The sequence below is a fragment of the Neomonachus schauinslandi genome, chromosome 11 (genome assembly GCF_002201575.2).
Source record: "Neomonachus schauinslandi chromosome 11, ASM220157v2, whole genome shotgun sequence".
Taxonomy (NCBI): Eukaryota; Metazoa; Chordata; class Mammalia; order Carnivora; family Phocidae; genus Neomonachus; species Neomonachus schauinslandi.
Window position 1 is genome coordinate 96,788,431 of NC_058413.1, and position 70,341 is coordinate 96,858,771.

At 50.9% G+C, this 70,341-nt stretch overlaps 2 protein-coding genes across 3 annotated transcripts in view; one reads left to right on the plus strand and one right to left on the minus strand.

The window, feature by feature from the left end:
• Positions 1-11,298: 11,298 nt before the first annotated feature.
• Positions 11,299-22,362, minus strand: IL10RA (interleukin 10 receptor subunit alpha). Its single transcript, XM_021696472.1, has 7 exons — positions 22,207-22,362; positions 20,033-20,153; positions 19,256-19,440; positions 18,049-18,218; positions 17,264-17,414; positions 15,796-15,917; positions 11,299-12,469 (listed from the first exon to the last, which is right to left on the minus strand). Exons 1-7 carry the CDS (start codon positions 22,271-22,273, stop codon positions 11,558-11,560), a joined length of 1,728 nt encoding a protein of 575 aa, XP_021552147.1. The 5' UTR covers positions 22,274-22,362; the 3' UTR covers positions 11,299-11,557.
• A 37,021-nt stretch (positions 22,363-59,383) lies between these two features.
• The window catches only part of TMPRSS13 (transmembrane serine protease 13), a 29,272-nt gene continuing 18,314 nt past the window's right edge, over positions 59,384-70,341 (plus strand). For both annotated transcript variants that reach the window (XM_021696459.1, XM_021696460.1), the window contains exon 1: positions 59,384-59,532. In XM_021696459.1, the coding sequence (XP_021552134.1) occupies positions 59,512-59,532 (21 nt within the window). In that variant the 5' untranslated portion in view covers positions 59,384-59,511. The remainder of the gene's footprint in view (positions 59,533-70,341) is intronic.

Genomic DNA, 70,341 nt, shown 5'->3' on the forward strand with positions numbered 1-70,341 from the left:
TCTGCTCAGGACTCCGAGACCTTGGGGAGACTTGAAAGGATGGGGCCCAGGGCCCAGGTGGTCCCTCCTCGGGTTTGGTGGCTTCAGGTAGGGACACAGGGACAGCTGTTGAGGGCTGGGAGAATGGAGGGTATTTCCCATCCTCGGGAGCGGAACCGAGACTGGGCTACTTCCTCTTTTAGGGTCCTCTGACGTGTTCCGTGTGCCTCCTTCTTGTTTTCCTGACTTCCGCACTCGGTCCTGCTGGCTAACGCAGCGTTGCCCTTCACCCCAGACCTCCCCCGAGGATGCGGCAGGTTTTCATTGACAGCCCTAAAGTGGCAGCTTCCAGCTTGTTAGGAGATGATTAGGGAGCAGGTGCCTGGAGATGTGGCCGCGGGTCTGGTTGGGCTGGGCGCTGAGACCCACAGCCATGCCAGCGCCTCGCCTGGAACCTCCCTCCCCTCTTAGCTGTTCTTCTTTCCCCCTGGCTCTTGGGGAGGAAAGAGAGCCAGCACTTCTCTGGGCTGGCCACTCCCGGTCCCTCTGCCACCCTGTTCCTCTTTAGTGTCTTTGCCAGGGCTTCTCAGAATGCCTTTGCCCTCCCTGCTGATGACCCCTCCGAGCCACAGCTAGTCTCCGTGGTTGGCTCCAGTGGCTTCTTCCCTGTGCTTTCCTCAGGACTCCAGACCTGCTGCCACCCATTTGAGCCTGATGGCAAATGGCCATGATTCTCCCGTTTGTGCTGCACAGCCCCCCCCCCCCCCCCCCCCGCCGTGAGCCCTTTGTGGTCAGGGTATGTCCCGTAGGTCCTCAGTAACCGCTAAACATAGAGCGTGTAGGAGGTACTCAGTAGACGCCTGTTGAGTGCAGTAGAAACACCCACTGTGGCTCCGGAAGGCCGCCTTGTCCTGGAGGAAGACGCCCTGGTGACAGATGGAGAGGCATGGCTTGCACAACACACAGTCTACAGAGAACACATTGTTTTCATGCACGTTACTGTGGCTTGAACCTTGGGGCAACCTTGTGACGTGGGGCGTCGTTAACTGGCTGCATATTGCGTCTGGCGAGAGGGAAGCTCAGAGAGGTAGCATGCTTTGCCTGAGGCTGCACAGCCACTGACTGCCCTGGAGCCCGAGAGGGTGAGGCCTCACGGACACAGCCTGACCGCAGGCTTAGTGGGATGAGGATGGAACACTGGAGAGTACGGTCTGGTCCTGACCTGCCCTGCCGTGCTGTGTGGCCGTGGGCTAGTCATTCACCACCATGGGCATATATTGTAGCCCGAGGGATTGGACTACTTCTCCAAGGCTCCTCTCTTTTACCTGAAGGAGAAAAAGGATCTTCTCTGTTTGTATTTTTTTTTTTTTAAGATTTTATTTATTTGAGAGAGAAAGAGAGAGAGAGAGAGAAACACAAGCAGGGTGAGGGGCAGAGGAAGAAGCAGACTCCCTGCTGAACAGGGAGCCCAACAAAGGGCTGGATTCCAGGACCCTGAGATCATGACCCAAGCTGAAGGCAGACGCTTAACCGACTGAGCCACCCAGGCGCCCCTGTACTTTTTTTTTTTTAATTTCTGTGTTCTCAGTGTCTAACAGAGGACCTGGAACATAGTAGGTGTTCACTAAACAAAAGATACAAGTACAAAGTATAGCGATAACTTTCTGACTTAGGAGGTGACAGGTGACCGCTGCAGTTCCTTTAGACTCTGATGGTCTAGGATCTGAAATATTCCTCAGCCTTTCTTTGACTTTAGATAAATCTAACCAGCATCTAAGACTGGACCATTCCCAACCAAACCCTTCTTTACCAGCAAACTCACGTTTGCTGAGCACATATGAGAGTGCAGGGCAAGGGCTCCGTATGCAGTCTCTCTTCATCCTCACAGTGAAGGCACAGAGGACCAGGGTCCAGTGAAATGATTTGCTGAAGGCCAGGCAAGAATGTATTTTCTTTGTAATGGTTTGTCAGCCACTTACAGCCTCTGTCCAAGTTCACAGCTTCCCTGAGCTCTCTGGCCCCCAAGGAAGCAGGCCCCTCCTGCTGGCCTCAAATCTCTTTTCCGGGTCCCCTGGTGTGGTGAGAACAGCCCTGTCCTCAGCTTTGAGCTTCTTGCTGGTCCATTTCCTATTCTTTTATTTTTTTTTTATACCTCCCTTGGCCTCTAAATCGTCAAATTCTGCCCCTTCTTTATGCCAGCTCAATTTTCACTTCCCCAGGGAGACTTCCTTAAGACTGATGGATCTTGTCTTCTCCCTTTTTTTTTTAAAGATTTTATTGGTTTATTTGAGAGAGAGAGAGGGAGAGAGAGCACACAGGGGGAGGGGCAGGGCAGAGAGAGAGGGAGAAGCAGGGTTCCCACTGAGCAAGGACCCCCCAATGTGGGGCTCGATCCCAGGACTCTGGGATCATGACCCGAGCCGAAGGCAGATGCCTGACTGAACCACTCAGGTGCCCTGTTGTCTTCTCACTTTTAATTATAAATATTCTCTGGCTCCCATAGCTGAATTTATTGATTATTCCCTTGTATTCATTCATTCATTCATTCATTCATTCATTCATTCATTCATTCGTGCAGCTTCTATAATATGCCAGGAACTGCTAGGCACTCTGGGGGCATCCAGTCTCTCTTGAGATTAACCATGCTCCCTCCTGTTTGGTGGGTACTTTCTTCAGGCAAAATTCAGGTCTTCTGCCTTTTCTCAGTTCTCTACAGTAGTGTATTTGGCTCTGGCCATAGCCAGGAATGTCTCAGGAAATTATGTTGACTATTTCTCAGTCTCTTCAGGGAACCTTGGGCTTTGCTTTATCCCTGGTCCAGTCTTGGTTGCTCTGAAAACCAAGGCTTTTGATTTTCTCTGCCCATCCTCAATCGTGTGCAACCCTGTGGCCATCATCAGATACACATCTGGACACAGAGCAAGCACAAGAGACAGTGACTTTCTGTTTAAAGGCTACCTTAAGGAATGGTCAGACCCAGGAAGAGGGTGGGCGGTGAGGAAGGGGCTGTGCTCCCCTGTGGTAATCTTGCCTCATGCCGGTGACCATGCAGGGGCCAGCGTCTGTGGTGCCCTCTCTCCGCCCCAGGGGTCTAAGAACCTCAAAGTGGGAGCACATAGGTGTATCATTACTGTATTTAAAAAACTGCTTAGTGTTCAAAAGCTGTCTAGAAGCAGTGAGATTTAAGCAGATCTGGTACAAAACAGGAAGCCAGTGGCCTGGTGAATTCTCACATTTGGGGACCAGAAGTGAAAATGTTCTGTCTGCCCAGAGTAGCAACAGGCCAACAAAACAACAGGTGGGGCGGCGCTGGAGGCCACGGCCTTGGTGGGGTCCCTGTCGCCTGGATTTTTACCTATAGAGTCATGGGGGTTGTCTTCCCCTCCCCCAACGCCTTAGGATAAGGTTTTTCATATATAAGCAGGGAGCCATTAGGAAGGAGATGGGTGGAAAAATGTCCGGAGCCCCACGTTCCGTGGTAGCCCCAGTAGCTGGTGGGGCCCAGGTGCCTTGCTGGGTAAGGCTGCCATCGGACTTGAGGACACCGAGTTCCCTTGCAGCTGTGAGGCTGATGCAGAGCGTGGGTGACTCCAGTTCCACAGGGCCGGGAGAGGGGCGCGGTGGAGGAGGTAGGGGAGACGCCTGTGTGTGCGCGTGCGCGTGCTGCAGGCTTGTAACCCACGGAGAAGGATTTGTACTATTGCCTGCCGTTTTCCCAGAGGGCCTGCCCATGGCAGATGCTCAATGAATGCTTGCTAAAGGAGCGAATGACTGCTGAATATTTTCACGGTCCTTTGCCTTGCTTCCTGACCACATCCCCTTGCTCTAGGCTTCCTGTTTGGTCTATAGCCCCGAGTCCTTACAATACCTAAGAGCTATAGGGTAGATATCACAGGGAAAGAAATAATCGTGGTATAATACAACTAAGCTAAGAAGATGGCAGGCCTGAAGATAAAATTTAAGTCAAATTTATGGTCAGCCTGCTTTCTTTTGAGCTCAGTCTAATGTCTCCCAAGGAACCACCCAGCTTCAAGCTACCATTGCCAAGCCTTGCCATGGTCATGTTTGGATAACCTACTTCTTCAACCCCTTTCATATGCTTTTCCTTGTGAGAAAATCCATTCGTTCATGTATTCATTCTCCATCACATTTACCGAGCACCTCTACTGTTCGTTAGGCATCGGTTGGGTGTGGATACAGGGATATGGAAGTGAGTCAGGGAAGTTTCTGCTCTCTAGAGCTCACAGTGGAATAAGCATACATTCAGTGGTACAATCAGTGACCGCAGGATGTCCGGGGCATTCAAGAGACAATCAGACTGAAGAGTACTTTCTGCATTTGGCTGGGAAGACTGAGGCCCAGAGTTGACAGGACATGACTGAGCTGAGAACCCACCTCTCCCGAGTTCCGGGCCACCCCAGTGCTCTTTCCACTCTGTGGGTCTGTTGCCTCTTCCTCTTTGCCAGTGGGGCATCTCCAGACCAACAGCCTTGCGGGGGGAGCCTGTCTCTGGACTCGTCTGTTAGTCTGAGTGCCTGGTGGATACTCCGTCACGTGAGGGGATGTGCCTTCAGTGCGTCCTGCCACTCAGGCCTGCTAGACTACCTGGGTCTGCTTGTTGCCCTGGGTTTGAATGGCGGGCTCAGATCTTATCCTCTCTCAAGTTTGGGGAGAGTCTCCCAACCTCACTTAGCATAATTTAATAAGTCTCACTTCACTCCTTTAAGTTCAGTCCAAAAAAAATGTGCATTGAACCCCCTAGGTGGGTCACATACCCCCGTGGCCCCTGGGAGCGTCTCCCTCACAGCACAAACAACAGCAGGTGCCTCAGTGCCCCACCTCGCACTCTCAGCTCCAACCCTGATTCCAGACAGTTCTGAATGGGCTCCCACTTTGTGCTGACAAATCTCGTCTCCAGTGCTCACTGCACATCACTTGCTAACCACCCTGGCTCATTGTGTTCTTGAGGGGGGGGTGCCCACGCAGCCCTGTGCACCAGCAGTCTGAGAGTGTGACACCTCTGGGGGAAGCCTCAGCCAGCTCAGAAGCTGCTGGATCAGGGCTTCTCCTGTCAATGTTCAGGGGACCATTGGAAGAGGCCTCTACCTGCCCCAGGGATCAAGGCCCAGTTGCTCCCAGCATGACCAGCTTGCTAACATATCCTTGTTTTGGCTTTTTCTTCTCCTGGTTTTTCACTCTTGTTCCCTGGGATCACCTTCCAAATAAGCCACCTACCCACAACTCCTTGAATCAGGTTCTTGCTTCTGGGGGGACAGTCTAGGCTAAGACCGCACTTACTACCTAACATTGTAAGCTTATCTTTATTCATTTATTTACTTGCTCATTCATTCAGCAAATACAAACCATCTAATATGTGCTCTTGGTTGTGGGACTGTAGGAGTGAGCAAAAGAGAAGTATTAATAGATCTTCTACTTTATTTGTAGAGAGAGGCAAGAGCAAAAAACCAAATATGTCCTATAACTTCAGATAGTAAGTGCTCTGATGGAAAAAAAGCCAGGGGTAGGGAGGGAATGGATATGGGGAGGATACTTGAATAGGATGGTCAGCAAAGACCTCCCCAAGGAGGCTGCATTTGAGAAGACACTTGAATAAATGACCCAAGGTGGAAATGAGCTTGAAGCAGGCAGGGTAGGCAAGGGGGAGAGTGCAGGAGGTGGTGTGTGTTGGGGGTTGGGCAGATACTAACTCGATGGGACTCTGCTTCTCATGTGGACCAGGAGCAAAGGAGAGGGCTTTCGGCTGGGGTATAACATGACCTGAATTGTATTTTATAAAGATCACGCCGGCTGCTCTACTAGATTAAGCATACTATATGAATCACATGCTACTAGACCAAGGCAGCAGGCGTGGAAGCAGAGGGTCAGTAAGGGGATGGTCAGCAGCATCCTGGTGGCATTTAAAGGCTTGGACTGGGTGATTCCATCTAGGGGCAGTGGGGAGAAGGGCAGAGTTTAACAGACATCAGATCATCAAGTTCTCTAAAGGAGTGACCTTCACACGTCAGTGTGCATGGGGGTCACTTGTGCCTGATCACCTGTAACCTGTTTACTGAAGCGAGACCCTGGGAATTAGCATTCAGCGCTTCCTGGCCTTGAGGAGACGCTCAGGAAGAGAAGCACCCCTCAGATGACTCTGATGCAGGTGGTCCTTTGCGAACTGCCCTTGGGGACAGGTAGGTGGGAGTGTCAGGCAGTGGAGGGCAGGGAATACTACCAGGGTCACGGTGACCAGGCAGCAGGATCCTCAGGAATGTTTCTCTCCTCTCCAGGGCCATCATGAGGCCCTGACGTCCGTCGACTCCTCCTTCCCTGTGTACGTAGAGCTATATGGGTGCGGCACCCTATACCCAGCCCTCTGCCAGTCATGTACCAGTCTGCTCCAGAGCTTACCAGCTCTACAGCTCAGCCGCACCTTTGGGGTGGGCTGCAGCACTAACGGGGCTCCTGGCTGGGGTCTGCAGGATGGGGGCCGAGCACAGGCACGGCCCCTGCCGCTCTACGGGGAGAGTAGCCTGCTTGTCCTCGAGGCGGGGGGTCAACACGTGAGTATTCTTCCTGCAGCTGGGTGGCAGGGGGCGTGGCTGTCGCCAGATCCGTGTGCTCATTTCCACACGCAGGTGTGAGCTCTCCCATCCGGTGGGTCAGCGTGAGTACATCTGAACCCCTCCAGTTCTGAGCCCTCCCCTGTTGCCAGGCCTGCCTCACCAATTGCCGGAGGACTTTTTCCTTGGGTGACTTGTCATAGGGAGCCAGAACTCGCCACCTCCCCTCTCCCCCCACACGACGTCTCCCTTCCATGTGCATGTTTCACTTTCCTCCAGCTCCACGTTCGAGTGGGATCAGTGCCTCTTTCACTGCAGCCTGCTATGGAGTCTTCCCTGCGCTCTCTGCAGAACGCCTTTTGAATCTATCACCTGCTCTCCATTCCCGCTGTCCCTGCTCAGTGTTGTCATTGGATTGGATTACCGTTTAAGCCTGTTGTGGACTGAATGTTTGTGTCCCTTCCAAATTCGTATGTTGAAGCCCAGACTCCTAATGCGACGGTATCAGGAGGTGGGGCCTTTGGGAGGCTATTAGGGGTTAGATGAGGTCATGAGGGCGGGGTCCACATGATGTGATGAGAGTCCCTATAGGAAGAGGAAGACGGGCGCCTGTGTGGCTCAGTTGTTTGGGTGGCCAGCTCTTGGTCTCAGCTCAGGTCATGATCTTGGGGTCCTGGGATCGAGCCTTGCGTCGGGGCTCCTTGCTTGGTGGGTAGCCTGTTTAGGGATTCTCTCTCCCTCCCCCTCCTCCCCCTTCCCCCTGCTCAAGGGCGTGCTGTCTCTCTCAAATAAATCATAAAAAAAAAAAAAAAGGAAGGGAGACCAGGGTGCTTGCCTAGCTGGAGCTCTCTCTCTTTACTCCTCCTCCTCTCTTCTCCCCCTCCCCTCTTCCTCCCATGAGCACAAAGGAGAAGGGGGCCTTCTGTAAGCCAGAAAGAGAGCCCTCACCAAGAACCAAATTGGCTGGCACCTTGATCTTGGACCTGCAGCCTCCAGAACGATGAGAAATGTGTCTTGTCGATGGTATTTTGTTATGGCAGCCCGAGCAAACTAAGCTTCCTCTGCACCGTTTCTCCGCATCTCGTCTCCATTCCTTGTTTTCCCATCTTAGTTCCTTTCATGGCACTCACCGCTGATTGTAAAGATGTATCTGCTAGTCTGTTAGCTTCATAGCCAGATAGCCCCCTCCATGGAGCTGCACCTCTTTTGTTCCCTCTGGACCCAGGCCTGGGCACTTAAAAATGTTTTTTGAAGAAATGCTGACTACATGCACCTCCAACCAGGTCTCCCTACATCCTGCCTCGTCCCTTCTGATTCATGCCTTATGCTTTGATCAGGGTTATCTTTGTAAAACGCTAATTCCAACGACCCAACCCTTCCCTGTCAGAGTGTTTACTGGGTCCAACCCCCCCCCTTACCCCGCTGGGTCGAATGTTTACGGGAGCTAGGTGAACTTAAGATCAAGCTGATAGTGAGGAAAGGTGCTGTGAATCATTAACAAAAATGCATTTAATTTCAAATTATGGATGTGCTTTAAAAGTAACCCTGGGGCACCTGGGTGGCTCAGTTGGTCAAGCGACTGCCTTAGGCTCAGGTCATGATCCTGGAGTCCCAGGATCGAGTCGCGCATCAGGCTCCCTGCTCAGCAGGGAGTCTGCTTCTCCCTCTGACCCTCCCCCCTCTCATGTGCTCTCTGTCTCTCATTCTCTCTTTCTCAAATAAATAAATAAAATCTAAAAAAAATAATAAAAAAACCCCCCTGAAACCTGCGAGCACTACAGGAAACGGATGAGTCATGCCTCCCACTACCTGGTGTCCTCTAGGTTGGGGCTACATAAAGTCAGCCCTCGCTGCCTGAACCTTTCTCTCATGGCCACCAGCATGCTGTCCCCGGTGGACACGGCCTACGGCGCCCCTGTCTCCGCCGTCCCCACGCGGGGCTCCGAGAGCTCCCACTCAGCAGGGCAGTGAGCCCCCTCCGTGACCGTGTGTATTCTGGGATAGTGTGTTGTGTGCCTTGCAGGGGGTAGAGATCTTCGGGGAAGACAAGGCAGACTCCTTGATACAGCTATTTAGAAAGCCGGGAAAACACAGTTCAATAGAAATTTCCTCTTCAGTCAACGTTGGTCCATTTCCCCTCTCTCCTTACTAAGAGGAAGTTCCGTTAGCTCATAGAAACCCAGAATCACACATTCCTCAGCCTGGAAAAGCCCTCGAGGGAGATTACTCAGTTTAACAACAAATGGCCTTCTGTGGGGCACTTGAATCCAATTCCCAAAAAGCCGGTGAGCGTCTCAGCACCACCTGCAGGAAGGACTCTGTTTCCCCCACAAGCCCCGACTGGGCCCAGTAGGAGACCCAGCACAAAGTCCTGTTCATGCTTCCCGAGGAAGCAGGTGAGGCCTGCAGCAGAGCCCACATCCTTGGACTCCGTTTTCCCAGCTGCTCTGTGTTTGCTCTCTTGCCGGCCCCGGTTGCTGATTCCTCTTATTCTCTCTGTCTTCGTATTCACCTCTCTGCTACTCTCCATCCAACGTGCCTCAAGGGACTTTTCCTGGGGGCAGAGGCCATCTCCAGCACTCATTTCCAGGAGACCCCCCACACCTCTTAACCAATAGGACAGGGAGGCCTCCAGGGCAAATCAATTTGATCGTTTCCAAATGGCATGATATTAGTCAAGTTCTCTGAAGATGACAGGATCGGTGCTTCCCAGAACTGGTTATTTCCTCAGAATGAAACGGGGAGAAGCATCGTTGGAGATGACACAGAGGAACTGGGATGAGGTGTCCCCATTCACCACCTCGGGGATCCAGGATGGGACAAAGCGCAAAGTGCATTGGAGACTGTGGCCAGGGCCCTGAGTTTGCTCCACCCGCAGGGCTGAGCTTGGGGAGAGACTCAAACCCACGTGTGGCTTTTCGTGGAAAGAGCAGGCTGCTCTCAGAATCAAATGCAGATGGCTTCCGCACTTATGAGAAGCACCCCTGGGACGCACCTCCACGTCGAGAAGGGCAGGTGACAGAGCTCCAGGGAGGTCTGGTCTGGTCTCTTTTCCAACTGGCCAGACGCCACACTCAAAACACTGTTACCCATACCCATTACATACTTCATGTTAGCGTGAGGACTCCTACCTGTGTCTGACTTGAGCCCGAGTCTTCGGTCGTGCTCAAGCAACATCACACATCTTGTTATCAACCTCAGTTATCAACAACTTGAGGCTTCCACCAGTCACCGTTTTTGATCAGAAATTTGACTGGTTTCACATGATTCCTGAGGTCCTGACAATTTATTGAAATAAAAAACACGCGTCTCTGATTTAGAGCCTTGCGTGCAAGGCACATTCAGACCCACCGCCTCGGAGCCTCACACCCCTGTCCATTGAACACGGCAGGCGTGGCTTTCTTGTTTGACAGACGAAGAAACCGAGACCCTTCAGTTTACAGATGAGGAGATGCAAGAAACAGTGGAGTCAGAACGAGAACCTCCAGGTTCTTGAAATACCCAGAATCCTTGCACTGTACCATGCTGCTTCTTCAATAAATAAGTGAACAAAATAAATAAATAAACCTTCCAAGGGAACCCTGAGGAATCTTCCCACAAGCCCAAGTTTTGAGAGGGAGTTCAGTTAGCAGACTGGCACATCAGAGCTTCTGGGTAGGATGTGGTGGGGGAGTCGGGGTGGTTCTGGGTGGATTTCCTGAGCCGGAGTGTCTCTTCTCAGAATGCCACAGAAAAATGAGTGGTGACCCGGAAGGGGGGGGTGGGCAGACCCCAGGCCTGTCACTCTCCCCAGCTTCCTTGCCCTTGGACTGTAAACTCGCTTTGAAGATAGAATCCAAATGGACTCTGGGGAGGCAGGGCCTATACCTGTCCCCTTCCTGGGCCCAGGGTCGGGTAGTCCTCTTCGCATGACACCATGGACTTCTGCTAAATCTGTTAATCCCCAGCATGCGAAAGAAGCTGGCTCTGTGCAGATATAGGTTCTGCAGGCAACTTCCTCCCAGCCCAGGGCCACACCAGGCTGGGGATGCCACCCCTGATGCCAGCTTGGTTACCATCCAGCATGGAGGGCCCACTGGAGACAGTCATTATTCCACATATGCTATCAGAGGATAACAGGGTCTCTGAGAAGTGGCTTGGCCCAAGCTCACACAGCCGGACACAGAGAGCATGGGTCGGAGCCCAGTGCCGTGTCTCGTGGGTCTGTAGCTGGATACTAGCAGTAAACAGTGTAGGTCCCAACCCTGACCGTCTGGGGTGGGCGAGCTGGTGCCCAAGCCCAGAGACCACCTGAAGTGTTGAATTTTGCCCAATACAAAGAACCGTGGTTTCTCTGGTACCATCAGCAAGATGGTGGGGGCAACAGGGTGGAGGTAGTGAGTGGCTCGGCCACAGGGGCTTCATCCCCTGGTGGCTCTATAACCATGGTGGTAGACTGACCAGGACAGATACATTGTAAGATCTTCCGTGACAAGCTCCCTGCCTGGGAGGACTGCCAGCCGGGAAGCTTCTTCCTATGACCATCCCAGGCTGACCAGCTCTGACCATGCCAGAGATCAGACTTGGTCTCTGCTCCCTCCTTTGTCCTCCTAGAAATGGCCCCTTCAGGGAAACTGCCCCGCCCAGCCCTCCATCCGGCTGGAGGCGCTGGCACTTGGCGGGTCTAGGGGGGAGGCCTGGGTCCTTACTGACTGCAGCTTGGGCCTCCCCACACTTCCAGAAAACCAGTGATTCCCCTGAGCAAATAATCTGTTACAGTACAGGAAGAGCCCGGAGGAGGGAGGAGACCTCCGCCCGGCCCTGCCTGGCTCTGCCTGTCTTTGGAGCCCTCCTGCAGCCCAGGCTGACGCCACCCATACAGCCTGCGGTAGTTCAGCGAGAGAGTCTCTCTCTGCCCTGGGCCCCTAGGCTAGCCCTGCTGGGCCTGCCGATGAGGGCTCACACTGGCCTCGTGCATCACTTCTGACCCCGGGGGGCCCTCGTGGCTGAAATCAAAAGCAGCCCCTTAGCCTGAGTCACTCATTGGAGTGGAGGCTGGAGATCAGTGGCAGGGTGACCAGGTTTGAGTCGAAACTGCCCAGGAGACCGCCTGGGGCTGCCACACAGTCCACAGGGGCAAGATCATGGGCCAAGCTCCAGTCAGATGCTCCTAGATCAGCACAGCTGGTCAAGCCCAGGAGTGACCATTCCTCCGTCGGCTGGTCCCACTGTCCAGTTGAGGTCCCCGAGGTAGTGACAGTCATTCCTGGGTCCTGTTTCAAATAGCCCTTGGCCAGCAATGGTGGAGACCAGCCTGCCTCAGCATCCAGGCACGTCCTGAACCTGGGGCCAAGGCTGTCTGTCAAAGAGGACTCTTCCTCCAGGCAGCCTGTCTTGGCTGCTTTCTCCTCTGTGCATCTGGTCTGCTTCAGGTAGCCCCGGAATGCCACTGAGGCTGGGTCTTCTTCCCCAGGCCCCTCAGGCCCGGGGGCATTGGCAGGGCCCAAGGCGGAGCCACTCCGCCCGTCCCCAGGCTGCCCCTCAGAGTTCTGGACTAGGCCAATGCCACTGTCATCCTGGCCCGGGCTGCTGTCCCCCACCCGCCGCTCCCAGCTGGGGCCAGTGCCGGGACTCAGGCCAGGCTCCTGCAGGCAGATCCCGCTGTCCGTGCTGCTGCTGCCGCCGCCCTCCAGCTCCGGGAGCGCCCCCTTGCCCGCGGTGCCGCCAGCCTGGGGGTGGGGGGCAGGGAGGAGGAACTGGGGCTCTTCATTCTGCAAGGATGGCTTGGCACTGCCAAAGCCACTGTCCGTGCTGCCGTGCAGTTCCGAGTTCTTCAGCTCTGGGGACACTTTGGGGCAGGCCTCCTCGTCCAGGGGATGGATGGTGTCCTGGGGCTCGGGGCAGGGAAGCCGGCTGACAAAGCTGGAGGCCTGGGGCTTCTCGAAGACCTGGAGAGGAGAGGGCAGAGTGAGAGAAGCGAGGGTTACCTGCGGGGACCCGCTCTGGCGCTGCAGGCTTGGCCCTGGGGCCAGGAGGCAGGCTCGAGAAGGTTCTGCTCTAACCGAGGAGCCCACAGAGTCACCTGCACTTTTTGTTTCATTTCAGAATCGACCTTTCCTCTTAGTGCGATTCTCAGTTTGGCTCAGGCCTGCACGCTCGCAGCCCAGATGGAACGGCAGGCAGAACGGGAGCCGGCCGGGAACGGTGAATGTTCTCAGCCCCAGCACAGTCCTTTCCAAACCTGAGAGCAAGCCGGACTCATCTAGATAGATCTAGGAGTGTGTTTCAAACTTTTTTGGACTATGATCCCAAATAAGAAATGTGTTCCATGATTGCCTGTATATAGATATCTCATAAACTGAAAGCAGTTTCACGAAAGAGTACATTTTACTAGCCGGGTACCGTGGTCTACACTACTACTCTCTCCTATTCTACTCCTGTTCTAGTCTATCCTACCCTGTCCTATCCTGTCCCCTCCGTTATCCTCGCTTGTCCATTTCATTTTTTAAAATGCTGGATGTGAGACACAAAATTAACTTCTCCAAAGTTCACCAGATTAAGTGACTTGCGCAAACACAGGGTGGCTGCCACGTGGGGCAGTGGAACGAGCACAGAATTAGCAGCGGGGGAGGAGCTGCTCCCCACGACCTGCCCGGACTCCCAGGGAAAGTCACTTAATCCCTCTCCCCCTTGCTGTTCTGTCTCAGCCAAACTGGGGTTCTTCCTGCTCATGCATCAGCTCAGTGCTCTCAGGGCCTTTGCACATGCTACGCCCTGTGGTGGGAACACTTCTTTCAGCACTTGCTCTGGCTGTGTCGTTCTAACATTCGGGTCTCAGCTCAGATGTTTCTCCCCAGAGAGGCCTTCCCGATCGTCCTGGCTAAGGCAGTGCTGCGACCCTCTCTACATTCACCTCGTTTACTTCTTCCTAGCACTTGGTTCCTGAAATTCTTTTTAAATTTATTTTCTGCCTCCCACCACAACCTGCTCTCTAGCCACACTTACTCCCCACACCCAGCCGAATATAAGCTTCTTGAGGACAGGAGCTGTCTAGTTTTGTCTGCCACTCTTTTCCCGGAACTTAAACTGAGCTGGCACATAGGAGGCTCTCTTAAAGTTTGTTGACTGACTTACTGACTCAGCACACCTGCCCTCATTCCCTTTGTAAGTTTGGACTCGAATGCAACTCTTAATTGGTTGAGTTCCTATGAATATCCCACAAGTTGGGGATTAAGGATCATCTGTTTCTAGAGCCAGACTGCATGGTTCATACCCCAGTTCTGCCTTGTATCAGCTGTGTTGCCTTGGCTGAATTATTTGCCCTCTTTGTGCTTTAGTTCCTCGCCTATAAAACAGAAATAGTCACAGTACCGGCCTCCTCGTGTTGTAGTAAATGCACGGCAAGTGCTTAGAACAGTGCCTGGCACAGAGAAAGCACTCGGTAAATATTGGGCACATTGAATTTTACTCTCCAATCTAATGAGAGAATCGAACTTCAGAGAAGTGAAATGACTTGCACAAAGTCACAGCGGCAGAGAACAAACCTGCGATTTGTACTCCACTGTCCTGATCTGAAATCCCCATTTATCCAAAGAGCAGATCAGAACAGCGCATGAGTGGGAATAAGCATATGAATGTGAAAGTGCTCTGTGCACTCGAAGTTATTCATGAAGTTAGTAATGACCACCATCATTAGATGAAGCCAACTGGGCTGCATTTATCTTGAGAAGGAAAACATTCTCAAGGAGAGCTCACTTCTGTGATCCAAATGGCACAGAGGAACGAAAACCCAGAGGCTGCGTTGTCTCCTTTGGCATTTTGCACCTGTGCCTATTTCCCTGGCTTGCATTAGAAGTAATAGATTCTACGCTGGCTGCCCTACCGGGCTGTAATCAAGCCCCTTGGGACCAAGGGCCGCATGAATCAGCTTCTTCCCAGACCACATGTGGCCTGTCATTGGTGCTCAATAACTAGCTCAACGGCCACTTCACTGATCTCTTCCTAGATGCTCTTTCTGACGCCCACCGAGGAATCCCCGCTCCAGTTACCAGGACCAGCCTCCCCCACCCCTCTGCTTTCCCGTCATCCGTCCCTGAGCGCAGCCCCCATCCCGGTTCCAGGCCCTGCGTAATAGAACATGCTCAGAGCACTTGTTAAACAGGCCGATGCATACATGTTTGTGGAACGGAATCTCCCCGGAGCACAGAGAAGGGACAATGAGTTACATACTTCAGTTAGACACAAGAAGAACTTTTTAATCCTGTAAGGCTCCTCGTCATACCACTCTACCCAGGGCACTGGAGCTAGGAACACAGTCCTTTGCTGCCGGACAAAGACCCTAATTAGGCCGGGCGGTCCCTTCTCTCTCCACATCCCCACTCCCTAGAGTTCTTACTCAACATAATTCCAGAGGGTCTTTGTCTCTCTCCTTATTTTCCTAGAAATCCTGGGATCCCTCTTGGGGGGGTAGTGCCCCCAACAGAAGGTCCTCCCCGGTGGAGCCGGTCCTTCCCAGCAGAGCCCGCAGCCCTCACAGTGATGGCCGCTGTGGGGATGTGGCGGCAACCTCCAGAGCAGCCTGAGTCCCAGGCGGGCCAGGCAGAGGTTTGGACCTGCTGCCCAGTGCTGCGAGCTGCATTCTGGAGGCTGGCTAAGCACAAGTGCACCAGCTGCCCGTGCCGTGTGGCAAGAGGAGATGCTCTGGGCGGGGGGCAGAGACCCTGGCCACCCCACGACCCCTCCTCCTGGGCAGCAGCCCTCGTTCTGCTCCCTGCTGCTCTGGCAGTAGCCCTAGGCCTGGGCTCCCAGCCACGTGTTCCTCCTCTTCTGGAACACTCATCATCACCAGCTGGCAGGGCTGGGAGAGACTGGGCTCTTCCTGACTTCTCCTGGCTCCCTGGCCCCCGTGCACGGAACAATCGCTCCATGCCTCAGTTTCCTCCCTTGTAAAATGAAGATAATAACCCCACCTGCTTCAGAGGTACCGATGCACAGGGGCTGGCCCATGGCCAGTTGTTAGTAAATAATAACAAAATGGCACGTGGGGGGTTGGGACTACTCAGTATGTGTCTTATCGGGGGCCCTTAGAAGGCAGTGTTCTCAGCACTGGGCTTTGCATTTAAGCCCTCCCTCTGTCCCCACGGTCCTTGATGAAGGGGCCTCCTGATAATGTCAGGGCTGAGGGAAGGGACTGTCTGGGAGGGAGCCCCCCGTCTCCTGGAGTCTTGGTATGGCAAGGAAGGACGGGCCAGTGCCCCCCCCCCCCGAGACTCACCAGGACGGTGGGCAGCTTCCTCCGGCGCCGCACGTACAGATGGAGGGCCAGGCAGTAGGCCAGGGCTCCGCACAGAAGCAGGACGAAGGTGAAGAAGATGCTGAGGTTGGTCGTGGTGAAATCTGCAGGCCCAGAGAGATGTGTCTGTGGCCTGGATCCCAGGAGCCCACGGCCACTCTTAGGAGCCACTCAGTCAGTGGCCCCCGGTGACCCCCTCTAGGCCACAACCAGATGCTTCTGGATCCTTGGAAATCCCTGCCTGGCCTTCCAACCTCTGTCCTGAAGAGATTCCCTCACTAGACCCAGCGACTCTGCCTCCAGCTCTGCACACAACTCACACCACAGCACGTGGAATGGGGGGCAGGATGGGACAGCAGGTAAGAATGGAGGCCTGGCGCCAGTCCCAGCTCCACCACTGACTCAGCCGCTCTGAGCCTCAGTTTCCCCATCTATAAAATGGGAAAAATAATAGTGCCTACCACATGATTGTGAAGTACACAGCACACCTCCCTTAACTTATGTTACCTGATCCTTATAACAACCCTAGGAGGTGAGTACTATGATCATCCCTATACACAATAGGATCCTGGGGCCTAGAGAGTTTATGTAACTTACCCAAGATCATAGACCTCGTAAGTGGTAAAGCTGAGATTTGAAACCAGACCTGTCCACAAAACTTAGTTCTTCTACCAGTGAGTGAATGTTAAAAATGCTCTTAAGGCTGCCCGACACAGGGATGGTGCCTTAACTCTGCTTAAATGAGAGTGAGGCTAAATGACAATGAACTTGTGAGTGTCCTTCATGAACTGAAATGTAGAAATATAAGGAGTCACTCTGGGCTTTGCTGGGCCTTGCTGGCCTGGCATGACTGGTTGGGGCATATGTTGCCCTGAGTTGCTATTTACAGCTTCCTCTGGGCACGCTCGGTCTCCCCAGCCAGACTGTAAGATCCTCATGGACAAGACCATGGCCTTCACATCCCAGGTCCTCTCCCCTCCCTCCTTTCCCTCCCGTCCCCAGCACCTGCGGAGAGCCTGGCTTTAGCAGCTCTGGCAGGGGTCAGCTCAGTCCCAGTGGGGAGGGGGGACAAGGAGAAGGCCCTCTGTGCCCAGCCTCAAGAAAAGGCAGCAGAGGGATGTAACAAACAGGAACTACCACAGCTGACAGAGCGGGCCTGGGGCAGGGAGGGGGGAGGGGAGCGGTTCTTGGGAAGCACAGCTGTGCTCAAGCAGAACACCAGCACCAGCAGAATCAAGAGACCTGGCTCTGCCTCCGTGCCCTAGAAAGCTGTTCAGACCCACAGAGCCTCAGGTCCCGCGTCTCTAAAATGGGGACAATAGGAGCTTTCTCACAGGGCCATGTGGGGGAGTGCCCCTGGCATCAGTGGTCCTCAACTGATGCTTTTTGGATCGTGTGAGGCCCTTCCTGCCTCCCGCCCCCCAGACAGCAGCCCCAACCGCAGACTCACACTGCTGGGTGAGCACGACGCACTCCTCCTTGGACCATACCCCCTTGTTCAGGCGGGAGCTCACAGATGGCTTCACCTTGACACAGAACTCTCCCAGATCTCCAGGGGGTGAGAGGCTGAAGTTTTCATGCTTCACCTTCTCCTTTGTGAACTGAAACAAAAACAACAGCAATAAACAAAATGTACCCTTGATTCATGGACCATGGAAGCTGAGAGTGGGGGAGCCATCAGAGATGCTCCAGGCCACCCCCTTCAGTGTCCTTTTCCTGACATGACAAACCCAGTATTATCAACGCAGCCCAAGATCTCTGTGATTAACATGACTTCTTTTGTACAAAAAGAGAAAAGGAACATTTTATAGTCACTGAGGACCTTCCTAGAAGGGGCTGGTATCAAATGGTGGGAAGAGGATGGATCTGGCAGATTCCAGATCTCCCGCTTAGGGGGTGTCCGTGGGCAATTACATAGCCTCTTGGAGCCACATTTTCCCATTTATAAAATGGAATAAAATATCCACCTGCCAGGGGATCAGGAATAATAGCTATTAAATGTCTTGCGTGGTGCCTGACCCTAGTGGGCCATGTCTTCCCTGCCACCTGGCAGGAGCACAGATTTGAGGGCTGAGGTCATCTCAGCTCCCTCCCCTGCCCCACGCCCTCCCTCTCTACTCTGCCAGCAAAGTTCCCCAGGGATGCACAGAAGGTACTGCCAGGCCCGCTGACGAGGCGCAGGGAGCCCACTGCGTTACAAATACAGATGTCCTGTGGCCCTGGGGAGGCCCGTACCGTGTAGTTCCCCGGCACCTTGCGAATCTGAATCTCATACTCGCGGAAGTGTTGGAAGACGCTTTCGTAAGTGTCGCCCGCAGGGGCTATCTTGGGCCTGGGGGGCTGGATCTTCCCGAGGATGATGCCATTGTGCACCTCTAGCTTCACGCTGCCAATCGTCAGAGTCACTGGTGGGGAGGCAAAAAGATGAGGACTGCAGGCTGGGGAGGGCCTGGGTGCCCTGCCCATGCCTGGCCTCTAGGGTCAAGCTTTACCCACCCTAAAACCCGGGCCACCGCTTTCTCAACCTGGCAGCACATAAGGACTTCCTGGGAAGTACATTACAAATACAGATGCCCCGGGTCCACTCAAGTCACAGTGAACTTGAATTTTTGAAGCTGGGCCCTGGACACGTTGATTTTTTTTTTTTTTAAAGATTTTTATTTATTTATTTGACAGAGACACAGCGAGAGAGGGAACACAAGCAGGGGGAGTGGGAGAGGGAGAAGCAGGCCTCCTGTCGAGAAGGGAGCCCGACGTGGGGCCTGATCCCAGGACCCTGGGATCATGACCTGAGCCGAAGGCAGACGCCTAACGACTGAGCCACCCAGGTGCCCCTGGACACATTGATTTTTAAACACATTCCTCAGGTAATGTTTCTGTAGCCAGCTAAGCACTGGCCTGCGGGCAGGCATTTGGGAGCCAAAGACCTCGAAGGCCATTGGTTCTGACTGAATTTTGCAGAGCAGGCTCACCACACTCATATAGAGCATGGTCAATTCCAATTCAAAGAATGGCAAAATCCCATCAAGTCTGGGGCTTACCCTTTTCTCTTATGTCTGCTGAGAGAGACCCCCAACCCTTCTTCAGGATCCAATTCTGCCTACTGTTTCTTGCTCTGTGCTGAGTGCTTTTGGATTTACTTCCTCTTCCAGAACCCTACAAGTACACAGGTCTGGCCCTTGTGACTCAGCTGCTCCAAACCACCCCAAGACTTCTCTTCTGTAGGATAAACAACTCCAGTTCCCTTTTAAATCTTGAACAACTTGGTTATTTTCATCTACATCTTCCCAAAAGTCCTGATTAGTTATTTGGGCAACTAGGTCCTCACCCGGGAAGCCCGGCTGGGTGGTGAGCTACGGAAACAGAGTCACATTCTAGACTAGAGTTTCTGGCAGGAAGGAACCCCCAAAGCCATCTTCTAGGCCCAGGGGAGGAAAAGCACCTTCATCCACGGAGAAGCGGGTGTTGGTGAAGGTCCAGTTGGAGTACTGGTTTCCATCCACCGTGCGGACCTTGGCTCGGTAGCCATTGTTGTGGTACAGGTCCAGGGTCACCACAGTGAGATCACAGAACGACACCTGGGTCTGGCTGCAGCTGGGGATGGACTTCCAGGGTTCTAGCCCATACCTGGGGAGATATCAGGCAAGGCACTAGTAGAGGAACTTGCGTTCAAACCCACCTCCTTTAAGAGGAAAGCAAGGGGCCCAGGGAGAGAGCTCCCATGAGGTACAGCCTGCAGCGTATGTTCTCTGGTCCCGGGCATCTAACTGCAAGAGGATCTCTCTTGGCTCTGGGACTGCATACCAGTTTCTCTTAGATTGGAATATCTAACAGATCGCCAACTCCTCCAGGAAGACTTGCTACCCACTGCAATACAACCTGACTTCTCAGGCTTTCTCCCAATTATATTTATAGTCCATTAGGGTTTCCTTGTTTCCCAGTTATATTATGGATGCATTTCTTGTTTCTCCAATAAGATGGAAAAAACTTGAGGGAAAAGGAAATACCTTGGCTTTCTCATCCAAGAGCTCCCAGCACACGGCTCAACACATATGGGGATCAATTAGTACTTGTCAACCGATTGATATATACCAGGGTCCTTCCCGGTGTTACTTCAATAACAAGACAGCTATGTCTTCCCATGCCAGGGAAGTGAAGGAGATGGGTTGCCCCCTCCCGCACCCACCTCCCTCCTTTCTCCATCCTCCCCTTTCCATACCTCAGAAGCTCTACTTCATAGTAGGTGCTGTTTGACGGTTTCGGGATGGGAGTCCAGTGGAGGACATGGGAGAAAAATTCTGCTTCAAACCACACAGATGGAGGGCTGGGCAGATCTGTCCCTGGCGAGAAGAGTGTCAATATCAGAGCTCGCAGAGCCCTCCCCCAGCAATGAAGGTGTCGACGGTGATGGTGGCCATCATCCTACCAGCTTCTATTTATTGACTACTTTCTGTGAGCTGGACTTTCTGCTAAGTACTTTACATATGTTCTTTCAGTTAATTCTCACGACCAGCCCTACAGGATAGACATTTATGGCCCTAATTTTACCGGAGAAGAAATAGGGGCTCAGAAAGGTTGAGTGACTTGCCCAAGGCCAAAGGAGCTAATAAGGGGCAGTGTGAATCCTCATGTGTCTGATTCCAGAGCTAGTGTTGTATCCTTAGATCACTGTCTGTGATCAGAAACAGAAGTGGTGGCTAAGAAGAGCCAAGGGGAGTCTGATGTATCTCCGGAGAGAAGGCATGGGCTGAGAGCTAAGGTCTCATTAGCTAAGCTAATGTCTGTCAGCAATGAGCTCTCATCTCAGATGAGCTAGTCCCTGTCCTTGCTCCAGCCTCATCCCAAGGCTGGCCCCCATCCCCAGCCCTGGTCCCTACCCTGGCCCCAGCCTTGGCTCCAGCCCAAGGCCTTCTCTCTGGAGTTCTTGGGGATACACAGATATCCTGCTTGTTGGCATCTGCCTGTTTCTCTTCACAGGTCTCCTGGGCAACCCCAAGCTGAATGCTTGCCCCATTCCCCCACGTCTAGCAGGGCTGTAGGCTGGGTGAGGACAGACCGAATGAAGCAGGTCTGGTTCTAGATCGTGCTGACATTTCCACACAGAGCCAGCATCCTTGGCTCTGCGGTGAGATACTACAGACCGCTGTCTAACTCCACCTCCTGCCCCCACCCCCCATTCAACATGGGGCACTCCGACTTCAGGAGCCTCCAACTAACACTTTTCAGGGTGACTTGGGCAAATTACTTAACCTCACCGAACCTCTCATTTGTAAGAATGTAATAAATACACCTACTCTAAGAGTCTTGCCAATCAAGTACAATGAGGTAGGTTAGGGCCAATAGCCAGTCTGTTCTCTCCTCCTCGATCCCTTCACGTCTCTCCATCTGCCAGCTTCCAGGCTTCCTTTGTTCTCTAACCTCTCGCCATCTCTCTAGTAATGCTTCTTCTAGAATTGTCATTTGCACTTAGAAAGTACATCTCCCCTGTTTCTTGCTTGCTTTTTACACTATCTTTGATTCTCAAGGCTGTGTTTCAATTTCAAAACGTTAGATGGAAAGTGAGAAACGCAGCAGGTCTTCGCGGTATTGGGGCTGCATATCCCCGACTCAGTTCTCGATCATGTGAATGGCTGACTGCAGGTTTTACTTTGTATTTTGGTGTAGACGCAGTTTCAGTCCCTGCTCTCCCTGGCTCCACTCTCCGTGCCTCCACCTCCCTGCCCTGGCATTCTCTCTCCAGGCTTTACTCACTCTTGCAGAAACTTTCCAGGATAGCTGGCTGGGTTAGAAGACTGAGCTAAGGGGTAGGAGGAGGGAGAGCGAGGCAGGTGGCAGTCGGAGCACATTAGGGGCTAAAGAAGGAGCAGGAATGATCAGATAGAGCAACAGGTGATAGTAGCGGGCAAGACCTGGGATGGGGGCGGGAATGGCATGGAGAAGAAGTAGGTTAAGGGGAGGGCTAAGGGAAGGTGGAGTCAGATGGGGGATCAAAGTCATTCCCCAGAGGGGAAAGCATTCTTACCAGTTGAACTAGAACAACAAAAAAAGGCCAGGACTAAGTTTCTGATTCGCTTGGAGGTGGATAGAAGATAAAGTGGGGGTGCGTGGGTGGGTGTCACTGAACTTCTCTATCCACCCCCCCCCATCAATTTCATGCTCTTCCACTTCCACAATGGGGAGCCTGAGATCCAGGCTTGCCGGAATGAGGGAGCTTCTGGGGTGGGGTAGACAATGGACGCCCCCCTCCCCAGAGGGACAGCCAGACGGGGTTCTCCGTGGAACGCACAACTATAACGTAGGGGCGACGAAGAGCGCGAGTCGGGAGTGGACGCGCACCCAGCCCCGCCGGGCGGGCGCGGAGAGGGCAGGGCAGGGCCAGGCTGCGATCCTTACCGCGCACGCAGGAGCCGAGGCGCAGGCTGAGGAGCACCGCCAGCAGCACTACCAGGCGCGGCAGCATGCTGGGCACGCCGCATCCTCCGGGGCCGGAGCCGGAGCCGGAGCCGAAGCCGGAGCAGGAGCCAGGCTGCGTGCCTCCAGCCGCGGCTCGGCGGCTCTGCCTCTGAAAGCCGGGGCTGGCGGGCAGTCCCGCCCACGCCTCGCGGGGCTGACGTCAGGGGGCGGGGCCCCGAGAAGCCCCGCCCCCGAGGCCGAGCGTCCGCATGCGGGTGCGGGGCCGGGTGCCCACTGCCCAGCGCTGGCCACCCCGCCCCGCGGATGGGGAGGATGCAGGGACCCAGCGGGCGGCGGGCCGTCACGGGCCGGGGGCGGGGTTCTGACCAACCCTTCCCTCCCGGCTTCCAAGGCCCCCACGCTGTGATCGCGTCAAAGAGGCCTGGGCAGGTGGGGTGGCGGTGGTGCAGAAGGTGGGGTGCGGGTGTCAGAGCTGGTTTTGCCCGACGAATAGGGTTGGGATTGGAGCTGTGGCCAAGGCCCGCCGCTAGCTCGGAGTTGGGGAAGGAGATTGCCCCAGGCGCTCAGGGAACATTGCTAGGACACGTGTGTGACTCTTGGTGTTGCCCTAGTACCTCGGTGTAGGACTCTGAGCCAAACTAACGGTAGAATAGGCAGTCCCATCTCTGACTTAATAGTTTTGGAAGGGTGCCCACAACCTCCCTCAGCTCCTTTTGGTTTCCCTCGCTTGCCTGAAATCTCACATTTAGAGCTATTTCCATGTCCCCCCCCCCCCCCCCCCGCCGCTGGGTAATAGCATTCTTAGAGAACTGGGTAGCTTATCATTGGTTACTCACGCTTCGATATCACTTGACTCATCTGAGATTTCACTCCAGGTGCACCGAAGATGTGGGAGCATGGGAGACAAGTTCTGTCTGCTTCACTCTGCTTGCACCATGACACCTGCTTCAGAGTATGTGCGAGTATTGAGGAGGGGCTCCTATTGGGGGTCGGAAGGTCTACTTTAGGACTAGGAAGACCTCACTTTTTGATGATGATGAGCGAAGGTCAGGGATGCCCCAGCTCCGTAGATAGTGGAGAGTGGTATACGCAGGCCCAACAGGACACAGGGTCAGTCGGAGCCCCCCTAAGGGGACAGCTCTTGTTGCCACACCCTCTGATCAGCTGGGAGAAAGAGTTCCAGGGTTTGTAATGTGTGAGAATGTTTTCTGCACTCTCTGTTGCTCAACTGAAAGATTAAGAGTGTGGCCAATTGCTCAGAGGTATCCAGGCATGACCCAAGGGGTGGGGCAGCCTTTTGAGATGACTTCTCAGTTCCTATTGACCTTTTGAAGGAGGAGGACACTGTGCAGTTTCTTGCTGAACTTGCCTTTACGCTTTACTTTCTTTTTTTTGTTGTTGGGTTATAAGAGTTTAAAAGTCTTACCCTCTTGCCATTTTGAAGGAGGGTCAGATTTCTTAATTCACTCATGTGACAAACATTTTCTGTACACTCTGTTTGGGCCAGATACTGTGTTAAAGCTGAGGATAAAATGGTGACCAGAACAAGGTCCCTTCCCCCAAGAAATTTACAATTTAGCTAGAGACAGAAAGTAAAGAGAGATTTTCATATGCTGTGAGAAGTGTGCTGGGAAGGGAAGTACACACTAGCGTGGGGACACAGGAAGCAGGCACTCGACCCCAACAGGGGTAGACGATAGAGAAGGCTTCTTGGAGGAGGTGACATCCAAGCTGATAGGGATGAGTGAGAGGTAGTGGGGTGATGAGTGGAGAGGAAGGGGGTCCCAGACAGAAGTATATACTTAGAGATTGGGGAACATGGCACTTTTGAAAAACCTTGTCAAGTGCATAAATTAGTCTTCCTGGTTTAAGATAAGAACGTCAAAATGGCTAGTTAATGTTTTGTTCAGGCAGAGCCTGAGTTTGAATATAGGCTGTCCTCATGTAGCTTGCTGCTTCATAGAAAGCACTCAGAACTGGAATTATGTCCAACATATGATTGTGATACCTTTTGTAAAAAAGAAATTCATATGTTTGCTTTGGTTTGTATTCAGTAATGTATTCTCTGTGTTCTAAAAAGTCCACGCTAAGGTTCAAAGATTTCTGGTATTCGTAACAGCTATATTTCCTGCTTGCCTTGCAGTTAGGTGGAATGTGTGACTGGGTTTTAACTTATGTAAAGTTGAATTGATGGGTGCTACTTCCTGGCCTGGCCTCTAACTCTGTCTTTGTTATTCTGTGAGCCAGGTGGTAGGGGTCCAGTGGAGGACTCCAAGGGGATGGAAGGAGCCTGGGTCCCCGAATCACCTCTTGGAGGGCAGCTATTTGTAAAGACACCCAATCTGTGTGAGCCTGTGACTTGAAAGAGGAGTGAACTCTTGTTGTATCTAGTTACTGAGATTTGGGAAGTTTTGTTATACCAGCTAATGTTAGGTATCCTGATGAAGGTGCCAACATTGTCTCTCTCTCTCCCTCTCTCTCTTTTTTTTTTAAGATTCTATTTATTTATTTACTTGTCAGAGAGAGAGACAGTACAAGCAGGGGGAGCAGCAGAGGGAGAGGGAGAAGCAGGCCCCCTGCTAAGCAGGGAGCCAGACGCAGGGCTTGAACCCAGGACCCTGAGATCATGACCCCAGCTGAAGGCAGGCACTCAACTGACTGAGCCACCCAGGTGTCCCAACATTGTCTCATTTAATCCTTGTTACCACCCCCATGAGATTGGCTTTGTTATCAGTGTTTCACAGATGGAGCAGTGAGGTCAGAGACTAAGTCGCTTGTCGGCATCACTCAGTGGGTGAGTGGCAGAGCTAAGATTACAGCCCAGATCCCTGACTCCAGAACTCGTGCTTTCACTACCATATAAACAATGCCCTTTCCCATCTTGGAAGAGCTCTTGGAAAAGACAAATGTGTAGTGAATTGGGCAGGGGGTGGGGCAGGGGGAGGAAGAACAGCTCAGGGCTGAGTGTTGGGGGTGGAGGGAATATGGTGAACCCCAGGGAGACTGTGGGCGGAGCTGGGTAGACAGCTTTGTCCCCATGGCCACACGGGGAAATTTTTAGGGCAAATTTTGAGCTCTGGATGGTTGCATTGTCTCATTTTCACTTTACTTCATCTTGGTCCTCAGGATGATGCTTCTAAACAGGTACTGCCCCCCGGGGGGTGGGTAGGGTGGACTTCTGGGAGGGTAGGAAGTCCATGCTCAACTGTGGTAACAGGCACACTTGTAGTTTCTGTCCCCGAACTGGTGATTGGGGAAGTTCCAGGCCTTGTGATCACTGTGTCAGAGCTACACATAACAGGGAAAGAGTCCTAGACGGAACTGACCCCAAGAAGGAGACAGAGAGAAGGAGACTGCCTGAGGACACTTGGCAGTCATTGGATCAAGGAGAACCATAGATGGAAGGTGAGGGGGCCACCAGAGGCTAGCCCCAACTCCAGGGGGAGCCTTCTGGCTGTTGTCTACAGAACCTAATTAATGTCCATCTCCCTTCATTGTCGGCCTGACTCCCTCCTGGCTGAACATAAAAGAGCTCAGAAGGGACGGAACCCCCTTCTCTGAATCCCCCTCTCTCATAGGTTTAGATGGTGACGCAGTCGGGAAGAGGGAGTTGTTTGAATTTCAACTGGGTGGGCGATAGGCATTCCTGAAGGGTTTGGGACAGGAGAGCAAAATGGCAGGTTTGCGTTTTTTATTTTTTATTTTTTTTAAGATTTTATTTATTTATTTGACAGAAAGACACAGTGAGAGAGGGAACACAAGCAGGGGGAATGGGAGAGGGAGAAGCAGGCCTCCCGCTGAGCAGGGAGCCCGATGATGCGGGGCTCGATCCCAGGACCCCGGGATCATGACCTGAGCCGAAGGCAGATGCCCAATGACTGAGCCACCCAGGCACCCCCAGGTTTGCGTTTTAAATAGAAGAGGAAACTCAGGACATGGAGGTGACTAGCTGAGGCGAGATTTGCTAGTTAATGGCAGAATCCAAACCCTGGCCTCTAGATTGAAGTTCAACTCTCTTTGCTGGACCTTGCACAGCCGTGAAGCTTGTGGAACTATGAAGACAATGGGAGGGTGTCTTGCCTATCAGCCTAGAGGAAAGAGGAAGAAATTTTGAGTTCCCAGGTGAAGAACCTCCCCAGCTAATTCCCTTGAATCAGCGAAGTTGGAGCAGCGTGGATGTCCAGGGCTGGCCCAAGACGAGGGACACGCACTTATTTTATTTTGACATGACTAAGGGGGTCCACTCAGGACAGAGGGAGGCTCCCACCTAAAGACAAATCTTAATTATTACTTTGTGTTGTAAAAACTGCTTGTCATCTCTTGCATTACAGGTAGCTTCAAGTATTAATTTTACTTTTTTTTCTCCAAGTTTTTCTTTAAGTTCCAGTTAGTTAGCATACGGTGTAATATTAGTTTCAGGTGTAGGATTCAGTGATTCATCACTTCCATACAACACCCGGTGCACCAAGCCGCAAGTGCCCTTCTGCACACATCCCCCTACCCACTGCCCCTCTGGCAAAACTCAGTTTGTAGTTTCGAGTATTGAAAAGTTGAGCTCTGTGGGCAGCCAGTGCTGGCTGGGAAGACCTACGCGAGGGGCTCAAAGTCCCAGTTGTCAGTTGTCATCTGTGACTGGGTTTCAGGTCTCAGGTTTCTTAGCTGTGAAATGAGGATGACACCCCTTCATCGAGTTGCCGGTAGGAATAATGTAAGCAAGCGTTTGTGAAGTACCCTCGGCTAGGCGCTGTGGGGTATAAAAATTAGTCACTGTCCTTATCGGGTGCATGGACTTTCAGGGGGTTTAAACCTGTAATAAATAACTCTGATAGAATATCAGAAGGACCCGCTCAAATAGAAAGTGTTCCATCAACTCCAAGGTGTAATACACATGCAGGATATTGCTACCCTTGTTATTTATTTATTTTTTTGGATCGGGTCTCCTGTTTGTTCACTGCCAGGCCAAGCATACGTGGATCAGCTCACAACCACAAACCTGCTCCCCCTGTCCCTCACAGGTTGAGATTCCGATGCCCCATAGAATCCTGGACTCCTTGTGTGGAGGTCAATTCATCCGTCCTCCTGCTTCTGTCCCAGGAAACAAGGCCTTTCCCCTTTCACAGAATTCACAACAAGTACAAGAAACAGTCACTGGAGGTCAGCTGGGGATGCTGAGTGTGCACGTGTGTCCGGCGGCCGGCTGTGTGGGAGGGGGTCACGGAAGAGGGAAGCTCCATTCCTAGGGTGGCGTTGAAGTTCTTATAATTTATGAGAAAATGAAAGTCAGAGAGGAAGAGCTCATTTTGACAATGGCAGATTCACACCTCACCCTCAGATTCATTCTGGGGCTATGACCTTTGAGGACATAAGAACAAGTGAGCTCATGCTCTTTACAACTTCTTCCAAACTATCGTTCGTAAGCCGACAGTGGGCGACTGATGTCGTGAGGTCCTGCTCGTCTCTCAGGTGTCCAGCAGCCAGCATCCTCCCTGCCTTCGCTACCTGACCCTTTCCTCCTGCCCTGGCCCCAGCTCCCAGGACGCTGAAGGAACCCACTTGGAAAATTCTCAGGACCCATGAGGGGAAAAGTGGCATTTCTTCTGCAGCTTTTTTAGAGTTCTTGTGTATGGCGCAGTTATTTCTTTTACACTTCGTAGAACTTTGGTGAATCAATTTTTAACACATAAGAATCCTTTGATTAAGTAACAGATGTTCAGAAATAGATGCCATTTTTATCGACACTTTGATGCACAGTATGAAGTTCCAAATGGGTGACTCACCTTTAACGTTGCAAATTCATAGAAATTCTAAGCCTAATTTTAGAAAGCTGAGGTAAACAAATGCTCTGAGGTTCATGACAGTCTTAACAGTGCTCACTACTTGTGTCCACATTTATAAGTTGACAGAAGGGTTTCCATGCGAGTACTGGATGCTTGCCTACCCACTGGTCCCAGGAGATGCTCCCTGTCCAAACGCCTAATGGGATACTTCTTCTGGCTCTCAATCCAGTAGTGTCTCTGTTACACTGTGTTCTTGAGCTCAGGACTTCATTCTTTCCCCTTCTCCTCCCCGGGCCAACTCTGGTCACCGCATATTAAAGCCTAAGTCAGGGGCGCCTGGGTGGCTCAGTCGGTTAAGTCTGCCTTCGGCCCGGGTCGTGATCCCAGGTGCCTGGGATCAAGCCCTACACTGGGCTCCCTGCTCGGCGGGGGGCCTGCTTCTCCCCCTCCCTCTGCCTGTTCCTCCCCCTGCTTGTGATTTCTCTCTCTGTCAAATAAATAAATAAAATCTTTTGGGGCACCTGGGTGGCTCAGTTGGTTAAGTGGCTGCCTTCAGCTCAGGTCATGATCCCAGGGTCCTGGGATCGAGCCCTGCATAGGACTCCTTCCTCAGCGGGGAGCCTGCTTCTCCCTCTCCCTCTGCCTGCTACTCTGCCTGCTTGTGTTCTCTCTCTCTCTCTGTCAAGTAAATAAATAAAATCTTTAAAAAAAAAGCAACTTTAAAGCCTAAGTCAGTAACTCAGCTCCGCTGATGTCCCACTTGGATGAGACAGAGTCCATAATTGCCGCATCTTCCTCACGTCCCTTCTTCCTCTTGGGTCAGTAGCTTAAATCTGCTAACATCCATTGAGGACTTGCTATGTGTCAGCCACTGTGCTAAGCACCGAGATACAAAGACGGAAAAGATACAGTGTTTGCCTTGGAAGATGTTTAGCTGGAATGGAAAGAGGAAAGGAAATCTGGCATTCATGACTGTGCTGGGTAGTACGCTGCTAGTCTTTCCCATTTGACAGAGGAGGAAACTGAGTCTCAGGTTATCTGATTTTCCCAAGGTTACTCAGCAAACGGTGTGGCCCAGGTCTGACTCTGCTACGCCATGTTCCTCCCCCCACCCCCCACCAGCCACAGACAGAAGGAAGCAGGTGGGACAATTCCAGCTATACAGGCCTGTTGGAGGGCTTCCAGGCAAAGAGCTAGGGTGGAGGATGCTGGCAGGAGTCTGGCTGGCAGCTGAGGCCCCTGTGGGAGACCCGGAACCCGAAGCAGCCAGGGCGGGGTCTGTGATGATTCTGCGGTGCCTCTTGGCTCCCTGGGTAGGCAAATGAATAGGAATGGTAAGAAAGGCCCCGATGGGGTCTGTGTTTGGCCCTGAGACCTATGGAAGAGGGGGCAGGGCTGACGGCTTCCAAAGCAAAGCCCTTTCTCATCCAGCTCCCAGCTCCATTTCCCCCGGAGAAAGGCCCTCTGAGAATGTTTATTCACTGCGCAGTTAGTGACTGCCTATTATGTACCAGGCTTCATTTTAGGCAAAGTAGCCGAAACTCCTGCCGCACAGAGGGTTCATGCTGCTGGGAGGAGACATGTGGATAAGTAATAAGTTAGATACATCATATAGTCTGTTAGTTGGTGATAAATGCTATGGGGAAAAATTAAGTAAGGAAGGGGTAGACGGAATGGGGTAATGTGTTGCAATTTATTTTTTATTTAAAGATTTATTTATTTATTTGAAAGAGAGAGAGAGAGCACAAGCAGGGGGAGTGGGAGAGGAAGAAGCAGGCTCCCCACTGAGCAGGGAGCCTAACATGGGGCTCGATCCCAGGACCCTGGGATCATGACCTGAGCCGAGGCAGACACTTAACCAATTGAGCCACCCAGGAGTTGCAGTTAAATAGGGGGGTCAGGGAAGGCCTCATCTGGTAGGTTTGGCAATTTGAACAAGGACCCGAAGGAGGTGGGGAATGAGCCATGTGGCTATGCGGATGAAGAGCAATCTGGGCAGAGGGACAGCAAGTGCAAAGGCCCTGGGGTAGGAGTGTACCTGGCATGTTTGGGATTGGCAAGGCCAGTGTGGGGCTAGAGGCTGGTGAGTGAGGCTCACCTGGCTATAAACTGGCTCTTCCAGGGGGATCATGGCCAGTGGCCAACAGGCAGACAAAGGACTTGAGAACTTTCAGCCTCTTCCACTTCCCCTCAAGAATATTCACTGGGGAGGGGGAGGGAGGCATGACCATGAGGCTCCTTTTCCTGTAGTCTGTGGCCCTGACTCTAGCATCTGAGTAAAATACACTCCCCCGACCCACTCACGCTCCAGCCTTTTGTCCTCCCCTCCCCTCTCTTCTCCTTCTTCTTGATTCCCCCCTTTCTTTTTTCTTCTCCCTCCCCCAAATCTGAAGGGTCTGGTCATGGAGAAGGTTGGTGCAGGAGTGATGGGGTTCATCGTGAGGAGGCAGGTCGAGCTTGGGAGGCCACTATTTCTGGGGGCCGCTGTAACAAATGACCACACATTTGGTGGCTTATAACAACAGCAATCTGTGCTCTCGCAGGTCTGTGGGCCAGAAGTCTGAAATCACTTTCCCTAGGTTGAAATCAAGGTGCTGACAGGGCCTTGCTCCCTCTTGAGGCTCTAGGAAAGAATCCTTTCTTTTCTCTTCCAGCTCTTGGTGGCGGCCAGATTCCTTGGCTTGTGGCCTCATCTCCCTTTGCCTATATTTTATAACAAAAATTTCTTAAGAACCTAAATGTGGTGGCATTTAGGACTCTCCCTGATAATCCAGGGAGATTATCAGGGACTCTCCCTCATAATCTTTTCTCACCTTTATTCAATCACATCTGCAAAGACCCTGTTTCCATAGAAGGTAACATTCACAGGTTCCTGCGGTTTGGACCTGGATATCTTCTGGGGAGCCATTTGTCATCCTACCACAGAGGGTGAGCAATTTCATTCAATCATTCCTTTACTCAACATATGATTATTGGGCTTTTTACTCAGTACCACTGCGGGATGTGGGGAATGTACTGTGAGCAAAACAGAGCCCTCCTAGAGTTTATGGATTAGAAGGGGAGACTGATGTTAATCCAGTAATCACCTAAATAAAATGCAAAACTGCCACCATGGTCAGTGCTAGGAGGGTCCGTAATTGGGACTTGACCTGGTGAGGAAGGCCCAAGAAAAGTTCCATGAGGAGGTGCTGCTTGCGTTGGAATCTGAGGGGCAAGTTGGGGGAACTGGTAAAGAGGGGAGGGTTCTAGAGTATTGTAGCAGAGGGGACAGATGGCAGAACCAGGTATGACCAGCACTGGTGGGATGTGCCGGGCTTGGGGTGGAGCCCATGAGGAGAGGGCTCTGGGTTTCAGGGGCTGTGTGGGGGGTCCATATTATGTGCCATCTCCCCACCTTTTACCCCAATCCCAGCCCGTGGCCATTGCTCAGCATCCAGGCGCCCTTCTCACTGCTTCCCTCGCAGGCCCCATCCTTCCATTTCCTGCCCAGTGTGGCATGTAGTTTAGCAAGGAAACCCCCTGAGCTCAGTGTTGGGGCAGACCTCTAAGCTCTGGTCAAGCCTACTGTGTGGCTGACATTGTGTCAGAAGTTACGGGGAATAGGATGAGAAAGTGACATTATTTTCTGATCCTTGGGGCAAGAGACTGTATGGTAGAGAGGACGAGCCCACTAGGGCTTAAGTGCTGAATACTCTGTGGACCTGGGTTGAATCTCATGTCTGCCACTTATAGGCTATGTGATCTTGGGAGAATGACCCTCTCTGCCTCCGTCCCTTTCAGGAGCACCTAACTCAAATCAAGAAACATTTCATGTGGCTCTGTGCTAGGTGGTAGGCCAAGTGCTCCCAACCCTCAGAGACCTGTCTGCCTGGAAGCCGGCCACTGAGGTTTCTGGTTTCCCCTCCTGGGACTCCAGCTCCAGTTCCGCTATCTGTAGTGCTTGATCCGAATGGGTTTCAGGCGCATGCCACCAAGGGGTTCTTCCATGGGGCCCCACACCAGGCACAGAGCTCCAGACGATGGCAGTTAGAGGAGATGCATGTCCTGGGAGTGTGGACACATTTGGCCTTCTGTCTGCCTCCTCTACCCTCCTGCAGAACCAACACTGTCTACAGAGAGCCTTCCCTGATAAACACTAGGCATTCTAGTCTTCCTGAATGACTCCCAACTCTGCATACTGTTTTAACCAACAATTTGTACCCACATCTTTAGCAGCCACTATTAGCTGCTGCCTCTACTTGATTTTTGGTAATGGCAGTGACCCTGGTCTCGTCCATCAAACCAACTGTGTGGAAAAGCCTAAGGTGGGGTCAGACAACTTGCCAACTCACTGCACCATGTTTGGCAAATCACTTTCCATCTCTAAGTCTCAATTCCTATGGTAAAGTGAGGATATAAATTCCTGTCTCTCCATCCTTCAAGGGCTTCTGTAAAAATTGGATGAGATTCTGCCCCCATGTCCTGGGGCACCTGGATGGCTCAGGTGGTTAATCATCTTTGGCTCAGGTCATGATCCTAGGGTCCTGGGATCGAGCCCCACGTTAGGCTCCCTATTTAGTGGGGAGCCTGCTTCTCCTTCTCCCTCTGCCCCTCCCCCGCTTGTGCTCTCTCTCTCTCTCTCTCTCTCTCTCTCACCCCCCTCAAATAAATAAATAAAATCTTTAAAAAAAAGATTCTGCCCCTAAGTCCTGTTTTTACCCCACTGTGGTGCCCAATTTGAGACCTAGGGGTGGGGGTGAGGAGAAGTAAAATCTTGAGCATTGAGTGGTTGAACTCTCCCAAACTGGCCGAGTCTGCCATTGAGTGATGTCCTCCTCCAGGAGCTGTCATTGCGGCAGGTGGGTTAACTGCCCAGAAGTCTTGTTTGGTTTCTTTTCCAACCATAGTGGCCTTTATGTGTTCAACTCCCTCCCTGCTCTCTCGCCTTTTAACATCTGGGTGGGGGATTTTGTTCAGAGTGTGAAACAGGCTTCTAGATCTCTCAGGTCTTCATAGGGTGTGAGGTGTTGTTTTTGTCCTTTGGCAGGGAGGGAACTTTCCGTGTGAGCAGCGGTGTTGGACTCTGACCCCTCATGACCTGGGGCTTAGCTCTCATGGTCAGGGTCTTGCCATCTGTGCTCCAGAGCTCAGGCAACCATGAGAGATCTTGGGACTGGATTTTAGGGTGGGTGGGCTCTGGGGCAAGCTGACATGAACGCCCAGTTACTTAAATAACCAGGTCCAGCAGGGAAGAAAGGATAGGTCTGGCTATTAAAGAGGGCACGTTCTGCATGGAGCACTGGGCGTTATGCACAAACAATGAATCATGGAACACTACATCAAAAACCAATGATGTAATGTATGGTGATTAACATAACATGATAAAATAAAAAAAAAAATCCAAAAAAAAGAAAAAGAGAGAGAGAGGATAGGTGACCTCAGAGAGAGGCTGAGTGATGTGTGAAGGAGAGGATTCAGACCAGGACTCCCCTAGCAGCCCAGAACCTGGGTGGGCAAAGAATGTATGGAAATTCACTCCAGTTTTTAGGGTATGGTGTGCAAAGCATACACAGGAATACAACAGGGTTCCCAAGTAGAGAAACTCTCCGCGTCTCCGTTTCTTTATCTGCGAAGTGGGTAGAATAGTATTCATTGCATACAGGTATTGCAGGGATGAAGTGAAATAGGATATGCAAAAGATGTCCAGCATAGTGCATGGTACATAATAAGTGTCCAAAAAATGTTAGATATGGGAAGATCCAGTTTAGGTCGTGGTGGAATAGCTCGTGTGGGAGTAACCCTCTGGCTGATAACAATGATTAGACACTGAAGGAAATGTGAGAAATCCCAACCAGGAGAAGAGATGAATCTCCCATGGAGAAGATTTCCAAATCATTTATGTAACACTTCACCCTCGCTGAAGGGTGAGCATCCCTCCCCACCCCGTAAGTGTGGGCTGCACCTAATGACCTCCTTCCAAAAGGGACAGTCTGGAAAGGGCGAGAAGGAATAACTTCGTAGAGAAGAAACCCGGCAAACACTGCCTCGGCCAGGTGTTACTATCACTATCAACAGCGGTGAGTCATACGGGTAATACCTACTCTTGATTTGAGTGATGACAACAGCACTTAACCTCTGTGGTCTTCCTCCCCCCCCCCAAACCTATAATACCAGCATAGCTGTGAGGAAAACATCAAATAAATTCCAATGGGGGGGCGGTGCTCCTGGCTGAGAACAGATGCGTAGGACTGCTGGTTTGGGTCCCTGCCTGTGCAAGGCTGTAGGATGGGCTGTGTGGTTGTGTGGGTTCTCTGGTCAGGCTTCCTAGCCAGGTGGTATTGGGCCCTGTACTCAGCAGCAGGTGGGGCTGCGAATGAGCTGCCCTGTCCCGGCCACGGGGCAGAATGGACCCAAGACCTGGACGGCTTGTTGCTTAGGAAGCCAAATAGGAAGACTGGGCACTGAGTTCCCTGGCCAGATGGGGCCAATGGTTTTGTTCTGCGGATGGAGAGAGCCCCTGGCCAGTTCTCCACCCCAGTGCCACTGTGATTGGGCTGTAGGGCAGACTGCTGAGATCCCCAGGAGCTCTGATTGGGTTTCTTGCAGGCTGTCTTCGGCAGTGGGCAGAACTGTGAGTCAGCTTTCCTGACAGGTGCAGCGGCAGACCTGGTTCCAGGGCCCACAAGGCTCTTCGAGGTCCCAAATCAGGCAGCCCCGTACCCGGCCAAGTCTCCCGGTCAGACTGTGCCACTGTCTTTCTTGGCTCTGCAAATGAGTGGGGCTGCTGGTGGGCACTGCTAGCAGGAGCTATTTAAAAAAAATACACATGGTTTTATTTGTACCATATATATAATTTGTATTTGGCTTTTTAGTTCATATTATATCCCGTGTGTGTATATATATATATATATATATATATATATGATACCTGTTTGTATATGATCATATGTATATGTGTATATGTATACATCCATGCGTATGTGAGATGCATATGATACATTGTACATGATTGTATGGATGTATGATACATATGTATATCCTACATGATATGATATATATTATATGTATTGTCCATATTATCAAATGATAGCTAACATGAATAGCTAACACTAAGTGTTGAGCATTGTGTTAATGTTTTTTTCACTAATTATCCTGCTTAATTTCTCAGCAAAACTATGATGTGAAAACTATCATTATCCTCGCTTTATGGGCAGGAAGTGGAGGCATAGAATGGTTAAAAAACTTTTCTGGGAATTGGTGTATCATTTTCATGTGTAAAGTTTTCCTCCTTTTAAGATCATTTCCTTAGAGGAAATTTCGAGAACTGGAATGATTAGCGCGGAAACATACTAAGGGTCTTTGCTGCGCCTTAAGGCAAGAGTTTGGCATCCTGACCAGGCTCTCTCACTCCCCGGCTCACTCAGCAGGTTTGAGTTTTGCTGAAGACTAGCTTTAGTTGGGACAGCGGCTGAGGGTTATGACCATGTCCCTTCCGTGGCCAACCCCAGAGAGGGGACAACTGGGTCTCAGTGGGCCACTCCCCAACTTGAGGATGCATAGCAAATTACCTTTAGTTTCTCTTATATCTCATAGTGGAGCCATTCCCCGCCTCACCCAGCGCTTGGAGGACCCCTTGCAGAAAGGTGTCTCCCCCAGTTCATCTTTGTGCCCCCAAAGCTGGACCAGAGCCTGGTACATATTGGTACCCAATAAATAGTTGTTGAATAAATAAAAGGAGCATCTACGATGCAGGAGGTGTTGCTCTAAGTTTGTTCACGTACATGATCAGATTTCATAGCCGTAGCAATCCCCAGAGATAATGGCTTTGTTGTGTCTGCCTCATACGTGAGTAAATTGAGACTCAAAGAGGGAAGACACTTGCCTGAAGTCATGTGGCTAATTAAGTTGCAAAGTCAAGATTTGACTCCAGAGACAATATTTCTTTCCACTATCATTGGAATGTAATGTGTTAGTCACGCCATTTTATTTTTTAATTTTCATTTTATGTTTTTAGAGAGGGGAGAGAGAGAGACAGGAGATGGGAGGGAAAGAGGGAGAGAGAGAAAGAGAATCTTAAGCAGGCTCCATGCCCAGCGCAGAGCTCCACGCGGGGACCCAATCTCAGGATTCTGAGATCATGACCTGAGCCAAAACCAAGAGTTGGACGTTGAACTGACTGAGCCACCCAGGCGCCCCGAGGCATACCATTTTAAAAACAGTGAATGGTGCCGTCTGTGCTAGGGTTGAAGGCAGACATTGAGCCTCGAAGGAGGAGACTGTGGGTGACGCACTCAGGAAGGCGGATGGGGCCGCCTCCCCCTTTCCCACTCCCTCATTGTGGTTGTCACTATCACTGAATCTAGCTCTGTCTTTGTGTCTGTAGATGCCAGTGAGCTGCAAAGAGAATTACCACCCTCACATTACAGGATTTCTCAAAGAGTGGGCTGCAGACCACCAGCATCGGGATCCTCTGCCGCATGTATAAAAATGCAGATTCCTGGGTATCCCCAGAGCTATTCAATTGGACTTTCAGGGCCAGCCCAGTCGAACCCGCATTTTAGCCATTTTACAGGCTGATTCTCATAAGCACACTCTCACGTGTGAGAGCGGCTGGAGCCCTTGGTGGGAGCCTCAGGCCCAGCAGGAGGGGTTGTGATCAGGGACTCACGTTCTCTGTTCATATTCGGGTCACCCAGGTGCACTCGGGCCGTCCAGCGTGGTGAGAGAGGGCCCCAGGCCTGTCACAGGTGATGGTGCCCCATCTCGGACACACAGAGCCACCGTGCGGGGCTACGACCAAATCAACAGTTCCGTCTCCACTGACGTTTGGTGGAAGCAAGCTGTCATGCTACTCACCCATAAGACTGTCACTGGACAGCACACCGGAGAAGTGTTGCCTTGAAGCATTAAGTCTGTTTCCTTGCTTTTTTCTTCACGTTCATGGGAATGTTCTTTGATCTGCACGTGGCTTCTGGGGGCAGAGATTTCAAGGGCAGAAGAGGAGGGTGAAGTGGGGAGTCGGGGTGGGGATGGGAGATGCACTTTACATCTCACCCAGAGAGGAACTAGGTGGGGCCCCATGTTTTATCAAGAAACCACTGGAGAAAAATGTCAACTGTGGTTGTTTGGGCGGAAAAGACTCCATGGTGTCAATGGATCCATTTTTTCCTCCAACTTTCCTCTATCCTCCGATTTTTTTCAACAGACATGGAACGATCACACCTCCCATTATGTTGTCATGTGGTAGACAGTCTTCTAAACGCTTCATCGACCTCATCTCATCCCCTCAACTGCCCTGTGATGGAAGTCCTCTTCTGACCCCCTTTACAGAGGAGTAAACTGAGGCACAGCCTTGCTCAGTAATTTGCCCATGGCTACACAGCTAGTAAGTGGCAGAGTTAGGACCAGCCCGGGCAGTTTGACTGCATATTATTCCCCTAATGTCCAAAAATGAGGATTAAAAAATACTTTGTCACAATTATTCAAATAGCACCCAGGTGCTGTCCATTTCCAGTAAAGCGCTAACACCAACAGTTACCACGCACTCACTTGGGAGCCGACCAGTTTATCTCCATTACTCACTTAATTTTTACAACTACACCATCCAGGGTGGTAGCTACCCCCCACCTGAGCCTACTGAGCACCTGAAGTCTGGCTAGTCTGAACTGAGACGTGCTGTACGTACGAAATACACGCGGGATTTCCCAGACTTAGTATTACAAGAGAAGAATATAAAATAGCCCCTTCACTTTTTTTTTTTTTTTGACTTGATTACCCATTGCAGCACGAAGCTTTGGGATACCTTGGGTTAAATAAAAGATACTAAGGTCAATTTCCTCCGTCTCACCTCCTCACTTTTCAGCGGAAGAAACCGGAAGGTGGGTGTTAGGTAGCCTGCCGGGCTGGCGCTGCTGGGAGGCGGCAGGGGCAGGACGGACACCTGGGCCTCAGGCCCCACGTCACCACACCGCTCTCCTTCCCGCCCTCCGATCTCGAGTCCGCACCGGTCAGACCAGCACGTGTGCATGAAACAAGTCGTGCACAAGGCGCTCCGTGCCGATTCCCTAGGTCGCAGGCACTGCTGGGCACATAGGCTGTGGGAAGCGTGGTGTAAGTTAACAACTACCCTTGCTGGGCCCTGCTTGAAGTGACAGCAATGATGGTCACACGGGCTGAGTGCTCACCACTAGCCAGGCGCCGTGCTAGGCAGCTGCTAGGCATCACCTCATTTAACCCTCACACCCGCGCACAAGACTGTGGTGAGTAGCCCTGATTACCCACGAGGGGACTGAGGCTTGGCGAGGTTAAATCTGCCCAGGGTTACGTGTGTGGTATAGCTGGGACGCCACCTCGACTTTGCCCAAACTGAGAGCTCATGCCCTGAGACCTGCCTTGCCACTAACCCTAGACTTGGTGGCGAAGTCACTATACACGCTCAGGGTGCAGAAAGTGACAGGTGACCTGGCCCAGTGCCAGAACCTAGGAGCGAGGCGCCCCCATGGACTAGCGCTGGTAAGCGAAGCAAACGAGAGGATCTTCTGAGGGCTAAACCAGAAAATCAGCACGTCTCAGGTGAAATCAAGAGACTGCTGGCTTCAGGCTGCGGGAGGGTCAATGTGCCAACAGGAGGAAGAACTTGTCGGTGAGGAAGGAGGTCGGCAGCGTGGGATCCAGGTCTCCCTGGGACTGAGAAGCAGAGCGTGAAGGTAGTGTATATTCAGTACTAGAATCTTTTGAGAAGGGTCTGGCTTGATCAGTCCTGGGACGAGGGACACACTTTTAAAGGCTGAAGAGCCTGTTATGTCCATTGCCCTGGGGGGATTCCCTTTACATTGAATGAGCAGTTGGTTTTCTGAGGGTTTGCTTCTGGGGAGAGAATTCATTTCTATGCCGATGAGAAAATTCCAGACTCTGTGACCCCTGGGTTTCTCTGTGGTAAATTAATGAGCACAGCTCTGGAGAATACAGTGGTCTCACCTGATGGTGTTTGGCCTCCCTCCTGGGTTCTTTCCCTTTGGCTTTGTCCCTGTGGCTCTTGGACTATCTCCAGGTCTGGATCTTTCTAGAAGGGCTGCTTCTGGTATCTGCCCCTGGGTGCCACCCCAGCAGCCCTGGGCAGGTGGTACTGATGTAAATCATTTCTTCAGGACCTCATCATCTTGGAGAATTCACACAATCTCATTTCTAGGTTCTACAAGCTGAGGAACAGACTGAGGTTAAACCATCAAGATAATGTCATGCTGGGCAGCTAGCGCCTTTCCTTGATGACATGCTCTATGTAAGAGTTCTCAACCTCCACACTAGTGACATTTTGATCTGGATAATTCTTGGTTGTGGGGCCTATCCCATGAACTGTAGAATGTTGAGGAGCACCCTGGCATCTTCCCACTAGATGCCAGTGTCCCCACACCCCCCCCAAAGGTTGTGACAACCAAAAATGTCTCCAGACATTGCCAAATGTGCCCTGGGTAAGAACCACTGCTCTATGTAGTCGGGGTTTCTTTGAAATTTCACCAGACCAACTGCTTTGGTGGATTCAAAGGAGTGCGGAATTTCTTGTGTCTCTGTGTCTGGATGCTGGGGTGAGCGGACAGGAGGAGCATTCACTTTTAGACTCATTCTTGTATGTCACATAGAGAGCGTAGTCTGGGGCACGGGCTTAGAGTCAGACCCGAATAAATCCTACCTCTCCCACTTATCAGCAAGTTACTTAGCCTCTCCTAGCCTTGGCTTCCTCATCTCTAATGTGGAAATAGCGGTGTGTCTCGGGGCAAAGATGGAATGCGATATTGGGAGTAAAGTGCTTGTAAATACATTAAACATGGGAATTATATCCTCAACATCAGCCATGCCTGCTTGCTCCCTGGGGCCTAGCTAAGATGAACTTGCGCCCCAAGCCCCAGGCCTGGTGTGGTCTGGAGCCCTGGGAACTCACTCACGCCTGCCTTCAGCTCTGAGTTTCTCTTTTCAGACGTGTGTTTTCTGTTCTGCTCCATGCGTGGCAATCTCAGTTCTTTCCTTGGTTTCCACCAAAACCAGAATGGAAACAAAAGTGAAAAGTAAAAAACCCCTCGCAAAACTCATTTTTACAATCAGTTGACTGAAAACGAGGGACCACACTGTATCCCTCATCACACGCCCAGCTGAACTGGGGCATCGATATGCCCGTCCTTTAGAGTCACCTTGGTTACCTTGCTTTTGGGGTCTCTTTTGGATGCTTCACCTCAAGGGTGAAAGGCCATTTCTCTGAATCCTTTCCCCGCTCTTCCTCACTCTTCACTCTCCTCCTCCCTGTCTCCTTCTCGCTGTTGGTATCTTGGCTCGCATGTCTCCTTCTTGGAGAAGTCATCCCTGATGTCATTTTAAAAAGGCATCTCCCCTTGCCCACCAGCCACTCCCTATTACTTTATTTTCTTTATAATGTTTATTACCACAGAAGGAATTAATTATTTACCAGCTAGTTGTTTATCGCCCATCTCCTTCCACTAGAATGGAAGCATCATGGGGGCAGGGCGTCCTGTCCACGCAGCGCCCTTGTCCTTGGAGTCTGTCTTCCCACAAGGTTAGCTCTGTGTATGGCATCATGTTGACCTTAGCCCTCCCCTTCCCTTGCTCAGTGTGGAGCTATCTGCCAATGTAACTTCCTGCTTGATTCCTCCTTTCTGACTCTAAGCCTTCTGTAAAGTGTGCTACACGCACAGCCTTAGGTAGGTGGCCCTTTGGGGAGCAAAGAGACTGGGGTACATTGTACAGAAAGGGAGCAGCACGTAATACCCAGAGCAGTGAGCACGAGTCCCAATACCAGCAGAAGAAAGTGCAGATCCGGAGGTCCTACTGGGAAATGTAAGTCCTCCTCCAGAATCCTTGAAGGTGTGGCAAGTGACCCTGGATTCCCGCCCCCCCCCCACTTCATGGCCTGGGAAGCAGAGGGTAACCCCAGACAGCTGGGTGCTTCAGGCACATTTAAGAAACTGACATACAGGTGTCATTTTCCTTTAAGAAGATAAGCAGGCCAAGACCACACAGCAGGAATACAGGAGGGGAGGCTGGAAGATGGTTGATTCTGCTCTTCTGTGGAACTGGGACCTTGGGGTCCTGGTCTCTGGTGGTTCTCAGCCTGGAGGATTGGGCGGCTGGCCCGTGCTGGGGAACGAGGTGGTGTGAGCAGGAGAGCTTTACCTGGAGGTGTCACCAGGGGGCGCCCTAAGCCAAGTACTGGAAGTCTGAGTGAGCAAAGTGGGAGGCTGCTCTCCAGGCTACTTCCCAGGAAATGACTCACTGCGATGACTTCATCCTCTGGGTGTTCCTCACTAGGTTCAGGGGGGTGAGACCCAGGGGGACTGTATCACCTCATCTGAGGTGATGGGTGCAGTTGGGGTGGTCTTGACTCATTCACTCATTCTAATGAATGCCTATATGGCACAAGGCGTTACATCTGGTCCAGCAGGACGTTGCCAGCATTTCCTCAAAGACATCCCTGTCCTGTCCCCTTTGAGTTGGGCAGTGTAGCGGAGGATGGGAGTGAGGGCTGAGGACTGGCGTCTGAGCATGGAGAATGGGGGCTCTGGGGGACACAGTGGAGAATACCCCCCCGCCCCCCCCTCCACAGTTTTATCTTCTACCCTCCCTCCTCTGAAACTGGGCACCACTTATCAACTGTAGCACGTCTCTGGCATTTATTATAAAATACCCCACTGTCTGATAAGCTTTTTCTAAGTACATATCTTATCTCTCCAACCAGTGGGATGGTAAAACATGCTCAGTCAGGATTTATGCCTTATTCGTCATTATTATCTTAAGGCCTGCCCCCCTCCAGCCCCTGCTTCTCCAGCTTTCAGCATGGTGACTAGAACACAGGGATGTTCACTAAAGATCTGATGATGATGATGATGATAAATCCATGTGCCATCCGCAATGAGGTACTAGGAATGTGACCCTGCCTGGCAAGCCCTGAATGTCACAGATACTAATAAAGATGTCAAAGGTCACTCAGGGAGGTGCAGGGGCTGAATATGGATTGAGCAGAAGCAGCCGTGTCTCAGGAGGCAGGTAGCAAAGAGAGGCCATCACCACCCTCATTATCATTCCTGTACCTCTCTATTTCAGATGAATGTGGATTACATTTATCATAACAGTGTGGGCCCCACTGGGCAAGGACTTAACACTTAGCCCCTACTGGCTTGAAATATCCTGGTGATATAAAGATACACGTCAGTGTTGTTCCTTGGGCATAATAATAGGTCATGATGTTCATTATTCATTCGTGCATGCATGGCTGCATTCACCCATTTGTTGAGCACCTACTATGTGCCAGAGACTGTGCTATGTAGTGAGACGCAGTGATGAACTGAAACAGACGTGGCCCCGGCCTCACTAAGTATAAAATCTTAACAGACATCAAGCAGGTCATCACACAAATATGAGCGTACTATTGTGTTAAGTGCTACAGAGGAGAGCTACATGATGATGTGAAAGCTTGTCTTAGGGGAATTTAGCTGGGAGAGAAGCCCCTCCTTCCCTCCCCCCCCCCACCCCCAGAGGCAGGAAGCCAGCATGGAAACATGTCTGAGCAAATCGAGGTGTGGCCTCTCCTGAGACCACCTACGTCCACACTGACTTCTGGCCCCTCAGAGGCTAGTTTACGGACTGCGTGTATTTGAATTGGGGAGATGTCATGTCCTGAGGGGCAGCTAGAAACAAGATTCTACCACATCATGGGTTTGACCAAATAGCAAGATACCCAGTTGGTTGTCCAGGATTCGCTGATTACCTGTTCTATCATTTTCAGTGGAAAGAGCTACTGAAAATAGGGAGATGAACATTTTAGGTAGAATGACCAACTCTCCTGGTTTACCCAGGACTTTCCCAGTTTTGGAACCAAAAGTCCCATGTGCTGGGACTCTCCTGGCTTTAGAACTGAACATCCTGCATCCTGGGAACCCCCCATGTCCCAGGAATCCCTGTTCTAGCCTCTACCCTATTCTTGCTTCTCAACTTCCTCCTCTGTAAGATGAAGTTGGACTTAGAATAGGGGATCTCAGGCCTGGATGCTAATTAAAACCGAGGAAGTGCTTTGAAAATACCAATGCCCAGAATTCACTTCCAGAGATTTGTTTTGGGGCGGGGAGACCTATGTATCAGTGATGCTCGTGTGGGACCAAGTTTGAGAACCATTGCTGTAGATAATCCAAAGTCTTTTCTGTGCTCTGATTCTTATCTATGGTGAGTTACTTATACCTGAACACATTAATTAATTATCCCCTAGCTCCAAACTCTGGCCTGTTTGCTATCATTGTTCCTATCGATGACAGAGGGTACATTTCTCTTCTCTCTCCCCTTTTCTCTCCTTTGCTGCTCTCTTGGTCTTTCCACCTCTGACTGCCTGGGCCCCCAACTGATTCCATCCAGGCATACCCACTAGGCCTGGATTCAATCAATGGTATCCCTTTCTCTGTCCCATCTCTGTCGTGGCCTTTCCCTTCCCCAGCCTCTCTCACTCCTCACCATAGAAGCTGAAAGAGATCTCTAGGTCCAGATGGTCAATTCAGTTTTTGACAAAGATGCTAAGGTAATTCAATGGGTAAAAGAGATCTTTTCAACAAAGGGTACTAGGACAATTGTATATCCTCAATGAAAAAAAAATGGACCTTGACCCTTACCTCACACCATACACAAGCATTAACTTGAAATGGATCATAGATGTAAATGTGAAAGCTAAAACTATAAAAATTCTAGAGGAAAATCAGAGAAAAATCTTCTGGGTCAGGCGAAGATTTTTAGGTAAGTCATGCAAAACAGAAATCGTAAAGGAAAAAATTGATATATTGGATTTAATAAAAAAACACAAAAACTGCTCTTTAAAAGACACTGTCAAGAAAATGAAAAAATAAGCCACAGATTGGACAAAACACTTGAAAACATATATCCAGAGTGTGCAACCTGTATTCAGACTATATGGAAAGCTCTTACAGCTCAATAATGAAGAAACAACTTGATAAAAATAGGAAGGTGGAACAAAAAGATGTGAACACACACTTCACCAAAGAAAACATGGAAATGCCAATCAGCACATGAAAACATGCTCAACATCTTTAGTTATTAGAAATTGAAACCACATTGAAGTACAACTGCATGCCCACTGGAATAGCTGAATTAAAAAAGACTGACAATACCAAGTGTTGGTAAGGATGCAGAACAACCGGAATTCTCATCTATTGCTGGTGGGGCTGCAAACTGGTAAAATCATTTTAGAGAACAGTTTAATTTTTTTAAAAAGATTTTATATTTATTTATTTAGAGAGGGCATGAGTGGCGGGAGGGGCAGAAGGAGAGAGAATCTCAAGCAGACTCTGCGCTGAGCGCGTAGCCCAATGTGGGGCTTGATCCCATGACCCTGAGATCATGACCTGAGCCCAGATCAAGAGTCAGACACTTAACCAACTGAGACACCCAGGTGCCCCAGTTTAGTATTTTTTAAATAAATTTAAACATAAACTTACCATCTGACCTAGTGATTCTACTCCTATTTACTCAAGAGAAAAGAAAACATGTTCATAGAAAGATGTTCATGAATAGTCATGGCACTTTATTCATGTTAACCACTAAAAGCAACCCAAATGTCAATCAGCTAGTCAAGGGACAACTTGTGGCATAACCATACAATGGAATACCACTAGCAATAAAGAAGGAGCAAACTATTTCTATATACCAACATGGATTGATCTCAAAAACATCATGCCCAGTGAAAGAAGCCACACACTATTAGTGTATATTTATGATTACATTTACACGACATTTGAGAAAAGCACAAAAAAATGAAACTGGGGTTGTCAGGGGCTGGGGTGTGGACAGGGGACTGAATGAAAAAAGCATTAGAGAGACTTGTGGGGAGATGGAAATACTGTGTATTTTGATTGTAGTCGTAGCTACGCAACAGTGATATTTGTCAAAGCTCATCAAACCTCACACTCTAGAAAAGTGAAGTTTATTGTACATAAATTATAGTTCACTAAGTCTGATTTTTTAAAAAAGGGGGCACCTGCCTGGCTCAGTCAATAGAGCATGTGACTCTTGATCTCAGGGCTGTGAGTCTGAGCCCCATCCTGGGTGTAGAGTTTACTTAAAAAAATAAATAAAGATAAAAATAAATAAAAAAAGAATCAGATCATGCTACTATCTTCCCCCCTGCCCGCCATTTACTTAAAAGGACACAGTGGCTTTTCATTGCACGCAGAATAAAATTCAGACTGTTGCCTGTGATTTGTAGGGCCTTAGGACTGCTCTTGTCCTTGCTCATTCCACTCCCACCATGATGCTCTTGTTTGTTCCTCAAACTCACTGAGCTCTTCCCTCTACCTAGAACACTGACTCCAATTTGCCTGACAGGCTCTTTCTCTGGGACCTTCCCTGACTGCTCCATCCAAAGCAACTCCCTCATTCTGCCCTGATTCATTGGTTTTCTTTCCATTGGTGCGTAATGATTCTGCTTACTTACTTTTACTTACTGCCTGTCTTCCTTATTAGAATTTGAGCTCCAGGAGGACAGGAATCACATCTGTTTTGTTCACTAGAGTTTGATCAGATAATTTCACCAGATTTGGTCAGAATACCCAGCACCCAGCCTGGGCCTGGCACATAGGAGGCCTTCAAAATATATATATATATATATATTTAAATACAAGTGTGTTTAATTGTTACTTCAAAAGCTTCATTTTGGGTTCCAAAAATTAACTCTGGCATCAGTTCAATCCATTAGGAAGTTACTCCTTTGACTGGAAGATGTGCAATATAACCCATCAAAATGGTAGGAGATACAGAGAGAGAGAGAGAAGAAACATAGTCAGTTATTCTCTTACTCCATACCAGATTATTAGTCTAAAGCCAGTCAACGTAATTCCACCACCCTTGACTGGGATTGGGTCCAGGAGTAGCCAAATTATGGCTAATTGGACAGAGAAAAGCTGCAGGTGATGTGAAAGCTGAGTGGTTGGGCAGGCTTGGGGCCTGGAAGTGTCTCACAGCTCTCTGCCATGGTTCTCAAACCTGAGCACATCAGGATCAGTTGAGGAGCTCGGAAAAACAGAGGATCTTAGGTCCCACTGCCAGAGTTTCTGGTCCAGCAGGTCAGGGATAAGTCCAGACAATCTACATTTTTGTTAACAAGTTCTGAGGTGATACTCAGCATGCTGCTGTTCTGAAGAATCAAATTGGATGGCTTAAAAGCAAGCATTAGGAGTCCATGCTTTCTGTTTCCCAGAATGCTGTTGGGTCTGGCTAAGATGTTGGCCGGGAGTATTGGCTGAAGAAAGGTGTGGACTCTGAGGATGGCATTGTTGAACTGAATCAACCATCTCCGGAGCCTGTGCTCACTGAGGACTTCCTCTGATGTAGGGTAATACATTTTATTTTTATTCCTTTTTTTTGAAAAAAAAAAAATACAGACACAAAGAAACCTCACAAACCCAACACTTAGCTTAATAAGCTATTCCAGGGTGAACATCCTTGCAACTACCATGCTGTTCAAGAAATAGAAGTATGGACACCTCTCAATCTCCATGCACCTAGCTTCAATCATTTAATATTTTTTTCACGCTACTGAGTTTTTTTTTCCCCCCAAGCTAGTGAGCTTTCTGTTACTTGCACACAAATTTACCCTAACAGAGATATCCCAGGGATAATACTGACTGCTCTAAATATTTTTGTGGAAGTGATTGATTAGAAGCAAGTCCTTAGCAAAACAAATGACATGGATTTTCTTATAAAATCTGGGTTTTTATCAAACATGTACGTTGATTAGCCAAATAAAGTCCAGACACAAGTAAGTGATTGCATAGACAAGTCTAACTAAGAGAAGTGTAGTTTGAGACACTTGAAAGAGGCCCTCAGGGAGGGGACCACCGTAGGATATGGAGCATCCAAACTGGAATCCTGGAGAAAGAGGAGCTGCCTGTTTATATGAATTCCTGTTTTCTGGTTTCTTGGAGTTGGTTATATGTTACCATTTTCACTCCATATGGTAGATTCAATAATCCTTAGCTCATCTTTTTAATGGCATTTCCACAATGTCTTAAGTGAAAGATTTCTAGAAAGTTTTTAAACAAAGGAATTGAGTAGATGCTACTAACTACTTCAGGTTAGACAAAGCAAAAGTATCCACCATACAATATGCTATTCAAATACAACTTATTTCCACCTGGGTGTGACCTTCACCGCAAATACAGTGGTGAACTGTCCTTAAAAATCTTTTGTGGAGGGGCGCCTGGGTGGCTCAGTCGTTAAGCGTCTGCCTTCGGCTCAGGTCATGATCCCAGGGTCCTGGGATCGAGCCCCGTATCGGGCTCCCTGCTCAGCGGGAAGCCAGCTTCTCCCTCTCCCACTCCCCCTGCTTGTGCTCCCTCTCTTGCTGTGTCTCTGTCAAATAAATAAAAATCTTAAAAAAAGAAAAATCTTTTGTGGAAAAGTTTCATAAAAGGTTAAATGTGGAATTATCATATGCCCCAGCAATTCCAATCCTGGGTATATACCCAACAGAACTGAAAGCATATGTCCACATAAATGCTTGTATATAAATGTGCACAGCAGCATGATTTGTAATAGCCAAGAAGTGTCCATCAACCGACAATAACCCAACGACCATAACCCAAATGCCCACCAACTGACAAGTAGATCAACTAAGGGTGGTATAATCATACAAGGGAATATTATTCTACAATAAAAAGGAATGAAGTAGTTTTAAAAGATTTTATTTTTAAGTGATCTTTACACCCAACATGGGGCTTGAACTTGCAGCCCTGAGATCAAGAGTCCCATGCAATACCGACTGAGCCAGGAATGATGAAGCATTGATACAAGCTACAACATGAATGAATCTTGAAATTACTATGATGAGTGAAAGAAGCCAGTCACAAAAGGCCACATATTGTATGTTTCCATTTATTGGAAATGTCCGGAATAGACAAATCGACGGAGACAGAAAGATTAGCGGTTGCCTGTGGCTGAGAGAGGGAAGTTGGGGGAGAAATGGAGAGTACAGCTAATGAGTAGGGTGTTTCTTTTTGGGATGAGAAAAATGTTCTAAAATTGATTGTGGTAATGGTTGCATAACTGTGAATATACCAAATGGCATTTAATTGTACACTTTCAGTGGGTGAATTGTTTGTTTTTTTTAAAGATTTTATTTATTTGACAGAGAGAGACACAGCGAGAGAGGGAACACAAGCAGGGGGAGTGGGAGAGGGAGAAGCAGGCTTCCCGCTGACCAGGGAGCCTGATGCGGGGCTCGATCCCAGGACTCTGGGATCATGACCTGAGCCGAAGGCAGACGCTTAACGACTGAGCCATCCAGGTGCCCCTCAGTGGGTGAATTGTATGGAAGGGAATTCTGTCTCAATAAAGTAGTTAAGTTGTGTGTGTGTGTGTGTGTGTGTGTGTGTACAATGAATGAATTTGCTCCTTCTTACCATGTCCTGGCTCTTGGCGAAGACAAATCAGGGAAGACATGCCCCATGAGCTGGTCTCTGGGCCCGTGTGTCTAGACTGAACTCTATTTTGGAAATGCACAACTGTTGCAGGCAATTCATACGATCTGTGTGCAGGCCCTGTCCCCCTTGGGGATCCTATTCCCATGGAGGCCCCAGGGGTGCCGTGGGAGACCTCATAGGAATGGTGTCCTGGAGGGCCAGACAGGGTCCAGGCCCAGAAGGGGCTCCTGGCAATTTTCTCTGCAGCTCTCTGCAGCTAGAGCAAAGCACTCTTCTTAGTCACCTGGCCTCTGTCACCCCACCCAGGTAATTACCCCTCCTTAGCCCCTCTGTATGTGTCATCTGCCTGTGTGGATAATTAAACTGAACTCGGGGCTGATGACTGGGGCTGTATTGCATCACATCAACCTTGGCCCCAGTGCAGACAGGGAGAACAAGAACTTCCAGACACCTGGGGCAAGTGGAAAGCCAGGGCACCCAGCACTGGGAGGAGGGGGGTGGTGGCTGCACAGGAGGGCTCTCTGGCCTTCCTCACTCTTCACTCCTCACTCCAAAACTGGGACCCAGAGCAGATGGGGCCATGGTGGTTCCAGCCAGGGCTGAGGCTAGCTGGCTGGTTAACCATGGTTTGCCTCAAAGCTTTAATCTTGGTATACCAGGGCCTGTGGTTTGGTATTGAACCAAAGCAGCCTTGGGCAGTCTTCAGACTCCAAGTTGTGGGCTGAGGCCTGGGAGGGAAGGCCGGGTGCAGGAAGCAGGTCTTTTGAATCCTGGCTTCTCAAAGACTCTGCCACAAGGTGTCAGAGAGTTACCCTGGACTCAAAAGTTTAAATGAATGAGTCAGAAAAGAGGATTTCTGAGGTTCTTTCTAGTTCTGATGTTCTGTAAGTCTGATGGTGAACATCTCCTGAGCACTGAGACCATGCAATGAATGGCTCTATGCAGGTCATCCCAGTTCATTCTTCTATGGCCCTGTGAGGTGGATCCTCTTCACAGTAATATTTTTTAGTGTTGGGGATATCAGTGGAAGAAATTTAGTTATTAAGTAATTCCTGATTGGCACATAGTAGAGATTCAATAAAGACTTGTTGACTGATTGCTTTGATTTGTGTTAGACATTGTGAGGGGGATGCAAAAGAGTTATATCAATCAATTAGTGAGTACTTATTGAGTGCACATTATGGACAAAGTATTGGCCAATCTTGGAAGGGGGACCAGACTTCTTTCTAGATGTTGGCAGTTAGTTCAGATAAAAGTCATACTGTCCAAATTGAATGAAATATATTTGGAAATAATAAGAAATATATATCTTGGTCTCTGCCTTCAGTTTCTGACATAGGGCTCCTGAAACCCCTGTAAATAGGAGTGTTAGGAGGATCTTTTGTTCTGCTATTTAGTCTTTGACCCTGGTTCCTGACACAGAGCTCCTAAGACCCTTGGAATTTCCTGGGTGATAAGAGTGGCTTTTGTTCTAATGAGGCAATTCTGGATGGGCTCCTGGATGGGACTGGTTGCCAGAAAGGCCAAGCTATGATTAGAACATGTCTGCTGTTCTCTAGGGAGGGGAGAGGGGCTGGAAATGGAGGTAATAATAGATTGTGCCTAAAATCCCAATAGTATGGGGTTCAGGGAACTTCCAGCTTGGTGAACACATCCACGTACTGGGAGGGTGAGGCACCCCAACTCCACAGGGACGGAAGCTTCTGTGCTTAGGACCCCCTTCCTAGGCCTCACCCTATGTATCTCTTCATCTGGCTGCTCATCTGTATCCTTTTTCATATCCTTTAATAAACTAGTAAACCTAAGTGTTTCCCTGAGTTCCATGAGCCATTCTAGCAAATAATTGAATCTGAGGGGAAGGAGGTCACAGGAGCCTCCAATATGCAGCCATGTTGGACAGAAGCTGTGAGTAACCTAGAGACCTACTACTTCTGATTGGCAGCTGAAGTCAAGGTGGGGGATGTGCGCTTCTCGTGGGGCGGAGCCTTCAACCTGTGGGATCTGCTGCTGTCTCCAGGTAGCCAGCATCAGAATCGAGTTAAGCTGTAGGACACCCAGCTGGTGTCACAATTGCTTAGTGGGGGGGGGTGTGGGGGGGAGAACCCCACACATCTGGTGTCAGAAGTGCTATGAGTGTGGTGGTAAGGGAGAAATACAGAAAGAACAGTTTTTCCCAACACAATTACCTTAATCCAGCTAGAGAGCAGGCAGTTTGCAATGCTTGATGACTTAGACTTTGTAAATATATTGAAAAGTTCCAAGATCCAAGACTATTGAAAAAATTGTGTTGAAGAGGAAAGTTGTGTGATGCACACACTACCGTTTTGTTAAGTGTTCTCTCCTTTAATCCTTATAACTCCATGGGACAATAATGGGATATTATAACCCATGGGATGGATATTATTATTCCCTCTCTTTTACAGAAGAAACAGATTCAGATAGTAAATTTGTAAGTAATATCATCAGAATTCCAACCTAGGCGGTTATCTTTTTTTTTCTTAACCATAGTCTACGTTCTTTTTTTTTTTTTTTTTTTTAGATTTTTAAAAATTTACTTGAGAGAGAGAAAGTGAGAATGGGGCAGAGGTGGGGGTAAGGGGAAAGGGAGAGGGAGAGAGAATCCCAAGCAGACTCTACGCTGAGTGTGGAGCCCAAGGTGGGGCTTGATCTCACCACCCTGAGATCACAGCCTGATCCTAAACCAAGAATTGGACACTTAACTGAGTGTACCACCCAGGTGCCCCATTCTACTCTGCATTCTTAACATGATGTTGTATTGCCTTATAGATAAGAACAGAAAACTAGCTTAGAACAGAAAACCAACCACAGAGAAAATTGCAAACTTGCCTATACAAAAAAATGTCAAGTAACATTCTCCAAGAATCTCTGAGAGAACAGACCTTATTTAAAGCTTCATGAATTTTCTGGAAGACTGAATGACCACTAAGATTTCTATGAAGCTGGCACTGAATGGGGAGACTGTATAGGGGAGCACAGAATAGCATTAAAAGTAGTTTCAGAAGGTCAAACAGATTGGCTTCAAACCCCACTTCCAGCACTTATTAGCTATGTGGTCTTAGGCAAATTATCCTTTTTGAGACTCGATTGCTTCCTCCTCTGTAAAATGGGAATAAAAATATCTATTCGTAAGGTTGGTGCGGCAATTAACTAAGATGCTGCACATAAAGAAGTTTCGATATACATTAGCTGTTCTTTTCCGTTAGCAAAGTCCTAAGCTGAGGAGGGCAAGGGTAGAGGGGAAGGTCCATGAGGACAGTACAATGTTGAGCTTCTCCTGCTCTATTTTAGTGTCCTTAGCAGTACTTGGAATACAATAGGGGCACAGTAAATAACTGCTTACAAATGTATAAAAATGAAGCAAGATTTTAGGGGCTGAGGGCATGGGCTTTGATTTGCAAAATGGAAGGGAACACATCCCAGCAAAATGATCCACACCCTAACCTTAGGTAGTGGGCCTGAGTCTTCTGTTTTTACTCAAGAAAGGGATCTAGGAGTTACTCCAGTTTTGGATGCAGCCTTCTCGTGGATGGTCCAAAGGGCAGTCCCAGCCCGAAGGCTAGTGGAATCTGGATGTTTTCAGGAATGATTCTGGGGAACTTCCGGAAACCTTGTTCTGCCCTACATCAGTGTTTCTATGACTAAGGGGGTATTAGCAGGAAAGACCAGGAACATCAGGACCCCTTCATGTGGGCAAACTAAGGCTGAGAAGAAAACAACATAGACTCATAACACCTGGAAGGCTGAGCGTGAATTCTGATGTCTTACAAAAGGGCACGTAGCAGAGCTCCAAAGTGTGGAGTGGAGACAACTGTAGGGAGACCTGTTCGTATAGGTTTAAGCTTCTAGTAATAATGTTTGATGGTCTTAGAATACTTCTGGGTTTCCTAGGGGCCATCTCATGGTACCATTTGGTCTCTAAGGGGCAGGCAGAGTGCACCTTATCTGTGCTGGATCGCAGTTGAGAGAGTCCAGGTGAAGTGATTGACCAGGGTCCCCCTTCTGGGAAGTGGCCAAGCCAGGGCTGGACCTAGGTCAACATGCATCGTCCTTAAGAAGGGCTATATGTTGGCAACAGGGACAGGTTCGAGGGAAGTATTCATATCTGCATGAATTGCATATTGCTCATAGTTACTAAGGGCCTCTCAGGCTGTGCGGGACAGACCATTAATGTTGCGAAGTGGAGTCTTGGAGGACCTTCAGCTGAAGACAGGCCCAGCCAGGCCACCACTGGGACTTGGAGCCTCTCTGGGCTTACCTGAGACTCTTAACCTATTCCTCCTACCTTGGATATCCTAAGGACTAGATGAGATAAACAAAGAGAAAGCGCTTTGCAAATGTGATTATTCAAAGTCTTAACATCCGTGTGCATAGGAAAAACCCCATATTCCTTTAGATTAATTTGTTCTAAACTGAAAAGTCTTTTGAGAGCCAAAAAAGCAGAAAAGCTCATGTTTTCTTTCCAAACTTTGAATCACCTCGAGAAATGGAGTAATGCAGCCACCTGCGGATACCTGAAGTGTCTCATGTTAACTAGGTTTAAAGTCTGGATAACTTTGTATCTTTTTTAATGATTCACGTTTGAAAAGCAAAAAACTCAAAATGCATAACATTTCCCTTTCACTGAGCAGACAATATAAACATCTATCTCTCAATGACAGTTGGCAAAACACAGCGTGATTAATCTGGGGACCTGCGTGGGTTCACCTTCAGTGCCTTCCCACTTTTCATCTGCTCTGATAAAAACACATCTGGAACAGCTGAAAAAAATTAAGCTAGGACAAGAATTGCATCAAAACATTTTTTAAAAAATACTCTGGGCTATAAAGTATGCAAAGGTTCTAACGAGAATGCACAAACTTAACACGTTCCACTACATTGTAAGACAGTATATTGATACTCAAGAACATTTAGAAGTATAATGCCCCATTATACGTTCCTATTACTACTGACACGTCATGGTAAGAGCAGGGAGAGGTGGTGGCTGAACGCGGGGATTTGAGCATTAGTTCTATCTCTTACAAGCTGTTGACACCGAGGAGCTTATTTCTTTGAGTCTTGGCTTTGTTACAAAAAGGGAGAGTAATACTAACTGCTTGCCACTGTGTTCTGAGGATAAACTAAAATAATACACGTCTGTTTCAAGTGCTTTGCAAATGTGAGTTTTTATTTCCTGGTGCTTTTGTTATTTTTCACCGTGAATATATGTATATAACTTCTACTCAAAAGTTTCATTTATTGCCTATTGCAGCTGTTTTTGCTTTCTGCCTGGTTTCTGATCGTTTTTCTGCTCATGTCTCTCTGGACAACATTTGGGGGTACTTTCTTCCTCCTCAAACTGTGACTCTGTTTCTGTCAGATCCTCGGTTTCTCTGCTCTTTGGCCAGGAGCTCCAAACCACCTGATTATCTGTCTCGGCTTTCTTTTCTTGTGCCAGATCTCTCTACTTAGAGATTGCTAGGCTCTCCAGACTTGAAAGGGACCTCACTTTTGAAGATGAGAAAGCTGAGCTCTGGGGGCCGGGGGAAGAATTTGCTCAGAAGTCAGAGAGCTGCAACAGAAGCTCAGCCCTGAGTCTTAGCCCCGGGCTTTCTCCGCCCAACTCCCAGCGAAGGACCCTTCCGTTTGGGCTTCAGATTCAAAGCACACATCTTAATCCTCTCCACACCTGCTCAGAGCACTATTTGTTGTTCAACCAAACTTAGAAATTATAATCATATCATAATGGCTATTATTTATTGGTGGGCACTATGTACCAGGTCCTGTGCTGAATGTTTTATAAAAACGATGTCACTGAATGGACATAAATACTTTATTTGAGAGGAACAATTATCCCCATTTTACGGATGAGGAAGCTGGGGTGCTAAGATAGTAACTTGCCCAAAGACATATCCTAAGGTATGTACCCGGAAGATCTGTGATTCATGACTGTCTGACCTCAAAGTCCCCTCCACAGACCACTCAACACCCACTGCCCTGAATGTTCCTTTCCTTCCAGGCCTATCGAGCTCCCTGTGACAGCCCCACAATGCCAGGCTGTCTTACTGCCTGTCTTTCTAGAACCTTCTGGAATCTCATCCTCTCCTCCAGAAAGCCTTTCTCAGATGGATCAGAGAGGAGTAAAGACACTCCTGTCTGAATGTGGGAGTCTCGTGGCTCACTGTAGTGTGCTTCTGGCTCATCCTCACTTATTCTGTGAATGTTTGAGTCCAGCTGTGTGCAGGTGGGTTCGTGTTGACCTCCACTGAGCTTGAGCCCCGCATGGCTGTCAGCATTGCTGGTCTGTCTGCAATGGCTCCAGTTCTGTGGAAATAGGGAGCAGCCCAACGGGTCGTTCCAGAGAACGACTGGTTGGTTTTATCTGAAGGAGGAGCCCGTGTAAATATGGCTGCGGGGGCCCCGGCTCTGAGCCCACACTTCAGGAGGGCCCCAGGGTCTGTGGGGCTGGTCTTGGAGCAATCCACGGGGATGAGGGGACTTGAAATCACCTCACACCGGGAGCAAGTGAAGAAGGGAATGTGTTCAGGTGGAAGAGAGCAGACTCACAGGCTCGCCGAAGTGTCGCCCTCGAGTGAGAGAAGGCAGTCACGAGGAAGTGGGATTTGACGTTTGCAGATGTCCCCAAGGAGGGGAACTGGGACCTACAGAGAAACGGTGTGGGCGAATCACGAGGAAAACCAGCTGTGTCAAATCCTTTCTTGGAAACAGGTGGCATCTAGATAGTCAGAACCAGCCCCAGATGGTGGTATTTCCCACTCCTGGGAGCCATGTGGGGACAGCTGGGCAGCTACCAGGTCGGGGTGTCCCAGAGGGGCCACCCGGGAGGACACAGTGGCGGCATTGGCCCAGGGCCCACTGCCCCTGTTCACTGGTGCGGAAGGGGGGGCCCAGCGTGTGCTGAGGGTGCCAGTGGTTCTGCCAGAGGCTTCTAACCTAGTTTGTCCCATCTAGTCATGGATTTGGGATGATGCCATGAGCACAATGACGATTACAGGGAGAAGTGCAGGGCTTCGTTCCTCTCTGTCCCCTGCTGGTCCCCAACAAGACACAAGGGGCAGTAAAGCCCACGACTAAAAGAAACCCTGGCTCCTGGGTTTCCGGTTCTAGGCTCTCTGAGGTGCAGACCCGCTGGGGGGGGTCATTAAGGGGTCCTTTGGCCAACCTCAGGCTTCCTGCCCATGTTGATTTTCTGGCTTCCCCTCCTGGCTGCGCCTGTCCTTCCTCCCTCTCCTGTCCCCATCACCCAGATGAGAGGCCCAATATCTGCTGGAAATAGGGAGCCACAGAGTTGCCTCACCAGCAGAGGCCCCTGTAAGCCTTCCCTAGGGTTGGCTGAGAGGCCAGCTGGAGACCAGGGACTTGGTTTAGTCTTATGGACTGTTTTTCTTGGCCTGAAAAAAGAAAAACTACCCCGACCCTACCTGGCCTCCGGTTACAATCTCCAGGAATACACTGGCAGACGCCTGGTGTGGGTCCCAGGCAGTGGCCGGGCCGCTCTGCGTTCAGAGAGGGCACGGCGCCGAAGGGGCGGGGGGGACAGGCTCTGGCTCAGGGGCTTTCTCCTGCTGACTCTCCCCTTGAGGTGGGCTCAGTGTCTCCTCTCTGCCCTGCCTGGCCTCTGAATGCGTGGTCTGTGTCTGGCCCCCTCGGGCCCGGAGGGAAGCCCCTCTGGTGCGCTCTGAGTGATGGAGACGCTCGGAAGCGGGGTGCAAAGTGGGGGGAAGGGTCCTCAGGGGTTTCACGGAGGGAGCTCAGGAGGTGATCTGGGAGTGAAGCCGATGAAGGAGGACTCAGGAAAGAGAAGCCTCGATGACAAGGTGGTGGGAATGGAATGGGCAAGAACCCTGTTTCCATCTAGAGCCCCAGGAAGGAGCTGGTGGTGGCAGCTGGAGCAGGCATGACAGCAGAGAGCTGGGACTTCAGTCTCAAAATAGGAGCGAGCTTTCTGTCGCTCCTCGCTCTCTCCCTCTGGCTGCCTTGAAGCCCGGTGCTCATTTGCACGGCAGATGCATTTTTTATGTAAAACTCCACCTCGGATGGAAATAAGCAGGAGGTGGGAAGTGACTGGCTGTGAATGGGCCTGGTGGCCGGCCTGAGGTCCCCACTGGTGGTCGGGGAAAGGTAGGGTAAATGGACACCTGGACACCAGCTGCTAGCCTCTGGGTGGGGTAGTCGTGGGCCAGGGAGCTAGAGGGAGGGGGCAGGGATGGTGTAGACAGGTGTCTCCTTCCTTCCGAGGAGGCAGGAGAGGGCAGAGCCTGGCCGAGTTCAGGTGCCAAAGTCAAGGGCAGGGGCAGGCCTCCAAGGCCAGCTCTGTTGGGGGAAGAGTCTAGAGCTTGTGTCACCCTAGGCCCTTCCCTCTGGAAATAAAACTATCAGCAACGAATTTGATTCCTTAGCGTTTCACCTCTGCCCCAGCCTGAGCACATATGCTGTGAGTTCTTCCGACGCAGGCTCCCCGCCTTTCTGTTGCTCGCCGCCCCTCGCCCAGTAGCTGCAGCGGGGCCTGGCGCTGGGCAGCCAGTGCTTGCTGAACTGAACCGAGGATGGCGGGGATTCCGTACGGGTCGGTGGCTCGGTCAGCAAGGACGCCGAGACGGGCCAGCTTGTGTCTCTGATGACACAGCAAGAAAGAAAACTGACATTTCTTCAGGGCCTACCTGGTGCTGGACACATTCTCCGGTCGGACGTGTCATTGCCCCTTTCCAGATGTTCAATCTGAAGACCTCCAAGTTCATGGAACTGGCCTTCACCCCCGAGTCGGGGTTTTCATCTGCTCCCATTGGCCCAGAACCCCAAGTCTGAGCTCTTCCCGGAGGTTGGTGGGACCTTTGGGGGGAAAAGGTGGAGGTTGATCCTGGGGGCCCAGTGGTCTGCCTGGGGGATGGAGTGATGAATGCCAAGGCTCAGCAACAGCCTCATAGCTCTCTGGTGGCCAGAGTGGGGGCTGGGTGCTCCCCCGGAGAGAGGGAAAAGGAGGCATCTCCTCAGGACTGGATGACCATGTGGGAGTGGTCCCTCTGCCGTGGCAGGCTGGTCAAGACCGCAGGAAGGGCATGTGGTCTGCGGCTAAGTCCTGCTCTCTTGGAGAGCCAGGAATGTGACACTGAAAATAACTCAAGATTGGAGGACCCCCGGGGGCGCCTGGGTGGCTAGGTTGGTTGGGCGACTGCCTTCGGCTCAGGTCATGATCCTGGAGTCCCTGGATCGAGTCCCGCATCGGGCTCCCTGCTCGGCAGGGAGTCTGCTTCTCCCTCTGACCCTCCCCCTTCTCATGTGCTTGCTCTCTCTCATTCTCTAATAAATAAATAAAATCTTTAAAAAAATTGTTAAAAAAAAAAAAAAGATTGGAGGACCCCCGGGTCCCTGTCTGGGCCCTCCGAAAGTTCTCTCCTCCATCCTTCTGCTTCGGGATTAAGTTTCCCTCAAGACACCTGAAGCTGGAGCTGATGGCTTCCATTCTGAGTTTAAACTTTCTGTTTTCTACCATTAAGTAGGGAGAATAGTGGTCACTTCCTTGAAGTCTTTGCTCAAGGGTCACCCCTTGAAGTGCTCCCTGACCTCCCTGTTTCAGACTGTAAGTCTGCTCCCAGCCCTCTTGCTCCCTTTGCCTGCTTTTTCTCGATAGAACTTCTCGCTTTCTCATATACTGTTCTATCATATCTATCTGTCTGTCTGTCTGTCTGTCTATCTATCTATCTATCTATCTATCTATCTATCATCATTTATCTGTTTATTTTTGTCGGCCCTGCCTCTACCCCAAGGCTAGTGCCATGGGGCAGGGGTATTTGTCTGCTTTGTCCCCGTGTCCCCAACACCTAGAGCAGCTCCAGGCACGTCAGAAGAATGCGAATGTTTGTTGGGTGACTGAGTGAAGGACGGATGAATAGCATTGCTGTGAAGATTACACGCATTGCTGTATGTAAAGCATTTGGCAGGAGACCCAGCACCCTATCACTGTTGTTGCTGCTCTTTGTTTCCTGTGACTTGTGTGCGGATGCTCAGGCTCTCGGGCTGGTTCTCCATCTGTAAAACGAGAGGACCAAAGCACTAGATGGTCTCTGGGCTTCCTTCAACCTGGAAAAAGTCTGCCGGCCTATGGCCTCTGTGCCCCCAAATGCTCAGTCACTCAAGTTCTTCCCAAAGCTCACCTGATACGCCTCAGTAGCAGCTCTGCTGGGTTTGGGGGTGCTGAGCATCCCTTGGGAGGTGGCTCTTCCTCTGTTTCTTCCGACTCTGAGGATCAGAATGGGGCCTAGCTAGGGGACCCTGAGTCAGCTCACAATTTCTTAGAACGGTTTCCATTCAGATACTTCTATGTTTTATTCTAATTGGCTTTTGATGTGTTGTTTCATAACGTTTTATTGTTTTCCACAGGGGAAATTCATTATGGGTATAATTAGAGGTTGTTTGATTTTAATTTCTTTGGTAAGAGTTTTCATAGAAACAGAGTTCAGGAAATGAAAATTTTGCCGTGAGCCTTAATTTGGGATTTGGACATGTGGTCCTTGGAGGTGAAGGTTGACACCGTCCTGCCCTGGGTGGGGCTATGGTCCCTGGCCTTGGATGTTCCCTTTAGGAACAGGGTCCTACCTCAGAGGGCCCGGGAACATCTGTTTTAGGCTCTCAGGTTGACAGGCCTAAGACTGTCTTCACAGGGCCTGGACTTTTTCCCTCAGAATGCCCCTCTGAAAGAAGCATTCTGGAACTCCTCGTTTCCTCATAGCTGACTCTGGGGGCAGTTTCAGGAGTAAAGGTAGCTTCATACTCCCGGTATTTGGTATTTGGTATTCGCTGAGTAACTGGGATGGCCTCGGAGGAGGGGAGAGGGACAGGTCTGGCTAGTTCTGTGGTGGTGTTTATACTTGAGATTACCTCACACGTCCCAACCCGCTTCCCCGCCCCATCTGGCGGGGGCTGGCCCTCAGCCTTCCAGCCCCTTTTTCCCCACATGCCGGGGGAGACAGGGGCCAACATGGATCTTCCTGTGGACATCAGCTGAGCCTGGAAGTTTCACCCCTCGGGAGACCATGGAAAGGGATGGCAGCCGGGTGAGTGGCCATGGGCCTTGGGCCAGAACTCCCCAGCACTGGGGAAGCAGGGATAGGGCTGGGAGAGAGGTAGGGCATGGCCACCTGTGTGCCTCAGGTTTTGGGGGAAATTGAATGTGCCTTTTCTCATTTGAAGCTTCTTGGGATTGAGATTGCTTGGCCTCCTTTTATGCGGGTTTCTAGGAGGGGCCCCTGGGAGGAGCTGATGGGATTTGGGATCTGGCCTGAATTCTGGGCTCCTGCTCTGTGGGCTGTGACCACCCTGGCTGTTAGATCATCACTTTTGCTGGCTTGAGAAATCACTGAAACTTCATGTTCCAGCTGGCCTTCAAGGTTATCTTGGCTAACCCCCTCACTAGACTCATAAACCATCTTAGAAAATGTGACTTTCTATGTGTATTTAAGATCATCAAGGGGATTTTTCAATCTCCTTTGGTCATTTATTTTCAGGCTTTATAATATTCAGGCTCTGAAAGTGCTTCATGTCTAACCATAATTCCTTCTGCCACAACTCAGGTTTCTTTCCTCTTCTTCTGTTCTTGGTGGTGGCAGAGAGCAGCTAGAATGTCCTCTGTGGAAAAGCCAATTATACATATGAAAGCTTCCAAAGATTTTGTTCTCAGCTTTCTTTTCTTGAGGGACATTTTTCTTGTGCTCTAACTTCTCCTTAGGTCTTCTTTAAACTTCTCTCTGCCTTCTTTTATTCTTTACTGAAGTAGTAGAATCAGAGACTCTGGGAAGGATGGGGCAGCTCAGCCTATATTCTAGCTTATAGGAGGCTTGTGGTCCATTCTGAACCCCAGATACGTTTCTGCCACTTTTACCATCATTTTTCCCACCATCCTTCCAGCCCCCTCTTGACTTTTCTTTCCCAGTCTTCCCTCCTGCACTGTTCTCCTTGATTCCTGTCTCAACCTCCCCGAGGTCATTTGGTCCCAGGCCTCTGGGCTCATTGGAGCCTCTGGTGAGCACTAAGGGCAATGCATGGGCAGAATGGAGTTTTGTCTGAGGTGTGAGGAAGGTGAACCCATAGTCACAGCCATAGGGCATGTTTGTTGGTGACTTTCTGGGAGTCTTAACTTGATGATCTCTAAATACAAAGGGTGAGAAGGGCTGATTTGTCTGAAGGATGGTAGGGCCAGTCCCTGGGCAGGGTGATGGAGGTGACATCTGCCTAGGATGCTCATCTTTCCAGAGTTTGGGACCAACATGGAAGGTCACTGGAGGGGCAGAGAGTAGAGAGCAGACTTCATTCCTGATGGAAGATGTGTTAAATGGTGTGCTAGGTGCCATGTTCGTTTTGGGAGGCCGTCCTAACTTACTTTGGAGTGAAAGAACTGAAACATTACTTCCTTCTTTAAGGTTCTTAAATTCACCCCCTTGTTTAAGGTAGAACCTCCAAGATAGTGAGCCTAGGGTGGGGGCAGGGAGAGCTGCCTGGGGCTCTTAATCTTACCTGCAGCAGATTTCTTCAGGTCAGTTGGACTGAAGAGGAGCAGACTGGGAGAAACTGGATGTCTATGGCCGCGCCTTTTCTCCAAGGGCTTCATGGCAGAGAGATGCACACTGCGGTTTTGGTCCTTCGGCTCCATAAAGTAGTGAGCAAGATGGTGGCCAAGGGACGTAAGCCTGATGAGGCTCCTGTGTGCATTGGTTCGGTCTTCAGGTGGGACCTTGGACAGGAGGTGGAGAAAGCTCTCAGCTTCTTGGTCTTCCAAGGAGAAGCTGCATGTTGGGGACAGAACACTGACCAAATTCCGGGTCAGCGGTGACTTCGGGCAAATCAACCTTTTTGTACCTCAGTTTCTTCTTCTGTAAAATGGAATAAAGATAGTGTCTACTTCAAGGAGTCTTAGAATAGTGACTTTGACATATAAGGCCTTATTTTTATTTTTAAAAGATTTTATTTATTTATTTGAGAGAGAGAGCGAGCACAAGCAGGGGGAGCGGCAGGCAGAGGGAGAAGCAGGCTCCCCACCGAGCAAGGAGCCCGATGTGGGACTTGATCCCAGGACCCTGGGATCATGACCTGAGGTGAAGGCAGACGCTTATGACTGAGCCACCCAGGTATCTCTGTAAGGCCCTTTTTAAATAGCATCTGGCATAGAGTGTTCAGATTCTCCTCCTCCTCCTCCTATCATCATCATCTAGGATCTAGTCCTGATTCCTCTAACAATGTGGACAAATCTCTCCACGTCTCAGTTTTTCCACCTACCAAAGACGAGGGTTGAACAAATTGCTCCCGCCCGCCCCAGGCCCCTTTCTGGTTCCATGACAGTCTTCGGAATTATATGGAATGGGATTACAGGTGTGCCACACTGGATATGTGCATTTGCTCTTTAACAATAGGGTGTGTTTTGTGTTTTTTTTTAAAGAGGTATCACATTTAAAGAGGTATCACATTTAATGCTTACAGAAGTGCCATGTTTATTAAAGAAAGACTGAGTAGACCCACTGCTAAAGCAGCAATCCCCTGTAGACTGGGTTTTCTTATAATAGAGCAGGTTCTCAAACAGTCCAAGACCACAGATGTCGTGGACTTGAGAGTGGCTGGTGGTCCCAGGGTGGGTTCAGGGGGAGGGCATGTTCCTAAGATGGCAGACCAATAGGCTCAGGTCACTGTACCGTCGACCCCATAGCGCATGTCCTCATGCGCCTTCCCACCCTCAAGGGTCTCCCTCAAGACCCTTGGCACCTGCCCTTTGGCCCTACAGGCACGCTGCCCTCACATGAGACCTCTCTGTTCCATGTTGTCGTTGATGCTACGCAACCTTCCACTTGGCCCATCCCGCCCTGCCTCCCCCTGATTTGTCCCTGTGACTTGTCAAATGTGAACGAGAATGTGTGGGAGTATGTGTATGGGGCTCCAGGCTGGGGTGCTGGGCGGGAAGGCCGGCTGATGTAACAATAGGCACTTTGCTTAAGTGTCTTGTTTTGGCAAAACAGCTTCCTCTTGGTATAGCAACAGCGGGGTGGACTGGGCCCAGCGAGGTGGCCAGGGTACTGGGAGGAGGCACGAGGGAAGCCAGCACGGGGAACCCGGGGCTTTGTCAGGACCCTGGCAGGACCACGTGGAGTGTGGCTCCCCTCACAGGACTGTCCAGGGCACCCCCATGAGGTACCAGCCCTGAACTGTGTCCCCACGCCACAGCATTGGCATAGAAAGCACATGGGGGGAAACTGAGGCAACAAGACCCTGGGCCATCAGAGATCATTTCCTTGGCAGCAGTAGGTCCTCGATGTTCTCTAAACTCTTTGATGAATGAACAAACGAATGAATGAATACACGAATGAATGGATAAGGAGGTGTTTTGACGCTGGTCTAACAGGGATTCCCCGAGGCGTTTTCATGAGGCATCGTAAACCAGAAGGGACATCGGGGCTTGCCCAGGCCAGTAATTTCCAAGTTCTTTATAGCAGCAGCCGCTTTTGTTCAAATGAAACCATGTGTGGACCTATTGTACACAACTGCCAAGCAGGTCTTCTCTATTTGAAGCGGGGGGTGAAGGACGCCAGGCCCTTTCCCTGCTACAGTGGTCCTGGTCCCGGAGGCATTTCCACCGAACCTCTCATGCTCTGGGAACCCTGCTTGAAAACAGCCGACTGTCTGCTCCCTTCCTTTTATAGACCAGGGAGCTGAGGCCCAGAGAGGGATGCAACTGTCCTTACGGTCACGCACGGTGAGGAGCAGAAGCAAGACTCCCCTGTGCCTCCCAAGCCTGCAGCAAGGGAGGCCTCTGCTCGGCTTCTGAGTCTGGGGCCCAGTTTGATTCCAGGGGTTCCCCAGTTTGGAAGGAGGGTAGAAGGACGTGCTGGGGAGACTGCCTGTGCTCTGAGGGGGAGCCTGCATTTGTGGAATTTCTCTGGGTTCAGGAGGGGGGAGTAGGAGGGAGCCCGGTGTACCTGGAGGTACAATGAAGCCTGGGTTGGACAGTAAAGATGGGAAAGAAGCATGATCCTGAACTCCATCCCAGTTCAAACCAGTTCCTTGGAGACCAGTTCAGTCTAGTCTGGTCCACGGTGGAATGGGTTCAGGCCTCCCCTGCCACAGCCCAGGGGCTCCTCAGCGTCCTGACAGGCATGGCGACCATTTAGGTCCTGCCAAAGGGAGCTCCTGATTTTTCTTGGGAACTTCTAGTGCTTCCGGTGGGGACTGGAGGCATCTCTTCCTGCCTAGCCCGGAATGCTGGGGGGCCAGGCTAGGGTCCTGCCTATGTCCCCCACTCCGAACATCCTTGATACTCAGGGTCTCTGGGAGAGAGAAGCTGTCACAGGCACCTCAGTCTGGTGAGGAGTCCTTCCCCGTGGGAGCCTGGTAAGGGGCACTGGGAGAGCACAGTGATGGGCAGGAGCCCGAGGACAGGAACCAGAAGATGACATTTGGGGTCCTAGCACTGCCCCCGACTAGCTATGTGCCCTTAGGCAAGTCGCATTGCTTTTCTGGGCCTTAATCACCTTATCAGTAGGATAAAGGAACCAGAACTAGAGGGTTTTCAAGCTCCTTCTAGCTCTGACAGCCTGTGATCTGCCCGGCCTGCCCTGGGGTGCAGGTTGCATGAAGGGATGGCCCAGGGCAGAGGAGGGAGGCCCTGCCAGCTTTGGCCGGCCTTGAACGGGCCCTGGTGGACCTGCCCTTGGGTCCTGAAGTCATGTTACTGCTGCTGCTGCCCAGGTGGACATTCCCACAGGAGCCTTTTGCTAGGTTCTTCTCCCTGCCTGCCGGGGGCTCTGAGAGGCCCATGGTGCTTCTGTCCCAGAGTTCAGGCCACCCCCAAGGTTGGAGAACAGTCTCTAAGCAAAGCCTGGAGCTCAATCCTTGGCAGTAGCCACAAAACCAAGCAATCCGTGAGGTGGCTGCCGCGTGGCTCAGCACGGCAGAGGACCCCTCTCCCTCCTGGCATGGCTGGCCAGACCTGCAGGAGATGCAGAGAGGCCAAGGGCAGGACCACTGGGGTCCTTGCTCACTCACTGCCATCCCCCACCAGGTAAGGGCCTACGGGACAGAGTCTGCCACAGGAAACCATAAGAATGTCCTGTTCAGCCTGGGGCGGGCAATCTGCCCCTGGCAGCTGTGGCACAGAGGGCCATGGCCTAGGTGCAAGGGCCTGTGGGTTTTAGTCTCTATTCTGCAATGTAAGATGTACCAAAGTGACTCCGAGGAAAGCGCATGAATGTTTTAGGCCTCTACTTCTTTGCCTGTAAAATGGGAATAATAATTCTTATCGACTCCTATTCAGGAAAGTGCTTGGAAAGCGTCCCAGAGCCAGGGACTGCTCCGTTCAGCCCTCTCTCTGGCTCATTGCTCACTGCCTCCCTGTGGACCCCTGCTCGGCCTGCCTGCCAGCCGGGCCACCTCCTGCCTCAGAGCACCTCGGGGGGCCTGTTGTGAGTACGGGCCCCTGGGAATGCAAAGGCAGGTGGGAGTCATGAAAGCTCTGAGAAGCAGTGAGGGCTCACGAATGTATTACCCCACGGGCGAACCCCGGAGACCACCCTAGGGGCTGGCGGGGAGGAGAGGCAGGGCCAGGAAAGAATGATTGGCAGTGTGGGGCGCCTGGGTGGCTCAGTCGTTAAACGTCTGCCTTCAGCTCAGGTCATGGTCCCAGGGTGCTGGGATGGAGCCCCGCATCTGGCTCCCGGCTCGGTGGGAAGCCTGCTTCTCCCTCTCCCACTCCCCACTGCTTTTATTCCCTCTCTTGCTGTGTCTCTCTCTGTCAAATAAATAAATAAAATCTTAAAAAAAAAAAAAAAAAACCAATGATTGGCAGTGCTTGGCCAGGGAAATAGTTCAGAGTCACCCACCCCCTGGCTCTGCCCTGTCCACCTGCCCCCAGATGGGCTGAGGGGCCTCTCACCTGCAGACAGGTTGTGGAGAGCCTGGAGTTGGTCATCTGAGTTCCATTGCAGGGTCTTCTGCTCACTGGCAAAGGCCAGGAGTCGGGATGGTTCTGGTCTGGGCTCAGCCCCTTGCATTTTGGGGCTCTGGGCAAGAAGTCTCCTGCCCTCTCCCCCACCTACTCAAGGCATCTGCTCTGAGGGTGAGGCCATGCCACCACGAGGGAGGCTGGAGTCTCAGCAGTTGCTCCCCAAGAATGGAGGAAAGGAAATGAGTTACTGCTCTAGTAGGTCAGACATCAGGAAGAACTTCCAGCAGGTGGGGTGGCAGGCCATGAAAGGGGTAAAGGATGGCTGTGGAATCTATTCTAGTGGTCCTTGAAAAAGTGGATTCTTCCCAGTGTTCTGTGATGGTTCGGGTTGAGGCTCAGAGTCAGGGGGATGGGGCAGATGGCCTCACTGTGGAGGCTGCCTTCCTCTGGTCTTGGGGCTGCCCGTCCATCCTGCTGGGGTTCATGGTTCTCCGTGAACAGCTGTCATGTGGGCCTTGGGGTCAGGCCTCTTCTCTTGCCCTTGGTCTTCGGGGCCCAAATCTCTGCACGTGCCTCCCACCGGCTCAGACACCAGAGTGCTTGCTCTACTGAGACCAGGCCCTCCACGGCCTCCAGCTCTTTCTTGGATATTGCCCTGTCCACCCCCAATGCCCAGCTTCCCCTCCATGACTACACCCCCACACCCCAGCTCTGGGAAGACTTGACACGGGCTGCTGAGGTTCAGAGGCAGCAGCTTTAGAATCTGGGGACGACTCACCCCCTTCCGGCCCCTTGGGTACTGAGCTCAAGATGAGTCCCATTTTACATTGCCCCAGCTCCCTCTAGACTCAGAGAAGAGGGACCCAGGGGGGTCTCCTGCCTGGACCTCAGCTCACCTCCCCAGGGACTCTCCTCCCTGCTTCCTATGGGCCGAGGCCGTGGGTGGGCACGTTGGGATCTATGTGCAGATGGAACCAGCATTGGGGAGAGGGCTGAGCAAGGCTCAGGAGGCCCCTGTTCTCTCTTTCTGGCTGCCCTGAGCTTCCCACCATGCCTGCCCCCCACCAGCTACCCCTCTGGTCTAACTCCCTCCCACTGTTCCTGCCCCCCCGCATCCTTCCCACCGTCTCCCTCGGGGCCTCCGCCAGCTGTGGCCCCTTTGTTCCTGCCATGGTGACACAGTACCAGGACCAGGCCATGGGGTCCCGCTCCAGTGGGGACAGCCTGAGCTCTTGAATGTGAATCCGAAGGTTATGATAAATCCCTACAAGCCTGCCAATCAGTTCAGGGGCTCTGGGCATGCTGTTTAGTCTGCTGCACCCCAGTTTCCTCAAGGATAGGCTGGGGGGGTCATAGTTCCTGCCCAGCTTGCTGGCGAGGCCCTGTGAGAACCACAAGAAATAATGGGTATGGACGCTCTTCTCGAGCTGTCAGCCTCGAGGAAGTGCAGGAAGTTACTGGGGGCTCTCGTGATACCGTGGGTCCAGACTCTACTTACTCCTGGGAGGCCTGGTCAGGATACGAGCCCTGTCACTCAGCCCCGAGAGGTGAGTTTGGGCATGTTCTGAATCTCCCAGGACCTTAATTTCAAAATCTATAAAATGGGGCTAACAAGACCAGCCGTCAAGAGCTGTGATGAGGTTGAAACAGGATCAAGCTAAGTGCCTGATGGGCTGCCGCTTTTGTTACAGTGTGACACGCATTTACGGACCAGGCTCTTCCATGTTTCTTCCGCGGTTATCAGGGGAAGGAGGCAAGGTCAGCCCCATCTTACACGTGTGGAGACAGACTGAAGTGTTCCCTTACTTGCCTCCGGGCAGCCCATTCAGGAATGGATGCAGTCATATTTTTTTTTTTTAAAGATTTTATTTATTTGTCAGAGAGAGAGACAGAACACAAGCAGGGGGAGAGGCAGGCAGAGGGAGAAGCAGGCTCTCTGCCGAGCAAGGAGCCCGATGTGGGACTCGAACCCAGGACCCTGGGATCATGACCTGAGCCGAAGGCAGCCGCTCAACCGACTGAGCCACCCAGGCATCCCTGGATGCAGTCATATTTGAACACAGATTCTTCTACTTCAAGTCCAGCGTCTCTAACAGATAAACACCCACTGTCACAGCTCAGGGTCACCAAGTCCTTACCGTACATACAGCATCTATTACTACACTGCTTTGAAGCAGGGTGATTGGCTCACCTTACAGATGAGGAAGCGGAGGCGTGAAGAGGTGGGGTCATTGGCCCAGAGTCACCTGCTGGTGTAGAGAGTGCGTGATGCCTGGCATGCTGCCCTCCTGTCCTGGGAGGTCCCAGGACCCACCTGCCATTCCCACCAGAAAGCTCCATAAGACCGAGATCGCTGTAGAACCACTGTCCCCACTGCCAGGCTCCCCATGGTGCTCCCAGCTGCGGGGCCCCAGGTCCCTGTTCTCAGGCCGTGTCACGAATGCGGACCAAGTGCCCCGTGTACACAGCTAGAGAAGGCTGTGCTGGGGGCTTTGCTGCTGACCTGAGAGGGCAGGGGCCTCAGACACTCGCAGGCTTGGGGCAGCATCCCAACTGTGTGACTCTGGGCACTCTGAGCCCTGAGCCTTGGTTTCCTCATCTGGAAAATAGACTTCTAAAAACACCAAACTCTCAGGGTTGGAGTGAGAACCCCACGAGACCACAGATGTGGAAGCTTATTGTAAATTCTCAAGTACCGTACATGGTGAACTACTATCATTTTATTGTATCCTATAGTGGGAATGTGCCCCCAAAGGCGGGGAAGGCTTATAGTGTGAGCAGGGCAGGGAGGGAAGGTGGGCAGGCCAGCTGAGGTGCCCAGTGCCAGGGTCCCGGGCAGGTGCCAAGCCTTGGGCCACCATTGGTGGGAAGCACAGACTCTACACAGCCTGGGTTTGTCTCTGTCATTGAAGGACCTCAGTCTGGCCTTTGTCCAGCACCCTCTTTTCTCCCTAAGATGAGCTCCCACCACCTTTCAGCCCTTTGGTCATGCCCCACGGCTGTTAAATCTCAGCGAGGTGGGCGCTGTGTGGGCTAATGCAAAGGCGAAGGGAGATGGTCATTTCCTGCCCAGCTGCTATGTGCCAGACACAGGCAAGACATTTCCTATTCTATCTCATTGAATCCTCAGGGTCATTAGTCCCATTCTACAGATTAAGAAAAAGAAAAAGGAAGGTTAAGGGTCTTGCCCGAGGTCGCACTGCTGGGTATAGGATGGAGACCCAGGTCTGCCTGACTCCAAAGACAAAGCTAGCAGCTGATGGGTGCTATATTTCAACATAGCCTCCCCACCTCTCCTTGCCCACAGCCCCAGTCCTGTTTCCCTTGGAGTGTCTAGGGGCTCACCTGTCTTCACTTTATGGAAATCTAGTCTCTAGATAATGGGGATGAGACGGGGAATCCGAGCTCTGGTCCAGCTGGGTCAGCAGCAGCAGCAGCTGCCCTTCTGGTCCCTAAACACACACAAGTGTGTCCCTGCTCGGCTCGCTGGGGCACCTGGATCCACGTGTATTTACCCACATCCGTTAAGTAACCCAGCAACTCCCTGGGATAATGGCTCCTGGTCCCGCCCTGTGGTAAGCTGAGCGTGGTCAGGGTCTCGAGATTCCTCCTTGAATTCATTTTGCAGCTTCCAGAACAATGGGGAAGTGACCAAATCCATTACCTCTGACTCTTAGAAAAGGGAGTTTAAAACAATTATGACAAAACCAAACAAGAAACCCTTGCCTGGTGGGGATGATGGTGTTGACTTGGGCCGATGTTCTAACGAGGAGGACTTTTTCTTAACCGGTTGGCTTACTAATAATGTCCAATGTCAAGCACACTGGCAGGTGAGGGATGGAAACAGGTGCCAGGGGCCAGAGCCTGTCTCCCCTGCACAGCCCTGTCGATGGTGGCCCAGCGCAGAGTCCCCAGCACAGGTGTGATGCCCTCACCATCCCTCCTGAGGGGCCAGTCAGCTCCCAGCAGGAATGATGATGACGGTCAGATGTGGCCCCTGGGCCAGATCCAGTCCTAGCTCCCCCTGTGGCCTCTGGGGTTTCTGGAGGGAGCTGAAGAGGTGGGGATGGTATAAGGGGCCAGAGGGAGGTGACAGGGACTGGGGGCCCCACCAGGCTTCCTTTCCGCCCTGACTGCCCTCTGGCTCTCTCTTAGATTTAGAGCACCCCAAACGCTCACTTTCCAGGAAGGAACAGGACCAGCGCTCACTGACTGCCTAGTAAGACTGGATGCTGCTTTATCAACTGCGTCCCTCCTCAGAGAGGCAGCCAAACCTCATGGTTGAGCTGGCCTCCGAGCCCGGCTTTCTGGACTCATGCTCTGGCCCAGCCCCTCTCCAGCTCTGACAGTTTGATCACATTGCTTAGTCTCTCTGCTTCTGTTTCCCCTGTGCAAAATGGGAGCAATTCTGTCCTGAGGATTAAGTGAGTAAATACATATAAAGCTCTTAGAGCACGTGAGGTCCTCTATAACCATCCACTAGAGTGCTAAATCTGGGCGAGCAAACCACTCCACCTGCAGCTGAGTCGGGTTAAGGATCTTGTCCAAGAGTGGTGGACTCCTACCCCTGCCTGTACCTTCTTCTGATGTTGCCTCTGATGCATGGGTGAGTGAACGCATGTGTGTGCATGCGTGCGTGCAGGTGCGTAGGTGAACGAGACAAGTCTGGTGTTACTGAGAATGGTGGGCTACAAGGCAGGTCAGGGCTTTTCTTAAGGCATGCTATTCACACTTTTTGATGACAGCTTATAGTAAGAATGGGGTTTTATAAGTCTGATGCCCACAAGAGGAAAGGGCAGGGGTGTGGGGGGTGTAGAAGTGAAGAGGGCGGAAGAAGCAATCACTTTCCTCCCCAGGGGCCACATCTCCTTGAGCCACCCTCAGAGGGAGGGTCCCTAGACACATGTAGCCCAAGCAAGGGCCCCCCAAGCCCCAGGCAGAT

Excerpts from the sequence above, each read along its gene's own strand:
- IL10RA (XM_021696472.1), bottom strand. The coding sequence starts at position 22,273 with ATGCTGCCGCGCCTGGTAGTGCTGCTGGCGGTGCTCCTCAGCCTGCGC. Across the intron at positions 20,154-22,206 it reads CCTCGGCTCCTGCGTGCGCG|GGACAGATCTGCCCAGCCCT; the intron begins GTAAGGATCGCA and ends TCTTCTCGCCAG. Across the intron at positions 17,415-18,048 it reads AGGTGCCGGGGAACTACACG|TTCACAAAGGAGAAGGTGAA; the intron begins GTACGGGCCTCC and ends TTTTTGTTTCAG.